The sequence below is a fragment of the Gastrolobium bilobum genome, unplaced genomic scaffold (genome assembly GCF_033153095.1).
Source record: "Gastrolobium bilobum isolate Gb01-03AN ecotype WA unplaced genomic scaffold, APGP_CSIRO_Gbil_v1 utg3711, whole genome shotgun sequence".
Lineage (NCBI taxonomy): Eukaryota > Viridiplantae > Streptophyta > Magnoliopsida > Fabales > Fabaceae > Gastrolobium > Gastrolobium bilobum.
The window spans coordinates 457,843-529,931 of NW_026899314.1; the positions used below are offsets into that span (position 1 = coordinate 457,843).

Consider the following 72,089-nt stretch of genomic DNA (forward strand, 5'->3'; position numbering starts at 1 on the left):
TTAATGATATAAAATTGCATTTATTAAATCAAAATAAGACAATGTATAATTTTTTTTTAATTTTTTTTTCCTTGGGGGCGAGGGGGTTAAATAGGCAGTGTGTAAGATAAACTTTTAGTGTAAATTGCACTGCATTAATCTACTTACCTTTTTATCTTATTTTAGCTAAGCAAACTAATTGAAGATAAACTCAATAGTTTTCTGTTTTATGATTTGAATTCTTCTTATGTATTGAAACAATCTGTGTGTTGGATTCAGCTCTTCAACTTGCACCTTTTTATACTTTTTTTATTTCATGCTTGCTGTGAGAAGTCAAATCCATGTTATGGTTGCATATTTTGTGTTTGTTTGTTGCAGTGAATATGGGAAATCAAAGACTGCATTTGTGACATTTAAAGATCCCAAAGCGCTTGAAATTGCATTATTGTTATCGGTAATGTCTCTTTTCTTAGTATAATTTTGTTAGTGGAGTGGAGTTGTTGTAAATTATGAAGTTCGATTTGTAATCATAATGACTACGTCTAGAGAAAGGGAATAAATTTTCACTTGGTGTATAATTTATGTGTGACCGATGTTGAAACTGGTCCATTCAGTTTTGAGAAGGATGATTAGACACTAAAGTGAATGCTTTTAAATTTTTTGAACTTCTCAAATTGGATTTAAGTTGGTTAATTTTGAAAATTAGAAAGTGGTGTTTGTTTGCGACAAGTGATAGTTAGTGACTTAGTGTTTGCCGCATAATTTAGTTTTCTGCATCTGTTTTTTGTTCAATGCCGATGGTTGCTTGTTTTGGAATTGGACTTGGACATGCTGAGAAGCATAGGCAGAAAGTGTTAAGAATGCTATGGTTTTTGAATGGTGCACATTGTGGACTGGAATAACTTTTGTTATTAAATAAGTTAATGGTAAGTATTAGGTACCGGGATGTATTGTAGGATCGCACATCTTAGTATAGGTGGTTAAGAAAACATCGCTTATCTGGTAATATGGGGTAGCTAGGTTTCTGAAGCAGATTTCTTTCACTTAATGCAGCTGACCTCAAGAAAAAGGAAAGTGACTCCTAGTGAATGATGTGTACCAGATTCAGGTGCAAGTCAGATACACTTGAACTCTAGAAGGAAACTATGAGATTGAAATCCTCACAAATCAAGATGCCATCTTATAGCTTCAATTAAGTAGATTGCAAGTATAGAGAAGTTCTCTTGTGTTTTTAGTATATTAGGCTTGTGCTAGCATTTTAATTTGAAAGGACAGATTTCTTGCAATTAGAATTACAAAGCCTAACTTTTTCACATTAGAAGGCTGTATTTCCTTAAAGTGTCTATTTCGATATCTTTATTAATATTGAGTAAATTCCTTTCCCTATCTGGCTGATTGTCTTTTGACATGATCACATTTTGGTATTGATATTGTTGGGAACTTATCCATTTCTATAAGCTTTTGCATTTGTGGCTTGTAAGAGTGAAACTTTTGTTGTCTTTTTATCAGGGAGCAACAATAGTAGACCAGATTGTGATTATAACTCCAGCTGAGAACTATGTACCAAATCCTGAGATGCAGGTAAGTACACGAAGAACTCAAATGTCATTTATGCACATATTGATGTGAAATTTGGAACTTATCAAAGGCAACTGATGCAGGAAGTAAGGGTGGTAGAAAATGCTATAAATGGTGCTCCTTCTGAAAACATCTCCTTGAATATTGAGGTAAAAATCAAAATCCAGTGTACCAAAAAAAAAATCCAGATTTTTAAGATTTTACATGATCTTGTTTATTGATGAGCTATTCTCCATGGGCATTTGGATTGACTAAAGGGTGTTTAAATTATTTTTATTATACCGAGGGATTCATGGGTACATTTGAGTGTATTTTAAATATACCAGATTAATTTGACATTGCAATTCAGACAACTGTTTGAGAAGAAAAGCCCAATCATGATTTTTTATTTTTTTATTTGAGTCAAGTTATGCAAGTAACAATCTAACTATTTTTAGGGCTTCTCGCGTTATGTCTATCTTGCATCACTTGGTTATAATGCTTCAGCAACACACATTTTGTTTATTTTATAAATAGTCTAATAGTCAACAATTACTAGAGTGGTTCACATTTTATTTTTCTGATTGATTTTATGGTTTGCCATACATCATCTCTTTCAGGAGGAGAAAGCCAGCCCCCCCAATGGAAGAATATACCTTAGTAGAGCACAAGATGTAGTTACAAGTGTGCTGGCTAAAGGTTCAGCAATAAGGCAAGATGCAATGAGCAAAGCTAAAGCATTTGATGAAAAGCATCAGTTGACTGCTAATGCATCTGCAAGGGTCATTTCTTTTGACAAGAGAGTTGGACTGACAGAGAAATTGACAGTTGGGATTTCTGTAGTGAATGAGAAAGTAAAATCTGTGGATCAGAGGCTTCATGTTTCAGATAAAACAATGGCAGCAATTATTGCAGCTGAGAGGAAGTTGAATGATACTGGATCAGCTGTCAAAACAAGCAGGTTTGGATGATTATGATACATGATCTCCATTGCAGCTTCAGTACTTGTATTTCTATGAGAAATCATTATGATTTTGTAGCTGGAGAGAAATTTAGATGAAATGAAATATGCATGATCCTTCTGGCCTAATGCCTAATTTGAACCTAGGTTGCATATTATTTGGATGTTGATGATAAAACTTTTCCTTTTGTTCTCTGCAGATATGTGACTGCTGGAACAGCATGGTTTAATGGTGCTTTTAGCAAGGTGGCAAAAGCTGGACATGTTGCTAGTACTAAAACTAGAGAAAAGTTTCATTTGGCTGTTTCAAACTTGACAGCAAAGGTTGGATACTCTCTTGCAATTTCAGTTTAAAGATAAATGAAATTTTAAACCTTAATTTGTTTGTTAAGTAGAATGCATATTGAGTGGAAAAGCTAGTTTGAGCTCCTACTTTAAATCTTCAACTAAATTGTCAACTCTGATTGATTGAATCCTGTGTGATAACATTGTTTCATTCATGGATGCAGGAACCATCAGTGGCTGCTGCATAGGCCAGAATTTTGGTAATCATAGTAACTTCATCAGGTCTCTATGAAGATCACTTTCAGAGCATGTTGTGTGTTAAACAAACAATTTGGTCTTTCAGAGCAACATTGGCAAGTATGGTGATTCAATTCAATCCAATTTTTTTGTATTCTTTTGTCACTCTGGCGTTTTAGCTGTTGCTTCTATGCAATTTAGCATTGGTAATTTTGGCTTTTTCTTTCTTTTTTGTGAAAAGGAGAGTATAGGTGTGATGCAACTGTATTTCTTTTTTCAAAGTTCAAAAAACTTAGCTAGCGTGCATGCAAGACTTTCTTCTTGTTCTGTTATTGTCATCAACGTTTCAAAGATTTATGTGGGAAATTATATTGTAGACTACAGAATTTTATTTCTATGCATGTAATCATGGATGAAAAAATTAACGAGGTCAGTCAACCATACACTTTTTGATTATGCTGTAAATATAATCATTAAGATCCTATCATGCGAAATAATGGAAATTATTAGACTCCACTTTTGACCAATATGATGATGGCTGTCGGGTAATCAAAGTGGACTTGAATACATAGACAAAAACTTTGAAAAAAATATAGTTTTAAATTACTAGATTTTTATTTTTGAATTTGTATAATCATCAATTTTTGCTTCACGTGTTAGATATGTCCTTTTTATTTATTTATTCAAAGGTCTTTCTCTGTCATTATCTCTAATGAAATATTTCTTTATATTGAATTTGAATGCTCTAAAGTGATTGAATTCAGGAGGGGAAAAAAAAAAAAACATGGGAACAGTTTTGTCAATATCAACGTTTTCATCTCAAATTAGTTTGGTAGAGTCGTCAACTTGACGGTTGATGAATTCAAATAAAAAAAAAGCACGAAAAATAAAAAAATATTAAAAGATAAACTTTTTAAAAAAAAAAAAGGAAAAAATTTTAAAAATAAGAGGAAAAAAAAGAAAGAAATTAAGGAGGAAAAAAAAACTAAAAAGGTAAGTGAAGAAATAAAGGGAGATATAAAAAAAAATGACCATATGAAGAAAATTTTTCAATTAGTCTTAAGATATTTTATCACATTTCATTATGTTTTGGTTTTGATCAGTCCAATTCTAATTAGGCTGGGTTAGATGTAACTCCAGTTACTTCAGAAATGGTAAGATCTTTGGTGCAAAAGAGGGGGGATACTCTCGAAATTCACAAAGAAAAAAGGAAGTGAGTTAGACAAAATGAGAATAAATTTGGACAAAAAAAAGAAGTAACTTGGACGAAAAGAAACAAAGTGACTTAGACAAATCACACATAGTTGAGATTAGAGAATGTTGATGAGGAGAAGAAGAGAAATTGTATTGTTGCTGAGAAACTTGAATACCTTATGGGATAGGATAGAATGTTGGCGAGATATACGCGAGATTTCTTTGACCTACTAGATCGTTATTGAGCGACTAGGGGTCTGGGGTACCTGCAATGACACTCTGACGCTCAAGTCAGTTTAACACTAAGGAGATTTAAGTATTCCAAGAGAGATACATACTTAGGCCAACGACCTCTGTATTTATAGTTATCGAGCGTCTTGTTTGTCACATCCTTTCATTAGGCAACATTCATGTTGATTGGTGGAGAAGTGTGGTCTCTCTCAGGCTATTCCTTAAGAGGCATGCCTCAAATTCATAGGTATGGTGGCAAGCTGGAACTGCCACCCATTCACTGGCCCTTAGACATGGCCAACATGTCTGAGTTGTTGACTTCCATAATGATGACTTCTTGTAAACTAAGCATTGCTGACTTGGTGGCCTAGCATATGCTAGATATGTGTTTCTTCGATATAGGCTGCCTTAGAGGCTATGTCGCCCTAGTGTAATTAAGCTGCTGATGGTGGCTTGGGCCTTATTTTTGTTAGGTCTTACCCTTCCCTACATTGGGTCCAGAGCACTTTTCCTCAAATAATTTTCAGCCAATCCCTTTTGCTGTTTGTGTCAAACTTATGGAAAAAACATAAATAATTATAAAGAAGAAATACATTTTTTTTAAAAAAATTACTTAATTATATACACATCAATATATGAGCCCCTGCCTTGCACAACAGGTGACAACATTAAGAGCCCTGTAAAATAACAAAAAACGAGAGGAACATTAAAATAAATATGTATAATGAATTGATTCGGGAGAGTACAATATATAAAAAATCATTAATAAGCTTAGCCTAGGCCTAACCTAAATCCTAATGAAATAAGGAAATAGATCTTTACAAATAATAAAGATATCCTAAAGATATTCTTTTCAACACTCCCCTTCAAGCTGGAGCATATAGATCATAAGCAACAAGCTTGAATAAGAAGGACTAAGAAACATAACATCAAAATAAACGAGTGGGGGTTGTAACAACTCTACAACTCACCCTAAAGAAAAATAACAAACATAATAAACTAAAATAAAATATTATCTATATCTCGAATGCTCCCCCTCAAGATGGAGGGACACTTCATCTTGGGAAGAAAGAAAACTAAAACGAAGCTTCATAGAGCATAAGTTGGAGAAATCGACAACAAATCAATTGGAATAAACATCAATCTGAATAGCTAAAAAAGACATCAGCCTAAAGGGCTGGGAAAGACATTACTGCAACTGGGATACAAGCCGACGGAGCCACTTTAACTGGAAAAACCCGTGAACCAAGCAACAACTGAGAAAGACATAAGCCAAAAGGGCTGGGAAAGACATTCATGCAACTGCGATACAAGCTGACTGAGCCACTTTAGCTGAAAAAATCCGCGGACCAGGAAATAACTGAGATAAATGCTCCCCTTGAATAGGAGGCCAAAAATAAAGACAACAACACACAACAAAACTCGAATAGAGGTGGCTAACGACGGTGTTGATGGACGTCGGCGAATGCTGGCCGTAGATGAACAGATCTGAAAGGCATCGACACATGACAGAACTCAAATAGAGGTGGCTGACGACGGTGTTGACGGACGCCAGCGAATGCTGGCCGAAGATGAACAGATCTGGAAATGCAAACTGGTGAATGCGAGATCACACACTCATGACCCAAACGATGTAGTTTGAACAAAGTGAAGACAGGTCTGGAAAGAGGATGGTTAGGCGACCTTGTCTGCCCTTGGTCGACGGCGAACGGCCGCCGAAAATGCAGCACGCGCCAGAGGAAGGTGGCGTGTGGCTGCCACGCACAGAGAGTGGGAGAGCGCGTGAGGAAGCTTTTTGGGGGACGAGACCGCGCTGCCGAGACGAGCATGACGGTAGGTGGCTCGCTGGAAAAGGCCATCGGACGATGGTGGACAGCGACGAAGAAGCGGTGGTAATGGTGTTTGGACGTCCGTTTGCGGAGAGAAAGATCCAGCAACGATGAAAATAAGGTATAAGGATGAAAAAGATGTCCGAAAACTGACAAGAAGATAGTATCCGGAAAAAGATGATGAACAGTGGGTTCATCGAAAAAAGAATGGATCAATGAGAGAGAAAAAGAGAAGCAAAGAGAGAAAGAGAAAAAGGGAACAAACGGGAAAGCCGATCCCTTACGGAGGATGATATCTCTCTACAACCATATTAAAATTATGAAAAAGAGTAAGGAAAGGCGGACAAAGATTCCTCTCATTAGTCTCTAGATACCATGTAAAATAACAAAAGACGAGAGGAACATTAAAATAAATCTGTATATTGAATTAATCATGAGAGTACAATATATAAAGAAACACTAATGAGCTTTGCCCAGACCTAACCTAAATCCTAATTAACTAAGGAAATAGATCTTTACAAATAATAAAGATATCCTAATGATCAGTGTTGTTAAACTCGACCCGGGCATCGATCCAGTCGGGGTACTGGATTATTGGGTCACTGGTCGGACCGGTGGGTCACGGGTCTGATCGGTTAACCCGGATATATAGATATATAAAAATATGAATATATAAATTCAATTATATTATCCATATCTAAAATGAATTGAACAAGGTTCACTAAATAAGCTCAAAAACATGAATCATAAATAAATAAAAATGTACGCTATTACTATGTCAATTTAAATTTCAACTCAGAATTCCCGTAAACATATCTCTCAATGACATTGAACTCATATTTTTCAAATTTAACTACATTAAAATAACATATGTCATATTCTCTAATTTATTATTTCGCAAATTGCTTCAGTATTGGAAACTAATATTTGAGGTCATTGTAGAAGAGTATACTAGCAAATAAAATTACAAAAAAAAAAAAATTAAATTGATTTCTACATTTTTTTCTGATAAGATGAAACAATTTGGGTTTTTTAGTTTTTTTTTTAAATGCATGACCCGACTGGGTCACAGTTTTGACCGGGTTTGATCGGATCGATGCATGAGCGGTCCAATGCTTGACCCGAATCGGTTTGATGACCGATTCGTCGGGTTCCGGATCAACCCAGCCGGGTCGGGCCAAGTTTTACAACAACGCTGATGATATTCTTTCCAACAAGCCCATTTTATAAAATTTGATTTTAACCTAACTCTTGGCTATTTAATTTCTTTTGTGCTTTTGAACTTCATACGTGGCTCTACATCCTTCAAGCAAGGATTTGTCATTGCATTCTCATTCTATATATAATATTAATTATGATAAACAAACATATTGTTATTACATCATTTCTAATAAAACAAGCAAGAATACATGTGCATTTTGGTGTCAACCACAAGATAAAGACAGAAACTTAAGTATAAATTAATAGTTTATTGCAAATTAGGTTATGCGTACGTTTCATTTTTTTTAATTTCATATAAAAAGGGGAAATTCAAGTTGGAAGGTGCCTATCAATTGTACTCAATACTCATATGCCCTTTGTTTAAGGAAGAAGCCAAAATCAGCTAGGTCATATGCTTAAACCTTATTTTTTTAGTTTTACTTTTCTAAGATCAATTTTATGTTTTATTAACATTTTTAAAAAATATATATGAAAATTTATTGAAGAAATTCACTTTTTACTTTTTAATATCACCCAATTTTAGATATATCAATCTAGGTTTAGTCGTCCGTAATTAAAGCATATTTTTCATATAAGGGGAAGTATGCACTTCTTTACTAAAAATAAAAAAATAGAACTTACGTAACAATAATCATAAAAAGGTGGGTACAATGAAAAAATCAATTATATTTTTTTTTTAAATTGAAAATGGTATAAATGGTTATTAATATATGCTTCTACTAACATATATTATTAAAAACATAGAAAGATTTACATCTCTGATATTTTTTTAAATACAAAGCATTTACACTTGGTGCGTGAACAAAATATAAAGAACAAATTATCATTTTGATTCATGAATGAAATATAATGTTAGCCCTTGAAGATTTTTAATACTAATTTAACCCTTAAAACGTGAAAAAGTTGCATCACATTAATATCTGTGTCGCATCTCATTATGATACCATCTAACAAAGTCACATGTCATGGTGCTTTCGAGACATGTTTTTTAGCATTTTGGTTTCGACCTTTATGGAGATGTCTTAATTCATCTCTTAAATCACTTTCTCTCTCTTCTATCATCGACCAAAACTTGTAATCTATTTCTAATGACACACAACCCTACACATCTCTCGCACAAAGCATATACTAAAAATATCCTTGAAAAGCTGAATTATAGAGTGGACATGTAACAAGAATGTGCGAATTCACATAGCATAATGCACTATATATGTTCCTAAATTCTCACCTCTTTTCTCTCTCTTCTTACTCTGTTGGAAGAATCTCTCCCTAATGACTATCATCACATATCCCACAAAAGTTTTACACTTGCTACTGACTTTGTTAGATCCCATTCTAATCAGCCTAACAAAAAACTAACATGAAATCACCTTCATATTTTATATATCAAATCGACGTCAATTATTTTTCAGTGAGTAAAATCAAATTAATCTTATCTTTTAGAAATGATATAAGATTTTTTTTTTAGAAATTAACCCCTGGTTAATTTTATAAGTTCTTTATGAATTAATCAGAAGTTTGACGTAGATTCATGATTAAAACTTTAAATTTTTTTCATGAGATTTAAAGCCTAACACGAAATTACGTGCATATTTTATATACCAAATTGATGTCAATTATCTTTTAGAGAGTAAAATCAAATTAATTTTATGTTTTAGAAACGATATAAGATTCTTTAATGAAAATAATGACAAATAGAATCAAATGTTTAACTAAACGATCTTTGATATATATGACTTTCGAACAACATTTGACTTCTTAACAACATTTTGTTGTATTATATATGACTAAAACAGACATCTTAACAATTACAAGGGGAGCCAAGTAAGAGACCAATCCCAAAAGATGAAAATAGTTTATCCCAAATTTTTTTGGAAATATATTACGGGCAATATTTTTCTCATGTACATGATATAACATTGTCTTATGTAGAGACATAATTAGGTGGGTTCCATAACCAAAAAAGAAAAAAAAATGTTGACTCGAATTTCGATAAGTATGTAACATAATATAAGATTTCTCATGTATCATGAGAGAAACATTTCCAATATATTATTACATCAGAAGTCAAAACCATGCCATTTCATTCGATAAGATGATCAAACATTGAATTGAATTACTTCTCTCATAAATTATTTTTTTCCGTTTTCTTCAAATTCTATCTAACGAAATAATGGTCCAAAGTTAAGATATTTTTTTTTTTTACAAGTCATCAAACCAATGTTATTAAATTCGAATAGGTGATCGACCTGATTAAAGTATTGGGTTGGTCTAATCAATCGAACTAAATTCATATATTAATATATAATAAATATAATAATAATTGTACCATAATAAGAAAATTGCTTTGGTGTAGTGATTGAGCTTATATCCACCCAACCCAACCGAACCCAAAGGTATAGGGTTTGAACTTTGAATACTCTTACTTGCAAATTTAACATATTTTGCACTAAAATTCAAAAAATCGATTCAATTCTAAAATTGTACCAGGTAAATGTTGGCTGGATCTAATCTTTAACCGGTTAACCGATTTTCTACCGATTCAATTGTTGATCTGATCCAATAACTAAACCAGAACTATTGAAGTTCGATTCTTGGTTCAATCGGTTGGACCGACCGGTCCGGATTTAATATCACTACACCAAACATAATTTTCATGCCAAACACCTAACATTTGCTTAGAGCTAAGACCGGATTTCCTAACTCAAGGGGTGATATATTTGGTAGGGGGGGTGTGCTTCAAAGATCGAGTCACAAATTAGATTCTTCAATAGACTTTTTGAAATTAAAAATAAAATTTTTGTGCTTAGTGAGAGATTCTTCTCATCTTTCTTTTGGTTTAATACACCCCAATTTCAATTAAAATTTTCTTTTTCGTGATTTGAACAGTTCTTAGCTGCCTACGAGAAAAGTGGACTTTCACAAACCACAAAATAGCTTGCGTCATTACTTACGGCTATAAGCCTATAACCATGGTATATGTTTACAATTTACGTACTTATATATAATTATTTTATCTGCTTATATATGATACATCTAATGTATACTTTATAAACATTTATTTAACAGCTAATATAATTAATGCATGCATGCGTCTCGTTTGAGTAAAGTTCTTTTAAAAAATATTTAAATTGTTTTATGAAAAATACAAAATCAATCGTATCGGTCCGAAATAATATTGATTATTACCCAAATGTGGTGGCTCAGTTGATAGCATGGAAACTGAGTGGTGGGAGAGAATTTCAGTTCGAATCACACCAACATCATCTGGGGAGGGGCTTAAGTACCGTAATCTTTGGACTCGCACCCGAACTCTGGATTAGTCTCATAGGCGACTCAAAGAGTCGAACCCGTAATTAAGATCAGTTACGCAAAAAAAGAAAGAAATAATATTGATTACATTAATTTCATAAAAATATAAATTATTACATAAATTTTGAAATATTTATTTTATTAGTTAAATTAATCATTAAAGTTAATAACATTAAAAATTAATTAATTGACTAAATACACGTTTCAAACATGCATATGGTGTTTTTCTTCAAATAGAAATATAATTAACGTTATATTTTTTAAAAAGGTCGGGTGTTTGTCATTTTAAATGATAAAAGTTATGTCATTTTAGTAAAGAGATAGACACAGAAAAACAGAAATTATGAGAGAGAGAGAAAGTGAGTGATTTTTTAATTTAAAATTTAAATAATTTTTTTTCTGTATCTGTCTTTCTCTTAAAAGGACAGAGTGTTATGTCATTTAAAATAACAAACACTTTTATTATTTTTTTAATATTCTTTTCTGGGTCCAAGTCCAACTACTCAGATCTTTATAAGCACGCGCCACGCGCGGCTTCTGAATCGGCCACGTGTCATTGGTAGTTCCACACTTGTTTTGCGGAGAAAGAGAGTTTGGTGGAAACGACAACTCAGACCTCGTCGTTGAAACCAACGTCTTGCGGTCGCGTATTCAGGGGCGGTTTGGTCCAAAAAAAAATCCAGGGGAAATTCCGAAATTGACCCCGTTGTGACCGAGACCGTTTCATTGCAATCCATATGTTTCTCTCTACAGAGAAATTTTGTAAGGTAATTGACTTACTTAAAGATAAAGATTTAATTTTTATTATGTTATTTTTTATGGGCTTACGGCTTTGGTGTTTGTGAGAGAAGGTATATTCTGGGTTTCGATACTCTTTTGATGACAAAAATCACCATCTATATGTTATCAAAAAAAAAAAAAAAAATCACCATCTATATTTCTCAGCTTAACTTCCTAGACATACTCCACATTCTTAGCAGAGTTTTGAGTTTCCATATTATGAGGTGAGCCTCATGCATTCATTTTTCCCATTATTTCTTCACTTCTGATTTTCTTTTCAATTTAATTCCATTTCTGGCCATCTGGGCATCTTCAATTTGCTTTTATTTTTTGTAAAATTTTCTGTGGAAAATAATTATTTGGGTATGGTGGGGTGATCCAGCAAAATGTTCCATGTGGGTTGGTGTTACATTGCCGTTTTTCTGTTTCTAAGCCACGTGTTCCTTGTTGAAGGTTGTGTTTTTGGACACTGGGTACAGTGGTGATTTATGATGGATTTGAACTATTTGTCTTGATCTTGTTATGATTTTTGAGATACAGTGCGTTGTGCATTGGAGGGAGTCCTCATTTTGTGTCAAAGTTTGCTTTTTTAGTACTTTACCGGGTGGAACTGGGACTTTGTATCTTTTTTCTTGTTTGGAACTCTCTGTTTGTTCTGAGGTTATTGTCATTTCCTGATTCAATTTTTTGGCTAATTATTGAGTTCAAAAACAGTATTTGCGTGGTAGTAATGAATTAGCTTTTAACTGCATAGATCAAGTAGGAAATTCCTCAGAGATAAAAGATTCATGGCATTTGATTTTTCATTATTCATTATTTTCCTTTCAAAATTTGTATCACCCCCCCTCCTCTCTCCCCCAAGGGCTTGCTTTAATGTCTAATTTTTATTCGCTTCTAATAATCTGTAGGATGATTGTTCACATTAGTCTTGTGAACTGCTGAGCCTGTAGATCTTGTATTTTCAGCAAATGGAAGAATTTGGTGGTCTCACTGGTTTCAATACACAATTCTGACTAGAGGAGTACATAATCATCAGTTGTGATCTTGTTATGAAGTTATATTTATAGTACATTTTGCATGGTACCTATTTTCCACTTCACAGGATCAATTTAGTGACTTCAAGTTTAAGACTTGTTTGATTTGTGGTTGGTTGTCAGCAACTTATATGCTCTAAGAGACTGCTATATGTTTTAGGGGACTTTAGTTGCCTGTGCATGTTTGTATGCTTTTCTTCCCTAAAAATTATTATTTTCCCACAAGTTTTGTCTTATCAATAGATGAATTACATCGGTGTTGCTGTTTATGGCAGATTTCTCTGTGGCCTGTGAACCATGCTGGAATTTGTCAATGGTTGCAGCAACTTGTTTGTGTGCATGATAATATTATGATAAAGATGGTGGATATGACGATGTTGATGGTGGTAGATTAGCAGAGGGCCAATTCCACTTGTAACTGGATATCTCTAGCTGATGTAATTACTAGAACACATTACCATGGATTAGTGAGAATCAAGGACTCAAGGGCCAGAATTATTTTTGTTAGGTGTTCTTGTAGTTTGGTAGAGTAAAGTAGTTTTTGAGAATCTGGCTCTTGACATTATCAGGTAATGGATTAATGGAATATAACTGCTGAACCATTGGAATCTCCTTTCAGACTTAAGATAAAATATTGTGAAAGATAACTAACACACTCGGAGTGCACACTTTGTAATAATGGACGTAGCTGTTTCTCCACAAGCACAAAAGCAGAACTTGCAGACAACAGGTCGCAGAATCGTATGTGCTGCATCCCAGATAGATCTATGGCTTGTTGTTCGAGAAGGATCTTTGAAAGATGTAGAGTTGGCCTTGGGACTATTGAAGAAGAGTGGAGGCAATATCAATTTGAGGAACACTGTTGGGCTGACTCCTCTTCATATTGCGACTTGGAGAAACCACATTCCCATTGTAAGGAGGCTTCTTGCAGCTGGTGCAGATCCTGATGCCCGAGTATGACAATTTCTCTTTTCTGAATTTTCTAGTTTTGCAGATATGTGCTTGCCCTTTTCTTTAAGAAGCATTGGTTCTGTGACTGTTTCTTGATATTTAGTTCTCAAGAGTCAAGACCATAACGGATAATTGTTTATTTATTATTACTTGTAATGATCATTCTACATGTTATACTAATCACTTTTTGTACATTTCACACATTGAATGGTTGATAGATGATTGTTTAACTACTTTGCTGCGATCTATCCTTAACTGAATTCAGAAAATGATTGAAATATGTGTGTATAAATTAAGATGAATTTAAAGCTGCCTAAGAAGTTCATGCGTTGATATGTAGTGTTTGCTAATGTTTAAATTTTATTGCATTGATGGATATTCCATTAAATTTAATGAGCTGTAAAATGTAGTGATGACAAATACAATCACCAAAAAAATATTGTTGTCATAAAACTGTCAACCCTAACTTGTAAGGAAATGAAATGTCCTCATGAGATTTCTCTGTTCTGGAAATTATTTATTATTTTGGAATGAATTATTGGTATCAATATTATAAGATGGAAAGTAGTAACATTCAAATAATTTCTTTGTTTTTTCACCTAAATATGCAAAGATCTTCTATTGTTGCTACTTAGATCCAAAACCTTGGTAAGTTGGTAGGGTAAAGAATTAATAAAACTATGTTTAGACTGATTTCTAATCTGAATTTCTGAGGTTTAGCCTCTTGAAATCCAAAAATGATCTTAATTGGGATCCTCCATGATAATTATCTTCTGACCATTGATCCAGATGCGGAGTCATAGTTTTTACATCCCTGGTGGTCATATCTTCTTCATTTGGCTTATCATTTTCGTGTATTGATTAATCACCTAAGCATTGTACTCAATAGTCTCATTGTTTAGCATTGATACATGTAGATTTATATGTTGTACTACAAGGCTAATCCATCTCAGTTGAACCTCCCTTATCTTTAATCCCTGTTTGAGTGGCTTCTTAGGATTGAAATGAATTGTTGATGTTCCTTCACTAAACAAGTAATCTGGAAATTAATCTTTTGCTGTATTATAGATTATTTGCATTTCATTTGTGGTTCAACATTTTGAAATGTATCATTAAATCAAAGACACCTGCTAGCCTGGCTTGGGGAAAGGGGATATCTTTCTACTATAGTTTCTGAGTGTTTGACTTTTGTCTAGAAGTTTAGCCCAAAAACTTATCATTATTTCATAGTGTTTTCATACTGATGATAAGCTGTAATATAGGAGAAACTAACTTGTTCTTTGTCTCTTTGAATCCATTATTGCTAAAACTTGTTTTATTTTCAGGATGGAGAATCTGGATGGAGTAGCCTTCACAGGGCTCTGCATTTTGGACATCTTGCTGTGGCAAGCATCCTTCTTCAGCATGGTGCCTCTATGACATTGGAGGACTCCAAATCTCGAATACCTGTAGATCTCTTATCTGGTTCTGTATCTCAGGTTTTGGGAAATGAATGCAGTTCAGGTATAAATTGTGGTGCCTTGACTACTTTGTTATGATTTGGATTGTTGTTGCCAATTGAAAGTAGTCGTATAGGATGACAATATGACTTTTGGTGCATCTTTAGTGGCTACTGAGGTCTTTAGTTGGGGCAGTGGTGCAAATTATCAGCTTGGAACTGGAAATGCACATATTCAAAAGTTGCCATGCAAAGTTGATTCACTTAGTGGTTCGTTCATAAAGCTGATTTCTGCAGCGAAGTTCCATAGTGTGGCACTTACTGCTCGTGGAGAAGTGTATACTTGGGGATTTGGAAGGGGAGGTCGTCTAGGGCATCCTGATTTCGATATACACAGGTATATTTTCTGTTTCTGTATAAAGCTAGATGAACATGCCTTTTGCTAGTACTGGTGTTACCATGTATATTGAATATATGAAGAATTTGGTTTGAGTTAGTTCTACAGATTTCTTTGTTTTCCTCTTCATACCTTGCATGAGAATCCGGTTGACCATCTTACTAAATACTCCTTTGAAATGAAAAAATAAATAAATAAATTAAAGTTTAGTATTCAATATTTGGCAATCAACATTCTCTGTTGCTCATAATTGTATTGACAGGTTGTGATGTAGGACATGTATTTGCATGTTCACTTTTTTAATTGGCTTCCAGTTTTAAACACTTAGTCTCAAGCTTTTTGTTCTTGATGTTTAACTGCATTTTGGTGGTATATTGCTGGGAACCAAAATTGATTTTATGTGGCGGCAGAGTCTATTATTATACATGTTGAAGAGAAACAGGTATTTGTAGCTTTTGTTAAAATAACAAGTTAGAAGAAAAACCAGCTTTTTTTCTTATTTTTAAATAGTGATTCTTAATTTCTTATTAACTTTCGACATTAGAAATTTCACGGCACGAGCAAATGGGAACTTCAGTTCATTCTTGCAAGTGTTTTATCTTTTTTTAAACTTTTTTGGGTGAGGGGGGTGATATGATTGTCATCAGCTTATGCTTTTGGACAATTTTCAATCCGAGTTTATATTGTTATACTCATTGCAGTGGTCAAGCTGCTGTCATCACTCCCCGCCAGGTGACTTCTGGTCTGGGTTCCCGCAGAGTGATGGCAATTGCTGCAGCTAAGCATCATACCGTTATAGCTACGCAGGGTGGGGAAGTGTTCACTTGGGGATCCAATAGAGGTAAAACTTGGCGATATTTTATATTCATATCAGTTTTGAGTCTTGTGATTGTGAACTACTTCACTGGATGCAAACCAACAATCTTTTCTATTGCATCCCTGCCCTGCTTTTTAATAAGTATACTTATGATTTTCTCCCAATTATCATTGATTAATTGTGAAAGAATTAGGTTGTTTTTGGTAATTCTTTGTTCTGCAGTATGAAATTATATGAGAGTGACACAGAATTAGCATCAATATTTTCTAGTTTCATTATGATGCAGAGGGACAGCTTGGGTACACTTCTGTTGATACACAACCCACGCCTCGCAGAGTATCTTCTTTAAGGACAAAAATTGTTGATGTTGCTGCAGCAAACAAGCACACTGCTGTAGTTTCTGATTTAGGTGAAGTTTTTACTTGGGGTTGCAATAGAGAGGGTCAGCTTGGTTATGGCACCTCAAACTCAGCATCTAATTACACCCCACGTGTGGTTGAATCCTTGAAGGGGAAGACTTTAACTAGTGTTTCTGCTGCAAAATATCATACCATTGTGTTAGGATCTGATGGAGAGGTAATTATTTTCAGATCATTGTCATTTCGTTAATAATTCAATTTCTTCTAATTGTAAGAAACTGTATTTACAATCTTCATATTTGGGACTTAGGTAGCCCATTAAGACTACTTGGGCCTTACAAATAAGACACGTAAACACTTAATTAGCATAATCTGACCTAAAATACTTCTCAGAAAAAATTAACTAAAATATCTTGAAATCATAAAGATTTAATTATTTTCTTTTCTACTACTCCTGCATCACATTGTTTTGGAATATAAACAATTTTCAGAGTGATAAGACCTAAGTTTTTGGGCACTAATATTATTCTTTCCTAAAATTATGTTCAAGTTGAACTACATAATTCTTTTCAGGTACATGGATATGAAACATTTTATCATGATTAGTTATATGTCAGTTAATTTATTTTTTGGGAAATAATAATAGTTTCGAGTTTTCATTTTTAATTTCTAATTTTCATTGTTTTGCAGGTATACACCTGGGGTCACCGACTTGTTACTCCGAAACGTGTAGTGATTACTAGGAACTTAAAGAAAAGTGGAAGCACTCCTTTAAAGTTTCATCGCATGGAACGACTTCATGTGGTTTCTATTGCTGCTGGAATGGTACATAGCATGGCTCTTACAGACGATGGTGCGTTATTTTATTGGGTCTCCTCCGATCCTGAACTTCGATGCCAACAGGTTCTTATTCTCTGAATTTCTCTTTTCACATACATTCTGATTTTGCTTTGACAAACATGTTGATTAGAAACATTTCTCTTTTAAAAAAATTATGTACAGTTATATGCTATATGTGGAAGAAATATGGTGAGCATATCTGCTGGAAAGTACTGGACCGGAGCAGTTACAGCTACAGGTGATGTTTACAGGTGGGATGGGAAGAAAGGTAAGGATAAGCCACCTGTTGCAACTCGGTTGCATGGTGTGAAGAAGGCTACTTCAGTTTCAGTTGGTGAAACGCATTTACTATTTGTGGCTTCCCTCTATCATCCTGTCTACCCTCCCAACATGATTGATAATTCTCAGAAGCTCAAGTTGAATAACATGGATGAAATGGAAGAGTTAAATGAAGACATTTTATTTGAGGATGTGGATTCCAATAATATGGTATCTACTGCACAATTTGATTCTTTTGGGCAGAGGTCTATACCCAGCTTAAAAAGCCTTTGTGAAAAAGTAGCGGCTGAGTATCTAGTGGAGCCACGGAATGCCATACAACTGCTTGAGATTGCTGATTCTCTTGGAGCAGATGATTTGAAAAAGTATTGTGAGGTAATGATCTTGACTTCTGTACAAAGTATTTGCAATACAATTTATCAAATGGGAGTGGTGTTCTTGCTTCTTGTTCAGATTCGTTATGTAATATTTTATTATTTCTTAACATTTGAATTATATGCCACTGAAAACACACACACAAGTTAAGACCTGAAAGAAATGCTGACATGTGTCACTTTAAAGATCTCAATTTGACATGCTTGTCATTTAAAATCTTGACAAGTGTAAGTATGAACCCAAATTGATTATTTATTGATAATAAATATAATAATAGTAAAGAACTCATCTCATTATTGGCAATAAATTCATGACTTCAAAAGTCACAGCCTTAAATTCATCAGACACTTTTACAAAACTGTTATAATAAGTATAGTAAGAATAATATGAACTTAAATTGAACAAATTATTATTATGTTGTCAAGCTTTCTCTTAATTAAGCAACAATAGAAACAAGACTTTCTGCTTCTTGCTTTGAAGAAAGTAGATTTCTTTCTATCCACAACATTTTCTTTAATAAAAGTTCAAACTTTTGTTAATTTTTATAAAAGTACAATATTTTATTAAATTATTAATTCTCAAAATTCAAAAAGAAAATGTGTAGTAGAAATAACACTGTTATGGGCATTTTTTAAGCCTATTCTCATTGATTCTTGAATCATATTTATGTACGGCCTTTTTTAATTAGTAATAATATTTCTCTTTTCTATATCATAATAACTCTGTACATGGTCAGTTTTTTCTGTGTGTGTGATAAATGGAAATGCAAATTTATTTTGATAAGTTGTGTTTGAACAAAAGCAATAAATATCAAATGCTACATCAATGAAAAGACATAAATATTTTGTAAAATGTTATGAAAACACACCTAAATACATGACAAAAATGGCCACTCCAGTTCTTCATTTGTTTCCAAAATGCAACATCTATATGAGGGTAGTACTTGATTAGTGTGTGTTCATTCATTTAAATTAACATCATTGTCCACAAAGAATTTATGAATCATTTCTAATATTATTTTTGAAACTAGAAATTAAAATAATAAGAAAGTATTTTTCACTTTATTTTTAATTTTTATATGAATCACCGAAAGAGTAAAATGAAAAGTTATAGTGAATTTTGAATATGAAAGGATGACCTGCATTTTTTGTGGACTAGAAAATTGAGGAAATCTATGGCAGAAACTAAAAGAAACATATGAAAAGTTATGTTTTGCTCTACTTTATTTGAACCTCTGCTGTGACTTTAATTGTTATTATTATTTTTTTGCCTCTTATGTCTTAAGTTTACAAAAAAAATTTTATATATTTTAATTTACAAATTTTTTTATATTCTGTACAATATACAGGTGTTGTTATATCATGAGAGAAATTTAACATTAAAGTAGTTACCTTGAGCCTTACAGCTTATATAATTCTACCATCATGGATGCGTCCTGGTAATTGAATTGGTATTTGCCGATATATTTAGTTGGATATGTATATCTTACATGATATGGTTGTTGGTTATATTAAAGCGTTTACTATTTACTGGTTTCAGGAGATTGTCATGCGCAACCTTGATTATATATTTACAGTTTCATCACATGCTGTAGCAAGTGCCTCACTAGATATTCTGGCGAACCTTGAGAGGTTGTTAGACCAGAGATCATCCGAGCCATGGAGTCACCGTCGGCTTCCTACTCCAACTGCTACTTTTCCTGCCATCATTAATAGTGAAGAGGATGATAGTGATAACGAGTTTCAAAGGACTCGTGACAAATCCATGAAAATGTATGCACTGAAATTGGATAAAGTCCAAAAAATAGATTCCTTTCTACTGCCCAATGATGATCCCAATAAAGAAATCTCTAAAGTAGTTCGAGCTATAAGGAAGAAGTTGCAGCAGATTGAGATGCTTGAAGCTAAGCAGTCTAATGGACATCTTCTCGATGACCAGCAGATTGCGAAGCTTCAATCTAAGTCAGCACTTGAGAGCTCACTTGCAGAGCTAGGTATTCCTGTTGAGACTTCACAGAATAAAGAATCGGCTTCTGTTTTACCAGAAGGGAAAAGTAGTAAGAAAGGTAAACTTTCAAAAAAACAAAGGAGAAAGAGCAGCAAATCAAGCACTGTGCAGACGGAAATAGATTCTGTTTATTCTAAAAATGAAGTGATTCCCAAATCTGAGGACTTGTTGGACATTGACATCATGACGGTTCCTAGCTCAAAGGTTGGTTTCCTTCCAATGTGTTTGTCATACTATTTGAAAGCATTGTTTGAAATTATATTTCCATTTAATTTCTTTTCTTGCTTATATTTTCTTGAGTCAAGACTCGAGGTTTCTGATACAATTGGTTCAGAATATGACATAAAAATAGAAGAACACAGTGATTTGGGTCCAGAAGCAACAACTTCTGGGTTTTCTGATATTAATTGACGGAATTACAATACTGGAATTTAAAAGATTAACTACTAGAACAGTAAACAAAGAAAGAAATACAATTCAACACAATTTGAGAGGTGTTGATTCTCTCCCAATTCCAAGTTCCAAATTCTAGTCTGCCTTCCTTCCTCCCTCGCCACGCTTCAAATAACCAACTTCTCCCTGGCCACGTCATCGTTCCTTTCTCTCTCTTGGCCTTCAATTCTAACAGAATTCCCTTCTAGAATCTCTTCTGCTGAGTCAGCTACTCCACATATTCTCCTGTGACGCCTCCTAGAGTAAACTTTGGGACTCACCGTATCAGTTTCCAGCAAGAAGTAATTGTGAACTAGATAAAGACAGCTATAGACAGATCAATGATAGTTTTTTTTATTAAGCCCTTATTTGAGGGTATTTGCCATTGATGAACATCTCTGGGTTAGATATGCAGTCTGAAAGCACTGTTAATAAAGATCTTGGCTGGGGATTTGTTTATTTAGTAAAACAGTCAATCTGGTTGGAGCCTATTTGCAGGCTCGTAGGTATTAAAACTTTCATTTTAGAAGAGTATATATGCAATATCATATCCTTGTTTCTAGAATATATATTTATACAGAAGTCATTTAGTCCTTTTGGCTAACCAAGATGATTAACTAGTTATACATGCTAAGAAAGGCCCATTTGAAGAGATTTTGAAATTGGAGGAACACCTTCCACACCCTAACATGAATATTATTATATTTTGAAGAACATGTCTTCAAGAAGTTCCTGTCTTTTTCTTTTCGGTTGTCGACAAGAATTATTTGCTTAGTTCCTTTCATATGTTATATTGCTCAAAATTCTCAATTTTTGATAGGTGGAAGAGGATGCCATGTGCGAACAGACAGCAACAGACCAGGGTGCGAAAAATTTAGCTCTTGTTGTACTGAAGAAAGATGCTTTAGAGTTGCTCAAAGATAAGGGTCAGTCACCAAAGATTTCTAAGAAGAAGAGCAAGAAGGGTGGACTTTCTATGTTTCTGAGCGGTGCTCTTGATGAAGCCCCGAAAGAGGTGGCTCCAGCTCCACCTCCACCGTCACCAAGAAATGATGGTCCTGCATGGGGTGGGGCCAAGTTCATAAAGGGTTCTGCTTCTCTTCGCGAAATCCAGGATGAACAGAGCAAAATAATAAAGGGAAACAAGCCATCTGGTAGTAAAGATAAGTTGGAAGATCCTTCTGATTTTGATAGTGGGGGGAAAATAAAGTTGTGTTCATTTCTTCCTTCCAGCCCAATACCAGTTGCCCCAACTCGTAGTTCCCAGGTATCTGATGGAGAAATAAGTACCCCTCCTTGGGCTGCTTCAGCAACCCCTCCCCAACTCTCTCAGCCATCTTTAAGGCACATCCAAATGCAACAGGTTTGTGAATTAAGGCTTCCTTTCATGTGTTTAATTATTTCCATGTCGGTGTGTTGTAATTGTGTAATATCTGCTTTGAACCAGTGGGTGATAATTCTTTATGCCTTCTTGGCCTATGCATATTTTGATTGCATTTTGGTTTTATTTTACTTCTCATAGTGTCTAGTGCTCAATTGAGGATGTTGTTTTGTAAACAGGGAAAGAAACAACAAAACCTTTCCCATAGCCCAAAGACTAGAACAGCTGGATTTACTATTGCCGCTGGTCAAGGCTCACCATCTGAAGCAACCGGGGTGAGCCGCTGGTTCAAGCCTGAAGTGGAAACACCGTCCTCGATTCGATCTATTCAAATAGAGGAAAAGGCTATGAAAGATCTCAAGCGTTTCTACAGCAGTGTTAAGATTGTCAGAAAGCAGTCTTAAGGCCATCTTATGTATTTATAAAGGTAGCAAGAGAGGCTCTTTTCTGTTCTTCTCTACCCTGTGCCTTATCAATTTTTTTTCCTTACCCTTTTTCACTTTCCTTGTGGGTCCAATGACTGTAAATTATTCTGTACAGATAGTTGCAGGGTATATTCTTCTGTCACTTTCAAATGAGTAGTGTAGTAGTGTCTAGCTTCTTAGCATCCGGGTCTTTCCATTTTCTGTCTTTCCCAACTAGCTTTGTATATGACCAAGTTTTTTACATGTGTACTCATTTTTAACTGTCTCAAGTTGGAGACTGGTCAAAATAATGATCCTGAACATGATGTCAATTGATGAACTGAGCTAAGTAGCGCCCGAGGGCAGACATGGTTACTGATTTTTATGACTCAAGTTACTTCAAGGCTCAAGAATGTCACAATAAGAGAACACTACTTTCCAAATAAGGGCTATGTGTGTGTGAACATCTCTTTTGCAATTCCTCTCCCCTCTATTTTTCCTGCTACATAAAGTTAATGCTGCTTAACAAAACCCAGGCCATAAAGCATCAAGCTTTATTTAAGAAATAAATAATTGAATAAACTTGATTTGCAACACTAAAAGGTGCAAAGATGAATGTCTTAAGTTGCTGACATACAGAAAGCTTATATAAAAGCAATATATGAAGAACCTCAAATAAATGGAACAACTTTAAGGCAGCACAAAAGGGTCATGGCTCAAGGTGAATATATATAATTTAGGGGAGAGATTAGGGTTTGAAGATACTATTTCAACTTTAAAAGCCAAAAATTGTACCTGGCCCTATTGCTTCAGTTGAAGTTCTACCGTGACCGTTTTTCAACAACTTCTCTGCATGGAGAGAAGAGCATCAGGTACAAATTAGGTGAACGTTGTTTATCCAAAATAATAATAATTAGGTGAACGTTTTCACTTTTTATTGGAATATTTATATGTTCACAATTTTATTAAAAGTTACAAGCATTTTGCAGTGCTTATGCCAAGACAAAAACAGATCAGCAGGCTTATGATCACTTATTATGTATAAAGATAGGAGAATAATTAATTTCTCCATGCGTTGGATTCTTCACTTCATTCAATGTTAAAGTTTTAAAAAGGAACACTGAAAAGCATATGATTGCAGTTATGATAAGACAGAAATTGAGGGTAGGAACTTGGAGAGGGTTATGATTTAGTTCCAAGGCATGAAACTTGGAGTTATCGGAAACATAAGAGAGGTTTATATGAATTTTGGACTTTTTTACTTTATAAGCTAACTTTTGGAACAAGGCTCTTCCAATGTTTGTATCAATTGGTATAGTATTCGCTAGAGACTAGACTATGTGATGGAATATTGTGATCTAGTATTCATAAAAAAAGAGTAAACTACTTTGGATTTTCATTTCTGTCTCGGAAATTTTTTGTCATACATCCATAAGAACTACAGAAAATACCTCCTTGTAAAAATTGACATCTATTGAATCTGTGCAGTGTGTTCAAATTTGCTTTAAATAAAGAGAGATGGATGTATTTCTTTCTCTCTTAGCTGTGGATGTAGGGAAATAATTCTTGCATAGACTAATCACAATTTTATGACCAATCTCTTTTAAATGTATTAGTTTATATATAGGTATTTATTGGTTAAATATGTTTGAAAAATATAATTTATCAACTATTTTTTACTACATCATCAAGTAATTAATTGTTCATATTAAAAATATCAAACTAGTTATTTACAAAAAAAAAAAAAAATCAAACTAATTAACTGTTAGAGATATTAAAATTATTAATGTAACTTCATTCAACAGCTTAAATTTTTGAATTGAATTGATTCTTTACATAATATTATAAGAGCTTTGGTGTCATGGATCTGATCCTCACCGCCTCTCATTTAATTAATAATCAATTAAGTCTTGTTGTGTCTCTTAGCACAATTAGACTGCCTGATACATCATTCACTCTGGTTACGAGGAGACATGTTAAAGATATTAAAATCATTAAATTGATTCTTTAATACAGACTATCGTTGCTTTGTACCTTTATAGCCAAACAATAGGGGAGACATGAACAATCAATAGCACGTGAACAATGAACTTTTTTATTTTTTTTAGTAGAAACGTGAACAATGAACTTGTTTGCTCCCTTGTTCTATTTTCCTTTTGCATCGAACTCATACATTTGTGTCAGAGAGAAATGGGAAAATACAGATAATGAAAAGTAAAGGAGGAGGTAAAGAAATTAAGTTAAAAGAAAAAGGTTGATTGGAAATATTGTGGGGCAAGTGACTTTGAGGAAGAAGGTTGAGAGAAAGCAAAAGGAGAAAAATCCACTAAAAAAATGATGTGATATGCCCATGAACAACAATATGAAAATATGTTGTTTGAGATTAGATGCCAAATATTTGAAATTGATGATTTGACGTTACGAAACTACGATAAAGAGAAAGGACTACAACTTACAAGATTGTTTTATGACTAAGGAAATGTACACAATTCATGGAAGAAAACCAATTTGTTCACCATTGTTGTACTTTCCAAATGCAATTTTGTCAATCCAATTCACCATAGACAGATAAATAATAATGGTAATGGTTATGTCAAACCAATTTTATCAGTTCATCGTTTTTTCTTTCTAGATTTCATTAAACTGGAACAATCTTGTGGCAGTTAATTATGGGCTTGGTGATGGATCATCATGATAAGTGGTTACTAAACATTCCTATTTGTGGAGAGAAGAAAATATTCAATTTTATATCGTCATAAGGACCGTCGGCATATTGATAGAAAGAATATTAAACATCGAATTAAAATTTCAAATTATTATCCATCCCAGGTTAATTATTTCGGTAGGTAAACTAAACAATGTCGAGTAGTTAAGCAATCATGCACTTTTATTGAGGACTCATTTCTAAATTACTAGTGCGCAAATGGTGCTATCCAATGACATGTGTTGAATTATTGAAGATGAGGGTGGTTTATACTTCAATAATAATATAATAGTGACAGCTCCAACTTACTAATATTTGATGTATAAGTCTGTTTGAGATTACGCATTAACTAAGATTTCGTGGGTGGTTTCAGTATGGCCTTATTTTTAGGCAATCAAATTTATTCGTGAAAATTTCGAATATACTTTTTGTTTTTATTTTAAATACGGGCAAGGGTATATTTTAGTCACCTTGTCAAATTGAGATTGATGCCAACTGGGAATAGCTCACAAGGTTGTCTTTTTGTTTATAACATGAATGACTTTGGTTTGAATACTAGAATTTCGTCAATATAAGTAACCTATAATTATTTGTCTTGACTTTAGATTTAAGAGATCCATCACCTTAAATTTTATACTCACAAAAAAAATGTCTCTCACTAAATGATTATAAAAGTGCATCCTTCTTATGGAGACTTCTTTCTAATTATATATTCAAACATGCTTGGGCACTATACGGAGAAATGAATAGTGTACTTAGATTCTCCTTAAAAATATATGGAAATGGATCCTCTCATGTGTAATTTAACATGATCATGTCATGTGGGAAAATTTTAACCATTAATAATTGAAAATGGATCTTCTCATGTGTAATTTAACATGATCATGTCATGTGAGAAAATCTTCACCATTAATAATTAAATCAACGGTGTACCTGAATCAAATATCATTAACGCAAGTGGTGAAATTCATTTGATTTTAAACTAAAAAAAATGATCAGATATACAAATTAAGAACAAATTCTTTATATATATATATATATATATATATATATATATATATATATATATATATATATATATATATATATATATATTAAGAACAAATTAAAAATATTTTATATGATCGGATATAAAATATGATTTAAGATGCAGTGCAAGATTTGTTATTCTAAGTTAATCATTTCTCAATATCCAAAAAAAAGTTAATCATTTCTCATATATATAGCGGCAGGATCCTTTGACACCGGTATTAAATTTTAAAATTTGATACAAAATCTTAACCGTTGATTTTCGCCAACCAACGGATATCATTTATTGGGAATCAAATTTATTAATTAATTATTAATTCCCAATATGATAACCGTTGATCGGCAAAAATCAACGATTATGATTTGGTGTCAAATTTTAAAGTTTGACACTAGTGTCAAAAGATCCTATACCATATATATATATATATATATGATATGTTATTCTACCTACTCTTATTTTGCCTACCTTTGCCTACCCCTTTCAATACCGTTAGATTACAATATCATCTAACAATGGAAATTTTCAATATAAAATAAATTCTTTTACCCCTTTCTCTCTTCCACTGCCTCTCACTCTTTCTCTCTCCCCCCTTTCTTTTTCTTCAATAGCGCTTCAGCAGCATAAAAAAAAAAGGTGCAAGCTTTTTTCTCAATTCGTACAACCCAGTCATTGTTATGAGCATTTATATAAAAAATTGAAATGGGGTGTCAAGAAGAAATAAATCCATATGCCTTATATGAGTAAATACCCTTTTTCGTCCCTGGAAATTTTCACGAAGTACAATTTAGTTCCTCGGTAAAAAAAAAGCACATTTCAGTGTCTGATTTTTGAAAAAAAGGGACACGTTTGTCCTTCTGTTACATGGAATGTGACGGCCCACTTGACGGAGGCCAGCTGGAACGTTAAGTGGCTGAGTCACTAACGTCACAACCACGTGGAGAGAAAGGAACGACGTCATCTTACATTGGAAGGCTGTATCAGGTGTATAGAAGGGGACAACGTCGTTTTTGGCATAGACTTCTTGAACCTTTGTTGTTGACTTAGTTAACACAGTCAGACAAGTAACTTGTCCATACCCGCCATTTCCTCCCCCATTTCCTCAGCTCGTGAGCTTCATTTGCAGTGAAGGTTGGTGACCTATGGTGCTTTGTTCCTGTACGTGGCTTCTGCAATTGCAAGCTTTTGGAAGTAGTGTGATTTAGGGTGAAGATCCTTAAAACGGTTGTGACTGTGGTGACATTCGTGCAAGGTACGTGAGAGAAACCCTTTCTTTATTATCTGTGGTCCCTCTATCCTTTTAGTTCATTGTGTTTTTTTCTTAATGTGGTCCCCCATGTGCGGTTAAGGGCAAGAGATGGTTAGGGTTTTTTTTTTATGTGGTCCCCTTTGGTAGAATATTTTTGGAACTTGTTACATGTGGTCTCCTTGTTGTTATTTTAAGTTGCTATGTGTAGTGATTACAAAAAAAACCCCAATTTTTTAGCAATGCAGCCATTTAAAATAACCGAGTGTGTTACAGTTGTATAGTAATATTGATAAAAATTGATTGGTTGTATGATATTGTAAATTAATATTAAGGTAGTGTAAAAAATGATTATGTTCTGTTTTCTATGCAGATGGATGAATATATAGTCATAAGATATCATCATGGGGGTGTGTTGGTTAGGAATGACAAAGGAAAGCTCACTTATGTAAATGGGAGAGTGGATGACTTACCTAAGATGGATGCAGACTATGTCAACTTGCGTGACCTTGATACTCTGTTCAAGGGGTTTGGCTATCAAAGGTGTAAACAGATGCTGTGGCTGAAGCTTAGTGAGAGGGATTTAGATGTTGGGTTATGTGTTCTTGAAAAGGGACCAGCTGCAAGCAAGAGATGGAGGAGAGCAGCAGCACCTTTACATGCAGTTAATGTGAACATAGCAGCTCCACATGAAGAGGAGATCCCTCTGAGTCAAGGAGGACCTTCAAGGCAGTCCCAGGCAGCTGAGGAAACCATTAGGGGCAACAACCCACCACCTACTGCCCCACCACCAGCAGAACAATTGTCAACTGAAACTGTCAATGCGAATAGCAGTGGCACAAGGAGTAGGCTTATGGCATTCATGGCCACACTTGGGTTTAGGCCACCAAGACCAGCTTGAATGAAGATGATCATTTTTTTGTATAGGGGTTCAGTTTTTGTTGTATAGGCAACAATGGTCCTTAGTACCCAATTTTTTGAATTGTATGAACCGACATCTGTACCCCCATTATTATTTTGTATTTAAGGCCTTTAGGTGAAGTACTTGCTTTTTTTTGAATCACAATATGTCTCTGTATGGGTGTATTTTGAAGCAAAAAAAAACAATAGGGGAATAGTTCTCTTTTGGGAAGTCTTGTAATTTTAGAATGTAAATGACTACAAGTTCCTTTTTTTTTAAATCATTTTTTCCCTTTGCTACAATATGTCTTTGTATTGCACTTTTTGAATCTCTGTATGAGTCTTTTTGATTCTTAGTATATGTTTTTGGAAAAAGTTTGTGATACAATGAGTTACAATGCAGGTGTTTAATGTGATGGGGTTGGTATTTGCTGGTTTGAAGTTGAATACGTGGTTTGAGTTACATTGCTACCATTGGGAATTTGCTGGTTTATGTTTGTTTACTGTCAAATTTTTGACTATAATTTCACTACAGGTCATGTTTGCTGCATTGGGAATTCGGTTCTCAAATTTTGTCTGCTACATATGCAGGTCATGTTTGCTACATATGCAGGTCATGTTTGCTTTTTTGCTGTTTGCTGTTTGCTACATATGCAGGTCATGTTTGCTACATATGCAGGTCATGTTTCACTCCAGCTTATGCCTACTGAGACTTTTAATTGTTTGTGTTACTGGCATACCCTTTTTGCTCTAAACAGCTCATGTCCATTTTTTAACTATCAGGGACCAGATAGGGCCCCGATGGCATTTGCCAGGGACTAAATTGGCCCCCGACACAAATTGTCAGGGACCAAATTGCGTTTAGTTTTTCATCATTAGATACCAATGTCCACTTCTCAATTTCCCATTTGCAACAAGGATTTGACTGGATATTTCACTACATCAAACTGTCATTTATCTGTAATGTCCATGTACCACCACATAACATCAGTCCACCCTCACTATGCAGGTAAAAATGCTTATGCCCCATCATGACAGTGGAATAGTTAAAAGGAATAAACTTCATATGATGATTGCCATGTGGGCTATATTACTCCATAACTTAGTTCAATTGCTATTGAAATAGGGTCTTAGTATATCATGAAGTTACCAGTATACACAAAATCACATTTTATAGCACAAAAAACAGAAATACAAAAGCCATATAATCATGGCATCTTGTGAACTTTAATCATCAAAAAACAGAACTACATTGTCATTACATTTCATTGAAGAAAAAAAACATTTCGTTCACTACATTTAATTGTTACAACAATTGCAATCAAAAAACATATCATCAAAAACCCTACACAAGCAGCAACTAAGACCCTAGCTGCCCTACCAACAAGCTTAATTTCCTTCTCCATCCTATCTAACTCCTCCATCATCTTCAGGTATAGCTCATTCAGCTTTCTTTCCTGCACCTTAATACTCAGTTCGTGCTCACTAATCTTCACACCTTGGTCATTCAACTTAGCTTGCAATTGGTCACTCATCATCATGTCCACATATTGAAGCTTGAAATCTATTTCAGCAACATCCAACTCCACCTTGTTCATTCTTCCATCTTCAAGCTCTAGCCTTTCATTACATACATCATCTACCCATCTAAAAAAATTACAAAAGGGCTTCTTATCCTGCCAAAATTGCAAACCACAGTACGCAAATATTCTAAGTTATCAAAACTCAATTTACAAATGTATACCTTGAAATTAGGGCACCCAAAGAATGCCCTATTTGGATTTCTCTCTGTTTTGGAGGTATAGACGATTGTTTGCCTCCCACATTTGCACCTTCGACCACCAGCCTGTGAGGTTGTTCTACACCCAAAAGACGTACTCCCACTTGATCCCCCCAAGCCAGATGACATACTTATCTTCTTCTACGCACCAGAAAATAGCCAGTAAACACCTTCTACTTGACACTCTTTTCAATCTTCATCGTGGGGAGCTTTTGGGGTTTTTTTGTTCATGGCTTAGGCTGATTTAGGGTTCCTAATTTGACAAGGACTAATTTGGGTCACTAACCCTTTCATGCAAGGGTCACCTGTCCAAACATTGGGATAGACACAAGGCATCTATCTGAATGACGTCGCTTTCTCTCCACGTGGCTGTGACGTTAGTGACTCAGCCACTTAACGTTCCAGCTGGCCTCCGTCGAGTGGGCCGTCACATTCCATGTAACAGAAGGACAAACGTGTCCCTTTTTTTCAAAAATTAGACACTGAAATGTGACTTTTTTATATCGAGGGACTAAATTGTGCTTCGTGAAAATTTCCAGGGACTAAAAAGGGTATTTACTCGCCTTATATTATAGAATCAAGTAGGCCTGTTGTTGGCCGTAACATAGAGAAAACATAGATCTTTTCTCCCATTTCAAGGTGAAAAACAAGATAAGAAGAAGGAGATAAGTTGATTTGTTTCAAATTTCAACAGCAAAGTAAAAACATTACGATAATCATGGATTAATTCAAATGACGGGTTATTCGTGGTTTTTTTTTTTTTTTTTTGTAATTTTGTGGTTTCTGCCCTGTTCAATTATACCATATTTAAGAAATTTTTAAAAAATACTCATCTAGCAGAACTATCATGCCATTAATCATTGCATGAATTTAGATTCAAATATAAATTTAGGTTCTAAACTACGCAAATTGATAGAAAGAAAGGGGAGGAGAGAGAAAAAGTGTGGGAGGCAATGAGAAGAAAAAAAGGGGAAAATGGTTTATTATATTCTGCAAATCTCCACCGTTGGATGAGATTGCAATCTAACGGTGTTGAGAGAGGTAGGCAAAATAAGAGTATGAAGACTAACATATCCACACACACACATATATATATATATATATATATATATATATATATATATATATATATATATATATATATATATAGGGCTTATCATTTCTCAAGCTGTCGGAAATAACTTTATCTCAGGCTACTAAATCATAACCGTACAAAGATGGTTCAATGGTAATAAAGGAAGAGAGAGAAAAAGAAAATCATAACCATTCAAAGTTGAATCATTTAATATAATAAAATAAATAAATAAAACGACGTAGTTTTGGAGTTACCGGAGATAAAGTTATCTCAAGTTGTCGGAGAAATGTTTTTCCCATATATATATATATATATATATATATATATATATATATATATATATATATATATATATATAGGGATTTACATTTCTGCGGTTGCTGTACGTGCAACAATCAAATACTTGAAAGCATTAAATGCGGGAAATCATAACCATACAAAAGATGAAAGTATTAAATGTGGAGAATCATAACCACACTACAAGAAATTTGTTTATTAGTGTCGCAAATTTCGTCACTACATATGAAATTTCGTCACAAATGCCTGCGTCGCAAATTTATTTGTGACGAAATTTGATTATTTGTGTCGAAAATTATCATCTGTGACAAAATTTGTGACGAAATTTTTTGTCACAAATAAACTTTTTTCTTGTAGTTACACCTGTCGTTGTTGTACGTAAAACAGCTCCAGAAATGATTTTACCATATATATATATATATATATATATATATATATATATATATATATATATATATATATATATATATATATTATCAGTGTGACCGTCCTGATACTTAGTGGTGGTATCCCAAAATGAAATTCACAATTAGACCACTTAATACTAGTCAAAATTAATCCAAATCAAGTTGATTCGGCTAATTTAATCGTTGAAAAAATGATTCTTGCATACCAAATTTGTTATACTACTTTTATATTAATATAACTCAAGTATAGGATGGTAAGGTATATAAATTTGTCATCTAAACTAGTAATAATATTTTGCCGTAATCTGGAACTTTGTTTATCAATAATTAAGTTATCATTAATCATTATTAAAACATTTAAAAAATTTATTCAAAGTTTTATAAAAGTTTTTGTATACTTGTATTGTTACATGTATTTTATTTTTAGGACATTATTTAGTTTGATTAACCGATTTAAATGGTCGAAAGTCTTGCTACTTCACTACTTGGATCTTATTTTAACAACAATATTTTAATGATTCAAGGAAATTAAGACGCAACAGTACAAAGGAAAAAAATAAATTTTTTTTTTTGCCTCTTTTCATCCATAGCTGACTAATAGTTAATGTATTGCGAAAACAATCAGTATTATTTTTTTAATAAATGTGTAACTAGTTTTAAATTTTAATTTCTAACTAATTTATATTTAAAATATGGGGGAAAAAGGAATGTGCTTTTAAAGAACACAAATTTATGTTTTTTTTTATCAGTTTTTAACTATGCATTCTGGAGAATGCATAGTTATAATATTAAAGTTGTACTCTTTTCATTTTTTATGTCAGCAGACAGATTTAGAATTGAAAGAAAAAAAATACAACTTTAATATTATAATTATGCATTATCGAAAATGCATAGTTAAAACTGCATAAATGACATAACGTGTGTCCTTTAAAAGGACACTCACTGAACTCTTAAAATATATGTAAAAAAATTCATAAGGTTTGTAATAAAATTAATAATTTTATTATGCTAAAACTAGAAATAGATAGATAAAATACAATCATGGCAAATTCAATGAATTGGCATGAATTAGGAACAAGTTGTTTGCTTCGTCTGGTTCATTGTAACCTTTAGATAATTGTTGAACACGTTACGACGGAGAAAATAGAGAAAGGAAAAATCTCATGTTACTCATCCAACTCCTTAAGTTTCATAGTTCTTGTCCACATCATCATCTCAAAAAGTTGCAGTTTTCATTTGATGCCCCTCTCCACTTCTTGAATCCTTAAAAATCTTTCAATTTAAGCAGAAACAGTACTGTCTGATAGTCTGGCCAAAAAATAAAATAAAATAGTACTATCTTGGTAGTGGTTCTGCAAAGAATCCAAATCATTATTTAATAGAAGATTTTTTATTTTTTTTTGGGAGAATGATCACATATAATCATTTCCATCATTTATCTTTTTATTATGGAGATATCCTCTATCTGCAATCTTTTTTTACCTCCAAAAATAGATCGTATGTTTCAATATATCGTTGACAACAAATAAACTTGTAGGTAGTTAATTTGGAAAGAGACGAAAATTTCAAATTCACATTTCAGACCACATGAATAAGGTTGTACTCTACAATTGGTTTTGTATATAGATTACATTATGGCCTATATTAACAAAATATTTAAAAAAAATAGTTTAAAAAGATTTTTATAAAAATAAAATAAGGATTTATTGTTTACCAAAAAAAATAAAATAAGGATTTATTGTTTACCAAAAAAAATAAAATAAGAATTTATGGTTTCTTATGTTCTAAAAGATAAATTTATTTCCTACACATATATAAAAGTGTGTAGAATTTATATTTTTCCTCTCTCTTCTCCTTAATTATATATATATGGTAGGGGTGTTCATCAATCGATCCAAACCGATTCAAACCGCGGTGACCGAACCGAAAAACCGATAACCGAATAAACCGAAAACCGAAAAATTGAAAACCGATTAAAAACCGCAAATTTTAATTGGATTGGATCGGTTTTTGGATGGGTTGATGAAAACCGATCCAATCCAAACCAATCCAATATATTAATTTTCCTCTACCTACTTGGGTATTTCCCTAATCATAGCCTAAAAATTTCTAAACCCAAGACCCATTAACCCATCAACTAAACCCAAGAAAAAATCTAGTCATATCTCATCAACAAAATTTTATCTTTGTAGAGCTTCATATCTCATTGCCAAAATTAAAAAAATTATATTATAATTTACTAATGCTTTTGTATTTCAAAAAAAAAATTACAAAGCCAATATATACAAAACATGTTATTTGCACAATAATCATGAAATAAATTTTAGGATTTTCAAAAAACCAAAAACCGGTCCAATCCAAACCGAAAAAAATTGGATTGGATCGGATCGAATTTGAAAAAAAAATCAAAACCAAATGGATGATTATATGATCAAACCGAAGGAATTGGATCAGATGATTTTTGCTTACAAAACCGATCCAATCCAGACCGCGAACACCCCTAATATATGGACTCATATAGGCCCCATAGAATTTTTTTTTATATATAGGGGGTTTATTTTTTCTGCAGTTAATGTAGATAAGTTATCTACATTAAGTCCAAAATGACGTCGTTTTGAGGCGAAAATTAAGACATTTTTGTAATTATAATTTATTTCAGGGTTATAATAGTCTTTCTCATTATAATCTCTTAAACTTCCAATCTAAAACAACGTCGTTTTGAGAGTGAATATAAATAACTTATCTATATTCACTATATAAACATTAAAATCATATATAGGAGATAAAATGTATCTCTTACAACATCAGAAATGTTAAACCCATAAAATAAATGTACTTCAAAGGCTTCAATTAATAGTATTTATATTTTTCACATGTTATTTATACAAAGGATTTTTCAATCTAAAGTATGAATAAATTACTTATCATCATATTTTATGCTCGAATTTCTTACACTCTATCTTAATGATATAATATTAATTAAAGACCAATTGAACTAGAAATAAGTATTATAATTTCAAAAATAATTGATATATTGAAAATCATATATGAACTTCAATTATGGTGGTTTAATCTTTAGGCCTACAAAATAATAGTATGAATAAAATGGTAAGAATTTAAGCATGAATTTGAAGTTATGTGAGTTAATTAATTAGAAAATTATTTTTCTTATGTTGTAAGAAAATAGTTATCTCATTTTATAGAAATAAAATTACAAGTGGAACTCACAGGTAAGAGGAGAAAAAAAAATAAAGGTGGGACCCACCCTTCTTTTGTTTGTGTTGAAAATTTATTTCTCTTATGCAACATATGAGAAATATAACCCATTAATTTATTATATAATAACAATCCCTAATTTAAGTATTAATAAGTTTGTTCCATAATCAAAGATTCGGATTCTAGCTTGAAATAGAAAAAATGATTTTAAGAGAATTACTCCTATAATGGATCCGAGATGAACCAGTGAAAATATATATATTGGTCTTCGGGAGTATAAACTCAAGTATTTGTATCAGCGTTTTAAAACTCGACTCGAACCGGCCGGGTCAACCTGATTTCCAATAAACTGGTGTCTTGGCCGGTTCAAGTTACATGTTGAATAGGATATGTGTTCGGATCGTTTTGACCCAATCAAAATCAGATTCGACTGGCTAATTTTGTAAAAAACGGAGATCCTCTGGGTCGTTAGTAACCCACGCGCTAAAGAAAGACAGAAACGCGAGTTAATATTAGTTTGAGTATACAGTCAAGTATTTGTAAATTTGTATTCCGTGATGTACATAATTGAGTTTGTAAACAAAAAATTTGTAAACTTAACCCTTTCCCCCCCCCCCACACACACAGATATATGGGAGATGATTTTCTTCGGTTGGAGAAAATCATCTCCAGCTACCCTCACAATATATTTATTTTTTATTTATTTAATAATAGTGGGACCTACCATGTGGATGTGAGTGTGGTAGGGGATATGTCTTCTCCTACGGCTGGAGAGCCTATTTCCTATATATATATATATGGAAATAATTATCTTATGTTGCATAAGATAATTATCTTATGCAATAGAGACAATTTACTAGGGTCCAGTACTTAAAAAAAAACAGGTTTGGCACTCATATTGATGTATGTATAGAAGCAATTTTTATCTCCTATTAAAGGGGAAAAAATTGTCTTTTCAAAGGACACAAGTAGTTTTTTTTAGTTGCTTATAAGTATGTATTCTTTGGAGTACATAGTTATAATATTAAAGTTGTACTTTTTTTACTTTTCACATCAGCCAATAGCTCTGAAGAGAAAGAAAAAAGTATAACTTTAATATTATAATTATGTACTTCCCATAGTACATAGTTGTAAACAGCTAAAATCAAACAATTTACATCCTTTAAAATAATAAATTATTTTCTCATATATATATATGTTGCAGCAAATTTTTTTTTTTGCTCAATCGATTATAATTATATATGTATTCTCATGAATACATAGTTATAATTGGAAAACTATTTTTTTCTCTATCTCTATATCAGCAGACAATTTTTTAAAAGAGAAAAAAAAATAACTTTTTTTTTGGTAAGAAAAAGAATAACTTTAAAATTATAATTATATATCTCTAAAAATATATAATTATAATCGATTAATGCCAGAAAAAAAATTGGAGCAGAAAACAAAACCCATGTATAATAACTTTACGAGCAAATACTCAAATCAAAAAAATTAATCCTTAAAAAATTAATAAGCGCGTCTTTCGAAACTAAAATAAAATTTCACTCTAGTATATTTGAGAATATGCGACGTGTGGACACATAAGTATAACAGTAACATGTACTCCATTCACAAGGAAAAAACAACAGTCCTTAAAAGCAAGACCAGTACTGGTGGCGGTGACACTTTTCCTTCAAGATGTAGATATCTCCATTGTTCTTAGTAGTTGCATACAACTTTTTCTTTATTCATATGTGACTCCAACGACCCCCAACTTTAATTTTATATTGAGAAAATAAATAATAAAATTTAAAAAAAAAATGACCCTTTGTGGAGGCCCATATTGTACCCTTGCCAATTGCCATGCTTTAGTTTTGGTCCTCCTCGTTATTTTCAGTGCTTCCTTTTCCTCAGAGAGAGAGAGAGAGAGAGAGAGAGAGAGCCTGTTAAAGTCTCAACTCTAAGCAATCTCTAGTCATTCCTCTGTCATAAAGCTTCTGCCTCAGAACAAGACAACCTCCATCCATCCAAAATCCCACAACCTTTTCATTATTGTATTCTTATTATGACCTGTCTATCATGTTCTTTTCCATTTTTACTCCTCTCTCTTTATTTTTTTATATTTTAACTCTCTCTCTCTCTCTTCTCCCATCTTCCTCTATTTGATTTATTATTATTTATTATTATTTAGTGGAGTACTGATTGGGAACTTGAGTGCTTGCAGACCTTTGTTGGTTCTTGAACCTTGAGAAAGATAGACACACACACACACATAGAAGATGGAACTGGGGGAAGAGAAAGAGGGTCACAGATAAAGCTATATATAAGATGGTAATTGCAAGTTAAGTTCTATACTTCTATATATATGTGTGTGAAAATTCCCTTCTATAATATTCCTATTCTTTAGTGAGAAAGAAAGTTTTTCAAGCACTTTAATTAGGTGTTTGGAGCTTTAATTTCTTGTGAGGCCTATATATTTGCTACTTTGTTGAATTTATGAATCATCCTGTGAGACATGTACAGAAGGAAAGGAGGGTGTTTGGAATGAAGTTTGATCCGAAATCATTGATGTCTGATCTGTTCCCTTTTTTTTTTTTTTTTTTTTTTTATAACTTTGCTTCTTGTGAAAGAAGAATATTTCAGCTAGCCTAACTTCAATAGAATAAAGAGAGAGAGAGAGAACAAGAGATTATTTGTCATGAGGGAAGGGAAAGGGGGTGTTTGGAATGAGGTTTGATCCAAGATCATCATATCATACTCTTCTTCTTCACCTTCATTATTCTTGATTTACTTTTATATATCTATTATTTTGTTATTACTTCATGCATGGGTTATATGGGACTGATCTCGGACCAGGCTTCATTCCTCACACCTAGCTTTCCTTATAGAAGCAAACAGAAACATACAAGACAAAGGTAATCCTTTTCTTTTTCTTCTGCAAATGGTATATCTATCAGATCTGAGTATATTCATGTTGGTATGTCTTTCTTTTTTATGTTCTAGCTAGCCTAAAGATTTTAGACATATATTCTTAGATTATGTTCTTTCTTTCTTTCTTTCTTTCCTTTTTGCCATTAATTATTAATATTTGTTCTTGGTGGTTAGGAAGATCGAGGACTGTGAAGTACTTAGTTTTGATTAGTGGAAATATCTCATTACTAAGGGTATTTCTAAAAGAGCAACAAACACTTCGCATTTATGCGGCTTCTGAAGCTCAAAAAGCAAGAAACAATACTATTTCAATCTATAGAAAATATGAGCACAGCACTACATTTCAAGTTTCTTAGTTCTTATGCAATAAGTTTATAGTTAATGTTTAAGTTACAAATAATCAAATATCAGTTTTATTGATCCTTCTGCGAGGGTTATATTTGCATCCCCCACACCCCAACGCCGCCACCGTCTTTATTATATGGAGATGCTTGCTATATATAGCTACCTATACTAAGAAACCCTAGCATAATGTTTTTCTTTTGTATCAATGAAGCTCATTTTCATGAGGTGAATCATATCATAAAGGTTAACATTCATTTTGGGGAATTTTTCATGATCATATACTGCTGCTGAAACAAGCAAAGTGAGTTGAGTACTACTACTCAGGTATTCCCTCTATATTGTTCAATATTGCCCCTGCTTTTCACCCATTAACTATGCATATATATAAAAGGCTTACTCGATAAGGTTTCACACATATATATATATATATATATATATATATATATATTTTTTTTTTTTTTTTTTTTTTTTTTTTTTTTTTTTTTTTCTACCGCTACTTTCGATAAAGTTATCTACAGTTACTTCAAAAATTACGTCGTTTTGATTAATGAAAACTCTTTAATAATTTTATATATATATATATATATATTTGTCTATATATGCTTGCCAAACATATTAATATCAATTAAACACACACACGTTTATGCATATATCTTATCATACATTACTCTATGTTACCAATTCATCGAGGTGACACTATCACAAGGAACTTAGTTAGAGGCACAGTGTATACTGGAGGGACAAGACTTATTTTTTTTTTTTTGATAACAACAAGACTTATTTTATAATCACATAATAAGGTACATGGAATCTCACTGTCTTCACGCTCTGTGCCGGTAAGCGATATTCGGATTCCTCGGAATATATCATATTTATAATATTTGGGTTTTTTTATATCATATAATATATTGGATTTATTTTATGGCAAATGCATACAAGTTAGATGCATGCTTGATATGGATAAATTAATATTTTACTGAATTCTATGCGTTTCTTCCTTGACTCGTATATGAATATATATAGAATACTGGGTCAAAAATATTCGTTCTTTAAGTGCGTGGCAAAAGCTACGCTACGTGACAAACAATGGTATCACAAAAGTTATGGCGTGAAGATAGTTAAAACGCAAATCACTTTAAAGATGGAAATCACATGGAAGTGTGGCATTGAGTTTTATTTGATGCATACAGTTATTGAATAGCTTAGTAAAGCTGTATTGTACTCTTCCTTTCTATTTGTCCTTTCTCTTCTTGTGGAAGCATTCTTGTTTGTTTGTTTGTTTTTTCATCAAATAACAAGCGTTATGGATTGTGAATGCCGGAAAGAAAATTATAAAAGAATCAAACCTATCATGTCTATCACCTCATTATACCATATTAAATTTCATCGTTATCGTCATGTAAATTTTTAGCTTAATTATTGACTGATTCATGAATTTAATTAGATATGACACTAATAATAAATTTTTATTATAACATATATACTTAATATATATCTTGATGTCAGAGGTTTGTATTGAATATAAATGCTTTCTTTAATAATAGGAGAGGATCCTATGATAGGAGAAATAGAGAAAAGTTAATTTTAAATCAAATTATTGTGGATCTCGTATATTGCACACGAATTTTTCAAATTTAATTAAAATTTTAAAAATATGTATTGAAGAATATATTAAAAACTAAAAAACAAATACATACATACATGTATATATGTGTGCGCGCGCACATATATATATATATTAAAAGAAAAATTAAATTTGAAATTAAAAAAAAATGACAATATATTCTAATTTAATTAATTGATGGAGTTCAATTAATTTAAGTTATAACGAGTCCCTCCACGATAAATCACATGTCCTCTCTAATAGATGGACATTCTTTTGCTTATTTCAATTAGTATCAGAGCTTAGCCTCTTGCATGTTATTGAAAAAAAAAAGTTCATTGCAGAAGGATCTTGAACTAGTAGATACCTAATTTGATGACAGAGATTCTTACTATATATTGAAAGGACAAAAGGAGATAGTTCATTAAATCTCAACACGTAGATCTATATATACGGGGATGAGTTGTTGATAAAACAAGAGAGAAAGCTAAATGGATGATGAGAAGAACAAGTTCACTCTAAAATCCTAGATTGTTGATATCTTCGTCAAATCTTTTCAAAATTATTTAATAATTAGTATCTTATAACACAAATAATCATCAAGGTCATAAAATTGAGAAAGTATAACTTATATCATAATATAATAAAGCATATTTTTATATGAAAATATATAATATTAAGCTGTTATAACAAATCACAATTAATTAATTTTGATCCATATGTTCCTAACTGTTGGTTTTTTGAGGGGTTTGGATGTTGGGTATTATCAAAATGCGAGGCTTCTTAACTAGCTGGCAGGGAGGTTCTCATGAGATCGTGGTTCTTTATTCTTAACTGATTTGAATCCTTGCTTTCATTCACTACCTCTCCCATTACCAACTCTTCAGGCCAATCTAAGGCAGTGTCATTAATTGTTGGGTTTGATCTAAATTTTAGTGAAGATTATTTTTAATGATTTTCTACTATATTATTATTAATTAATATATTTGAAAGATATAAAAAAGATAAGTAAGGAGGCTTTAATTTAGTAACGAAGAATTAGGTAGCAAAGAACTATTGGTTCTAGTGGAAACATTGGTCCCCTTCTAGATTTCTACTAGACTCGACGACTTACTTGAAGGCCTTGTAGGTGGCAATTTTCTTTAACTAGTTATAAGTCAAAATATGTACTATCAACAGTGCATTAAAAAAAAAATTCTTCATGGCTACTTTCCTCAAAGATGTTTGCTTTCTTTTCTCAAATTCTCTCTCTGAGAATCCTACACCCTTAATCAATATATTAGTATTTGTTGGAATAGAAGATTCGATCTGATCTGATTGATATTAGTTGTAGATTGGTTGTTATCTTAGTTTGTTAGGATACCTTTTTCCTAGCTTATTTTGTTATCTGATGTATTCTAGGATAGTATCATCTTAGCTGTTGCATATATTTAGGAAGTAGTTGCACCCATCAGGAACAGCCATAGGCCTATTTATTTGTATTCATGTTCACTTCACACGATAGAGAATTAATGGAAACAATTTCCTTTTGTACAATTTATCATGGTATCAGAGCTTGTCTTTCCTAAACACTTCCGCAGACGTGCACAACTCTAAAGCTGTGAGCAGATTTCAGTCTTACTTGAAGATGACCACTAGTGGAACGAAACCCACAGACCCGGGTTCACATTTCTATCTCGCCGGTTCAGATAATCCTGGCATTCTCTTGACAAATGTTACGTTGAGAGGGGAAGCAAATTATGAGAACTGGGCAAAACTCATGAAAAATGCCCTCAAATCAAAAAACAAGTTGGGATTCATTGATGGATCCATTAAGAAACCTGACAAGGCGCAAGCAGAGGAGTGGCGCGCCTGGGAGATGTGTAATTCCATGATCAACGGATGGATACACAATACCATCGATCAGAAATTGCAACCATTCATTAAGTGCTTTGATGAGGTAAAAGACCTCTGGAATGACCTGAAGGAAAGGTACGCTGTCGAAAATTTTACTTGTCAATACCAACTCAAGGCTAGTTTGGCCACCATAAGGCAGCAAGGTACCACCATTGTAGAATACTACATGCAGCTACGCGCTGTCTGGGATGAGCTCGCCAGCAGCAAAACTTATACACATTGTCCGTGTGGAGCAAACTGCGCATATGCAAAGGCAGTTGAAGAAGAAATGGAACATGATCAGGTATACAAGTTCCTTATGGGCCTTGATGATGTCTATGGCAATTTGCGGTCTCAAATCCTCAACAATTCACCTCTTCCAACGATGAATAAGGTGTATGCCATTATGACCCAGGAAGAGACTCACAGAGCTATCACTCGAAATCAGACTCCTCGTAATGATGAAGTTGGAAATGCAGTACAAGCACCTGCACCAGCCAAGGACCGGTTTGCCGATCGTCCTCCATGCATCCATTGTGGCAGAAATAATCACGAGGCCTCGCGTTGCTGGCAAGCATTCGGATTCCCTGGTCGTGACGAAGGCAAGGGGCGCGAAGCTCTCAGCCGCGACGGTAGAAGGGGGCGAGGTCGTGGCCGCTTTGGTGGTTACAGAAGTAACTCACAAGGGGGATGGCGCAACTCACAAGGAGGTTCTTATGCAAAGCCTTTTGCTGCAAACGCAGCACAAACGGAGGACTCATCTGAGCAAGCAAATGCTTTTCCTGTTTTGACACCAGATGTAGTAACAAAACTACTCACACTGGTTGATCAGCCTCAACAATCGAAGGAAAAATTAATTGGTAAAAATTCACATTGGCTTATAGATAGTGGGGCATCGCGCCACATGACAGGAATTCTGGACTTATTTGCAAACATTACGACCATTGAGCCTTTGTCAATAGCTTTACCTAATGGAGCTGTCACTTATGCAAAGCAACAAGGATCTGTTTTATTTGACAATTTTTCTTTATCCAACGTTTTATTTGTTCCTAATCTAAAGTGTAATCTGATATCAGTTTCTCAATTGATACGACAACAAAACGTTGATGTGGTGTTTACTCATGATTGTTGTGTGTTACAGGACCGCAAGCTGAGGACGGAGATTGGATTGGGTGACCAAAAGGATGGTGTGTATGTGTTGAGACCAAGCCAAGTAGCAGCCTTCACAACACGTTCAAATGATTCACAAGAGCTTTGGCACAAGCGGTTGGGACATGCATCACCTGAAGCACTTTCTATGCTCTCTTTTTCTAGAGGTTTTCAATTTTGCAGTATGAATAAAAAGGCTTGCGATGTCTGTTATCGTGCCAAACAAATTCGATCCTCTTTTCCTATTTGTGATCGCAAAAGCAATAAAGTATTTGATCTGATTCATTGTGATATATGGGGTCCTTATAGAACTCCCTATTCTTCGGGTGCTTATTACTTCTTAACCATAGTTGATGACTTTAGTCGTGCTGTATGGGTTTGCTTAATGAATGATAAAAGTGCAACGTATTTATTTCTGCGAAAATTCCTTCTAATGGTGCAAAATCAGTTTAATACAACGGTTAAATCAGTTCGGACAGATAATGGCACGGAATTTACTTCTCATAAGATGGCTGAATTATTCACTGAAAATGGTGTGTTTCATCAGAAATCATGTGTCCATACGCCACAACAAAATGGACGAGTAGAAAGAAAACACAGGCATATTTTAAACGTGTCCAGAGCACTTTTATTTCAAGCTAACTTGCCTATTAAATTCTGGGGGGAAAGTGTCATGGCTGCTGCCCACATAATTAATCGAACTCCAACCAAGGTTCTTCATGGAAAGACCCCTCATGAAATTCTGCATGGGTACACTGATGACTATGGGCACTTAAAGGTATTTGGTTGCTTATGTTACGTGGTGACGCAACCGAAACCAGCAAACAAGTTCAGCCCAAGATCTAGAAGGTGCATGTTTATTGGTTATCCTTATGGGCAGAAAGGTTGGAAGGTTTATGACCTTGATACTAAGGAATTTTTTGTTTCACGAGATGTTAGCTTTCATGAGGAGGAGTTTCCATTTATTGCGGCAGACTTACCTACTCCGCGTCCTTTATTGCCTTCTTCTCTTCAAGAAGATTCGAATGAAGTGACCCCACATGTCCCTGATCATCCATCAGGAAGTTCTGTACTTGAAGCACAGCCCGACGCCAGGGGGAGTTCTACGCGTGGTGCAACAGAGTGCAGTTCTGAGCACCTTGAGCATTCTCCATCACCTCCTGATCCCATGCAAGGGAATCTAAATCCAGCACCTACTCTAGTACATAGAACTGAAGAGCCCAGTTGTGATTTGGGGCCCCGAAGTGAAGAAACAACTCAACCTGAGTCTCATCGTCCAGCACGAACACGACGAACACCATCATACTTGAATGACTACAACTGTAATATGATCACAACACATACACCACCACCTGCTCTCACCTCTTCCACTTCTACATCAGGTATGCGGTACCCTATTGCAAACTATGTAACCACTAACAAATTTTCTTCAAAACATCGCATGTTTGTTGCTGCTATTGACACAGGAACTGAACCTCGCTCATTTAAAGAAGCTATGGCAAATGTCGAATGGCGTCAAGCCATGGCACAAGAGATCCAAGCCCTAGAAGAAAATCATACATGGGCTATCACCGAGTTACCAGCTGGGAAGCATGCTCTTCCATGTAAATGGGTCTATAAAATTAAATATCACTCAAATGGCAGCGTCGAGCGTTACAAAGCCCGATTAGTAATCGCAGGCAATCACCAAATTCCAGGCGAGGATTTCACTGAGACTTATGCTCCAATAGCGAAAATGGTGAGTGTTAGAACTTTACTCTCGGTTGCAGCAGCAAAAGGTTGGTATTTACATCAAATGGATGTTCATAACGCGTTCCTTAACGACGATTTTGATGAAGAAGTGTACATGTGCATCCCAGCTGGCTTTAATCAAGGGCAAGGAAGCAAAGTATGTCGCCTACAAAAGTCCTTATATGGTTTGCGACAGTCTCCCAGAAATTGGTTTGCAAAACTAAGCACTTCTCTTGTCCAATATGGTTTTATTCAATCTGCAGCAGATCACACTTTATTCACTTTGCAGCGTGGTCCTTGTTTCTTAGCCATTTTGATCTACGTTGACGATTTGGTGTTGGCAGGGAATGATTCACAGGCATGTCAAGAGGCTAAAGCTTATCTTAACAAATGCTTCAAAATTAAGGATTTGGGCCAGTTGAAATATTTTTTAGGCATCGAAGTTGCTCGTCATGATGACGGTATTTTCTTGTGTCAACATAAATACGCGTTGGATATTCTCAAAGAAACTGGTTTGTTGGATTGTAAACCAGTTCAGTTCCCAATTGAACAAAATCATCGTTTGGCTCTAGATGATGGTCCTGCCTATGGTGATCCGGGACGTTATAGACGAATTGTGGGTAAGCTAGTCTATCTTACAATAACTCGGCCTGATTTAAGCTATGCCGTGCATATTCTTTCCCAGTTCTTTCCCAGTATTACGATACCTCAAAATGAATCCTGGCCAAGGAATTCTCCTTCCTTCCAAGAGTGATCTCAAAATTCATGCTTTTTGTGACTCCGATTGGGCCAGCTGACCTTTAACTCGTAGGTCAGTTTCTGGGTTCTTTATTATGCTTGGAAATTCACCTATCTCATGGAAAACAAAGAAGCAGCTCACCATCTCACGCTCCTCGGCAGAAGCTGAATACCGCTCCATGGCAACCACCACGGCTGAATTAGTTTGGTTGAAGTCCTTTCTTGCATCTCTTAATGTTTTTCATGATGATCCAATGGAGTTGTGTTGTGACAATCAAGCGGCTCTACACATTGCAGCCAACCCTGTGTTTCATGAGCGCACCAAACACATTGAAATTGACTGCCACTTTGTCCAGGAACGGTTGTTATCCAAGACTATCCGTACTATTTTTGTTCGATCTCAGTTCCAACTTGCGAATATTTTCACAAAGGCACTTGGACGCGCTTCCTTTATGGCTTTCCTTCCCAAGTTAGGCATTTCATATCTTCATGCTCCAACTTGAGGGGGAGTGTTGGAATAGAAGATTCGATCTGATCTGATTGATATTAGTTGTAGATTGGTTGTTATCTTAGTTTGTTAGGATACCTTTTTCCTAGCTTATTTTGTTATCTGATGTATTCTAGGATAGTAGCATCTTAGCTGTTGCATATATTTAGGAAGTAGTTGCACCCATCAGGAACAGCCATAGGCCTATTTATTTGTATTCATGTTCACTTCATACGATAGAGAATTAATGGAAACAATTTCCTTTTGTACAATTTATCAGTATTACACATATTCTGCAATTTGCTTGTCAATAATGAAAATATTTTCCATGTTATGGAATTACCATGTATTGGGTATATTCTTTTAAAAAATATGACAAAAAATAATATATTTACACCACTTCTATATTTATAATTATTTGTACCTGTATTCTATTTTTTTTCTTTTTGATAAGGGAGTACCTATTTGACGGGGTGACAATTTAGGTCGACACAAACACAAATACGTTCAATACGAACAAGACACGGATTTGAAATCGGGTTAAAACCTTCGACACAAATATGACTCGCTTATTTTGTGGGTGACACGACACGAATAACCTGCAACTTCAGAGTATATTGCTTATTATGCAGATTGACACGACACGATAAGACACAAATAATATATTTATAACATGAATAACCTATATTATTAACATAGGTCAATTTTTGGTTCGTATGTTGAAACGCAACCTGATACAAAATATTTCTTATCAGTTTTTGTCAACACGAATTTGAAAATGAATTAACCTAAATACAAATTTTTTGTATTATGTTGATATCGTGTTAGGAGGTCGTGTATGAAATTGCAACCAAAAATAATTATCCTAGTGCGCGCTCCAAGTTCATTCTTAAATTTTTTTTTTTTTTTTTTATACATCATTCTTAAAATGTTATTAATCTGAGTATGGCTTCAAAAGTTTAAAATTTCAATTCAGTGCAAATTCACACCTAAATGTTAAAAAAATCATGGAAGTTACAGCAGGCTGACATAATGAAAATCTTTCCATAACTTATATATATATATATATATATATATATATATATATATATAGGCTTTAATATTTCTAAAGTGAATGTAGATAAGTTATCTACATTTTCTCTCAAAACGACGTCGTTTTAGGTCGAAAAATTAAAAAATTATAATGAAAAAGACTATTATAACCCTGAAATAAATTATAATTACAAAAATACCTTGATTTTCGCCTCAAAACGACGTCGTTTTAGGCTCAATGTAGATAAGTTATCTACTTATCTACATTGACTGTAGAAAAGGCGAACTCATATATATATACACACACACATATATATATATATATGAGGCAGTATCTTCTTACACCGGTGTAAAAGTAATAACTCTTACACTCAATCTTAACAGTTGATTTTCGCATATCTAACGGTTATAATTAATAATTAATTAATAAGAATAATCTAATTAATTACAGTCGTTTGATGAACGGAAATCAACGATTAAAATTGAGTGTAAGAGTTATTACTCTTACACCGATGTAAATTGATCCTCTCTCTACGGGGCAGGATATTCTTACACCAGTGTAAGAGTTAGAAGTCTTACACTCAATCTTGAGCATTGATCCACTTGTATCCAATGGCTCACATTACTAAAAAATTAGAGCCCTTAGATATAAGTGGGATCAACTATCAAGATTGAGAGTGTAACTTACACTGGTGTAAAATGATCCTAATCCATATATATATATATATATATCGGGCAGGTTATATTTACAAACTTTTTGTTTACAAACTACAATAAGTACGATCGGTCATACTTTAATCATGCAGTGTACGACCGGTTGTACTTAGTATAATTTGCAAAAAAAATTTGTAAAAGGATCTTATCCCTATATATCTGGTGTAAGAATATGCTGCCGTATATATATATATATATATATATATATATATATATATATATACGGCAGCATATTCTTACACCGGTGTAAGAGTTAGAAGTCTTACACTCAATCTTAATCATTGATCCACTTGTACGTAATGGCTCACATTACTAAAAAAATTTAGCTGTTAGATATAAATGGAATCAACGGATAAGATTGAAAATGTAATTTGCACTGGTGTAAAATGATCCCGACCCTATATATATATATATGTGTGTGTAAGAGTTAGAAGTCTTACACTCAATCTTAATCATTGATCCACTTGTACGTAATGGCTCACATTACTAAAAAAATTTAGCTGTTAGATATAAATGGAATCAACGGATAAGATTGAAAATGTAATTTGCACTGGTGTAAAATGATCTCGACCCTATATATGTGTGTGTGGCAGGATATTCTTACACCGGTGTAAGAGTTAGAAGTCTTACACACAATCTTGACAATTGATCCACATGTATCCAATGGCTCACAATACTAAAAAATTAGAGCCCTTAGATATAAGTGGGATCAATGGACAATATTGAGAGTGTAACTTACACTCGTATAAAATGATCCTAACCATATATATATATATATATATATATATATATATATATATATATAGGGGCAGGATATTCTTACACCGGTGTAAGAGTTAGAAGTCTTACACTCAATCTTGACCATTGATCCACTTGTATCCAATGGCTCACATTGCTAAAAAATTAGAGCCCTTAGATATAAGTGGGATCAACGGATAAGATTAGGAGTGTAACTTACACTGGTGTAAAATGATCCTGACCCATATATATATATATGATTTGGTGTTTGTCATTTTAAATGACATAAGTTATGTCATTTTAGGAGAGAGATAGACACAGAAATTGGAAATCATGGGAGAGAGAAAGTGGATTTTTTTTTTAATTTAAAATTTAAGGGAAAAATGTTTCCGCAGTTAATGCAGAGAAGTTATCTGCATTTATTCTCGAAACGGCGTCGTTTTGGTATTAAAATCTTAAAAAATTATAAATATAAAGACTATTATAACCCTAAAATAAATTAAAATTACAAAAATATCATTATTTCTGACTCAAAACGACGTCGTATTGGCTTACTGCAGATAACTTATCTGCAGTAGCTGCAGAAAAAACGAACCCAAAATTTAAATAAAAAAATTTATTCTGTGTCTATCTCTCTCTTAAAATGACGTAACTTTATGTCATTTAAAATGACAAACACTTTTTCCATATATATATATATATATATATATATAATTTTAAATAAAGATTCTATAAATATGAAGGGAGGAGATAGCCGCTCTAATCCTTTCCCTGACTCCACCATTGCTTGGCAGATTTTATCTAGAAGGCTTAATCCAACCATTTCGGACCAAGTCAAATTGTATTGCATATGTTTCAGATTAGCATTTTCTTAGTCGCTCAATCTTACGGGTTTCAAGTTGTGACTCACCAACTAGCACTCAACTTTGTTTTTGGTGAATCGCAATAAATTAAGTATTTAAAAATTTGAATCAAATTTTATAAATTAAGAAATTTTGACAACTTGATTCTGGATTTCATTAAAAGTTGCCTACTAACTTAACATCAATCAAATTCATACAGTTATTATAAATAAAATATTTTGAGGGTGATCAATCACAGTCAGGTTAGTTTTCTAATAATGTGCTCATGATCTTGTTCGGATCTCAAAGATTGTATGCCTTCTTCGCTCTGAATAAGTTAGTTTTTAATTTAGCCCATGTCAACAATAGATTTGGTATATTCATGCGATATAATTGAAAAATTAATTTAATCTCGAGGATCAGCTCAAGTGACAATATGAATTCCATAGATCTATCAAAGAAATTGTGGTTCGAATTTAAAGATGATCTTTGAAAATAGAACTGAATATCAATTTGAGATTAGTCTCATATCTGTACGGACCCCTTTCTTCACCTAAATTGTAAAAATACCCATGGCACTAAACCTACCAAGGGATAATTAATTATTTCCACACCTGAATCGTAAAGAAATTCAAGAGACATGAGTCGCTCCAAAAAAAGTAATCAAGATCATAAAAATAAATAATTTTAATGTATGAACAGATTTTGGTGTAAAGATTTCAAATATTGTTTAAAATTAAGTTGAGACATGAGTGGTGGTTAGTTTAACACTGAAAAACAGAAAAAGTGTTAAAACAAAATATTCCATATTTAAAATTACAATGAAAATGATCGTGTAATTCGGGTATCTCTATGCATCATAGTTTATATTAAAAAAAGAAATTTTTGTTGTTAAAGGGATTGACCTGATGAATCATGATTTTCAATTGATTAGTTGTCTCGCTCATGGTGTGCACTCCACGCCACGCAACCCTGGATAATATTTTCAATTTATATCTTAATAGAGCTACTTAAAGGGTAGGCCTTTTCTTTTCATCAAATAGTTTCTAATAATAATTGAGATCATATATATATATATAATATCTATTTTTATTTTACTTAATCGTTTAATAAATTTAATTATGTTATTAGTTACATAAGAGTTTCATTTATTAAATTGTTGGAAAAAATATCTTTAGGATATCTTTAATATTTGCAAAGATCTATTTCCTTATTTAATTAGGATTTAGGTTTGGTTTCGCCTAAGCTTATTAGTATTTCTTTATATATTGTACTCTCCTGAATCAATTCAATATACAGATTTATTTCAATGTTCCTCTCGTCTCTTGTTATTTTACATGGTATCAAAGCCTAACGAGAGGACTCCTTGTCCACCTTTCTTTACTATTTTTTATAATTTTAATATGGTAGTAGAGAGATATCATCCTCCGTGAGGGATTGAATTTCTGTTATGTTCCCTTTCTCTCTTTCTCTCTCCGCTTCTCTTAGTTTCTTCTATTAGTGTTTCGTTATATATTGTATTCTCTTGAATCAATTCAATATACAAATTGATTTCAATATTCCTCTCGTCTCTTGTTATTTTACATGGTATCAGAGTCTAACGAGAAGAATCATTGTCTGCTTTTCCTTAATATTTTTCATAATTTTAATATGGTAGTAGAGAGATATCACCCTCTGTGAGAGATTGAATTTTTGGTTTGTTCCCTTTCTCTCTTGCTCTCTTTGCTTAGTTACATAAGAGTTTCATTTATTAAATTGTTGGAAAAAATATCTTTAGGATATCTTTATTATTTGCAAAGATCTATTTCCTTATTTCATTAGGATTTAGGTTTGGTTTCGCCTAAGCTCATTAGTATTTCTTTATATATTGTACTCTCCTGAATCAATTCAATATACAGATTTATTTCAATGTTCCTCTCGTCATTTGTTATTTTACATGGTATCAGAGCCTAACGAGAGGACTCCTTGTCCACCTTTCTTTACTATTTTTTATAATTTTAATATGGTAGTAGAGAGATTCATCCTCCGTGAGGGATTGAATTTCTGTTATGTTCCCTTTCTCTCTTTCTCTCTCCGCTTCTCTTAGTTTCTTCTATTAGTGTTTCGTTATATATTGTATTCTCTTGAATCAATTCACTATACAAATTGATTTCAATGTTCCTCTCGTCTCTTGTTATTTTACATGGTATCAAAGTCTAACGAGAAGAATCCTTGTCTGCCTTTCCTTAATATTTTTCATAATTTTAATATGGTAGTAGAGAAATATCACCCTCTGTGAGGGATTGAATTTTCGGTCTGTTCCCTTTCTCTCTTGCTCTCTCTGCTTCTCTTATTTTCTTCCGGTTGCGTTTTCTTCTTCTTCGGTGATTTATTGTTTTGATTTTGATTTTCTTTTATTGCTTGTATTTGGCCAATTTTTTTTTATTCGCACATATATTTATGGTGTTATTTGTAAGACCCCGTGATACCCGGTTTGTTATCATGTCATCGTATTAAGCCACGCTTAATTAAAAATGCAGAATATCTTTTTCTTTTCAATTATGACGTCAATATCAATTACCAAGTTGATTACTTAAATCACTTTCAAAATATTGCTTGTATGTAAATTGCAAATAAACAGCTATCTACACTGAATAACCTCAATATATATAAATAAAGGTGAGTATCTAAGTCACAGATATACAACACGTAGTCCAGACATAATCCTGATACATTAATACAACTCGAACTCAAAATAAGGCATAATCAACCAACGTGGCATGGACAACCTCCATGCTCACCAAATAAGGCAACAAGGCCCCACAGAGTCTCAAATCAAATAACAAGATAATAACAGTAAAACAAATCAACATCCAAACATAATCCAAGCATAATCATCAATATCTAACTCAGCTCTGGCCTCCTGCCGCCCGAGGTGTCAACTCCCGAGTTACCTGAACCTGAAATATGTGCCCCAAACGTGGGGTGAGATCTCTAAACAGAAATCTCAGTAAGGCAAGAGGTCCTCAAGGATTTCTCCACCCCAAGCTCTCTTACATGTGCAATATAAGTTCAAAAGCAGTAATATCATATTAGTTCCAAAATCAGTGCAATGCAGCATATCATCATGTCATGTGTGTTAACTATTCTACTGATCAGAGGAAGTATAGGTTGTACGTACGTCTACGACCCATAATAGTACACGCCAATGTCGTACCTGCCCATAGGATCATAATCTTGTCTAGCGAACATCACATACATATCATAGGCATTTGCACTTAACAGCTCAAAAACATTTCAATAAATCAATACATAAAAACACATCATGCATATAAACCATTCCCCCATGGGGTATGGTGGAACCAACAATGGCTAAACCGAGGACACGAAAGCTTACCTCTAAGCAATCAATCCCAATAAGAGTCCAACCAAGCTCAAGGTCTACACACAGCACAATCACAATTTGTTTTGGACCAATAATCATATTAATACTCATACTCTACAAGCATCAGACACAAAGACAACGCCTTCCTTTTACGTTTCATGTCTTTAGGCTTCTCACAAAGCCATAAGCCTTTAATCACTTTGATTCTGACTTAGATTAATTATTACAGAAGTCCACAATGACCAAACATGGGTCCACAAACCCAAAATGACATTCTGTATGAACAGTACAGCTATTATCTCGAAATTCCCAGAATATCCGGATATATGTCGGGGACATATCCGGATATCATATCCGGATATTATATCTGGATATCAATATCCGAATATTCACAACTCTGTATCCGGATATCATATCTGGATATCAATATCTGGATATTTCGCGACAGAATGCAGTTTCTGCATTTCGCGAGATATCACTCCCAAGGTTCAACTTTTAACCCATTAGGACGTCCAAGCATGCATTTTTATTCACTTTTAGGTTCATGTTCAGGTTGGTTACCTATTTAACTCATTAACATGTCAAGACTCAACCTTTAAACAATGAAAACTCATGATCAAGGTTCAACAACTTACCTCAAAGGTTCAAAACAGAAAAGGAATGCTCTTGGAGCTCACAATGTAGCTCCCAAGGATCTGACTTCAATATGCACGAAAATGATGATCAAAGGTTGGTTCTTTCTCACCAAAGACCACTCCTTGGGGCTCAAAATGCAAGAACAATAGCTCACTCAGCCCTCACCAAGAAATTAGCCCCTCAACACAGAGAAAAACAACACCTTAAACTCAGAATGGTTGACCCACACCCTCACAAGACACTCTACCAAGTGTTTACAAAGATTAGGAGGAAGGAATCAAGCAAAAGGTGACAACTTGGTGGTTTTCCAAAGAGAGGAAAGCATGAGCAGGGAAGAGGCTGGTCACAACTCCAAATGACCCACATAGAGTCATATTATGGCCTAGGGTTATGTGCCAAAAGATGCATTTATAGGTAGTTTAAGTTTTAAGCGCACTGTATTATAGCTAATAGCTACGCTTAGCATTTTAATCTCAAACTTAGGATTCTGAACCTACTCATTTTTCTAAGATTTTTCATATTTTATTTTATTTTTCGCAGCATCTTTCCGGTACGCGCTTTTACTTAGCCAGTATCAGTTCTGGCACCAGTTCTCATTATTTTGACCTGAAACTTGTTATGCCAGTCCTACATATTTTTCTAGTGACATATACATACTTTCATAATTTTTCGGGATACTTCTTTGGTACGCATTTATACCGTGAGGCAGAGCCGGTATCTGTACTTTTCGTCAGAAAAGCGACTTTCAACATTATTAATCACTTACCATGATTATTTAATCCTTCTCATAATTATTAGAGTCAATTATGGAATTATTTCCTAATTCTCATATTTATTTAATTAATTTTCTAAATTAACGGTGCGAGTTCTTACATTATTCAAGTCTAATTGGCTTGTATTTGATTTATTTTTACCATTGTTTGGCTTTATTTCGGCATCCCATTCAGGGGGAGCATTTACCTCCGTTGTTGGCTGATATGCGGATTATTCGAGTTACACTGGCTTCGTTGGTTTGTATTCCAGTTGCAGCATTTATCTCCGTTGTTTCCTGGTTCCCGAATTATTCCAGTTACACTGGCTCCGTCGGCTTGTATTTCAGTTGTAACATGGTCTTTTTCCTGGCTCTTCCTTGGCTAATGTCTATCTCAGCCCTTCCTTGGCTGATGTCTTTTTCTTCCTTTGTTGATGTCTATTCCAGCACCGTCTCTTTACCAACTCTTCAAACTGATGGTCATTCCAGTTGATTTGTTGTCGATTTCTCCGACTTATATTCCATGAAGCTTCGTTTTAGTTTTCTTTCTTCCCAAGATGAAGTGTCCCTCCATCTTGAAGGAGGAGTATTCGCGATATAGATAATATTTTATTTTAGTTTATTATGTTTGTTATTTTTCTTTAGGGTGAGTTGTAGAGTTGTTACAACTCCCACTCGTTTATTTTGATGTTATGTTTCTTAGTCTTTCTTGTTCAAGCTTGTTGCTTATGATCTATACGCTCCAGCTCGAGGGGGAATGTTGGAAATAATATCTTTAGGATATCTTTATTATTTGTAAAGATCTATTTTCTTATTTCATTACGATTTAGGTTAGGACTGGGCTAAGCCCATTAGTGTTTCTTTATATATTGTACTATCCTGAATCAATTCAATATACAAATTTATTTCAATATTCATCTCGTCTCTTGTTATTTTACATAAATGATATGGTAACATATTTTTTGTTTTTTTTTTTTAAATACTCTCACCCAATGTGTAACATTCGACGCAAAAAGAGATGAGGCACAGACAAAGAGCGGCTCCTAGCAGGCTTTCAGCTGGGGGCACATGAATAAATTGAATCAACTTCTGAACGAGAGGGATCTAGAGACTGTGCAGGTATGAGACTGTACAGTCTAGGATAACTTAAAGGATTTGATATATATACTATCTATACAAACAAGATTCATCTATTTTTTGGTAGCACATAACTTAAGAACTATATAGTTAAACATGCTTGACTTGGAACAATTATGTGATGGGTGATCTCCGGAGAAGTTTCCCACGAAGTGTGTGAGTGAGGACAAAATATGCTGAAAAATCTCGTGTTGATTTATGGGGACAATCATTGATCCTACAAGTAGCCGGGCATTGCAAGTGGTATCAGAGCATGACCTTTCTCCCAGCTGGTGGTACATAAACGGATTGAATCAACACCTAAACGAGAGGGATCCAGAGGTTGTGCAGGTATGGGACTGTACAACTGAGGATGACTTAAAGGATTTGATATGTACTACCTATACTAACAAGATGCATTTACTTTTCGGTAGCCCATAAAAAGGATTTGATATGTACTATCTATACTAACTGGATATATCTACTTTTCAGTAGTCCATAACTTAAGAATTCTACAGTTAAACGTGTTTAACTTGGAGTAATTCTGAGATTAGTAACCTCCTGAGAAGTTTCTCAAAAAATATATGAGTGAGAACAAATTAAAGTATGCTGAAAAATTTCATATTGACTTTTATGGGAGGTTTGGTAGAGTAGAAATTTTTTAAACCTGAGAAATAATTATTACTGGAATGTAGTGAAATATGTTTGGTCTGGAATGTTAGTATAAGATGTTTGGTATGCTAAAATTTTCTCGAGAATTTATGGTTAATTTTACTGAGTGTGTGTTTGGTTGGTTGTGAAATATTAGTGGGAATGTTTGGTCGACATACTATTTTCATGAAGGTTAATTTTTTCTATAAATTCGCGCCTCAATTTCTACTTCCCCGGTCAACAAAAGGTTCCATCCAATCTATGGAATTTCACTTCTGCAGAAAGCACAACAAATTGCACATGACATGGTTTTCCGGGAAACGTTTGTAGTCTGGATTTTTTTATTTTTTGCTTTACCAAACATGGGTTTGGTATTTGTCTAAGCATGCTTTCCCGGAGAACCAAAAAAAACCCCAGTAACAAACGCCCCCTTAAGGATAGTCATTAATCCTATAAGTAGCCAGACATTACACGGTACATGAGATATTAACCTCTCAAACTCAGAGTGATATTTATTTCTCGCATGTTAATCTCGTGATCGAATTGAATTTTGCATATTTAAAAAAGGAAAACAATTTCTCCTTTTAAAGTTGAAAATTTTTCTCCTACTAGTGACTCATAGCATAAATGAGTCTCATCTTGAATTTGTTTTTCTCTCCACTATTTTGTAGGCCCCACTTATACTATGAGTCTTTAGTAGGAGAAAGATTTTCTCCGGGGAAAATGTTTTCCCATTTAAAAAACTCAATCTCCTTTAATCTGGACCAACACATGTTGATGTGGCCACAAGTGTAAAATATTTTTTATATATCTTATTCTTTTCTCCGTTTCGTTTTCAAAAGGAAAAAGAAACATTTCCTCTCTTCTTCATGAATAGTATATAGTGGTTAATTAGTGTATTATTATTACCATACTAATCATGGAGATCGAAGAATATGAGAAAGATGACGGATCACATCAATAATAGCATAATTATATTAGGTGATTAATGTTTCTTATATTGTAGAAGAAATATTAATCCCTTAATATATTTATTTCCTACATACATATAAAAGTGTGTGGTCCACATTTTTTTTTCTTTTCTATTTATATGACCCCACATAATCCATATACATTTATATATGTGTTGAAAATAATTTTATTTTCTATAACATGAGAGACATTGAGGCCTTATATTAATTAACTGATTAATTTACTCTTATTTATTAAATTAAAATACACTTTTTTAGAGCGTTTAAAATTTATTTTATTTTATTTTTAAGAATGATCTTTGATCAAGTTATTTTGATTTTTTTAATTAATTCTCTTTATCTTGTAAATAATTTTAACTATTTTTCTTAATATTTAATCTCTTAATATATAATTATTAAAATTTATCTTAATTTAAAAATACGCATACAATATACGAAATACACACTAATAAAATAATATTAATGTGACCAGTGTACGTAGAAAAAGTAAAAGGACTATACTTAATGTTTAATATCATATTTTCCCTTGTAGGATATGGATACACGTAAGTATAATTTTGGAAGAAACATTTCCAAAAAAAAATAAAAAAATGGAAGAAACTGAATGTCAGAATTTTGAGTTTGACCATCTATTTATTTGTATATTTGGATTTATAAAATAAATTGAATGGATTTTTTTCTTCAAAATTCAGTAATTTATTATGAATTTAAAACGTATTATGAGTAGATGTTTATTGTGTTTAAAATTAATTGATAAATATATTGAATTAACGTGAGATAATTTAGAGTTCATGATGCCATATATATGGTCAAATTCACATTCTAATTCCATGTCATACCACTTCATCTGCAATTAATTAATTACTAGTTAAATAGTACAAACTTAGGAGCAGCAAATCTTGAAGTACGGGGATATTTTTATTACCAAAAAAAAAAAAAAAAACTTAATACCTATTTAATTACCATCTTATATTCTAAGAGAAACTCATTCTTTGCCAAGTCTGCTGACGTGTCGCTTTCTCATTCACTTTCAGGTTTGTGTTTATACTACAAAATTTTAAAAACCTTTCCTTCTTTGGTAAATCAGTGAATAAAATAAATATAAAATAAAATCGAATTTTCAAGAGCAAATCGATGGACAAGATTTCTTAATTTAAATCAATGTCAAGATTTGTTATAAACGTTGGTGGCAGACAGCTCATTTAATGTACCTCTGTTTTTTACAAATTATTAATATCTCATTGCTTTCTGAATTTACAAATTTGAATTTGAATTTTAACTTTAAATTTTAAATTTGATTTTTGAATTCTGAATGGTGTCAGGCAACTCATTTAATGTTGAGCTTCCTTTTGCATTGGATTTGTTTAAAGGATTTAAAAAATACATCAGCTTCTGTTTATTCTATACGAACGCTTGGGGACGATTTGGTTGCTTCTGTTTATTGTTTCTTTTTTTGTTGCTGCCAAATATCAGTTGTTTGCGCATTGCTTCCTCAACGAAATCGCTTCTCTCTTTTTTCGTCTTACAAAAAATATGATTTTATGAAGGATGTCAATCCTGCCAAGGAGGACTGGAGGATTAAGGTGAAGGTGGTTCGGGCTTGGAAAGTTCCTAACTTTCAACGTATGTTGAAATGGTTTTATTGGATGAACATGTAGTTGTCAGCGTTTTTTAAATCTTCCATCTTTGTTCTGATCGTTTTAATTAACGTTATTGATGTAAGTTGGCTGCGTTCTTTTGTAGGGTGGTAGGATGCACGTCACTGTCAAAGGTTCGTTGCAGGTGCGAAAGAAAATCCATGAAGGAGAGTGCTATTCTATAAAAAAAATTGGAGTTGGATTCAATAGCGATGTGTTCAGGCCAACCAAGCATCAATATCGTTTGTCTTTCAACTTGAAGACTGATGTTAAATTAATTGTTGATTCTAATATTTCTGCGAGTGAATTTGATTTTGTTGATTATGACATCATTGAGAAAGAAACATCTGACTCTCCTTATTTAGTGGGTAATATAATTTTTCCTTACTGTTGTTCATTTTTTAATTGTTGCATTTTTTTTACGAGCTCTTTGTTGCCCTCTTTGTTTTGTAGACGTCATTGGTTTAATCTCAGGAATTGGGAAAATTTGTGATCGTGTGGTTTATGGTAGGAAGACGAAAATGGTTGTGTTGGAGCTTGACAACCTGAGGTATTTTAAATGTCAGAGTTAAAGAAAATAATTTTGTTGCCGCTCTGTTATCTTATATGTTTCGTGTATTACATTGTTCCTGCTGCAACTCATATGTAAGGGTCATAAGCTGGAGTGCCCTTTGTGGGAGCATTATGTGGATGAAGTGCAGTCTTTTTTGGCAAACAGTGATGTAAGAACCCGCACCGTTAATTAAGGAAATTAATCAGTTAATTATGAGTTTAATGAGATAATTTCATAATTGACCATAATAATTATTATGAGACTAATAATTATGGTAAGTGAGTTATAATGCTGAGAGTCGCTTTTCTGACGAAAAGTGCAGATACCGGTTCTGCTACTCGGTATAAATGAGTATCGATGAAGTATCCCGAAAAATTATAATAAGTGCATGAATATTCCTAGAATAATATGTAGGACTTGTAAAACAAGTTTCAAGTTAAAATAATGAGAACATGTGCCAGAACTGATACTGGCTATGGAAAAGCGCCTACCGGAAAAGTGTTGCAAAAAATATAAGAAAAATATGATAATTCTTGTAAAATTGAGTAGTTCAGAATCCTGAGTTTAGGATTAAAATGCTAAGCGTAGCAATTAAAGTTAATACTGTGTGTTTATTTCTAAACCGCCTATAAATAGAGGGTTGCACACAGCCGTAGGCTGATCCTCCAGCCTTGTATGCGTGAGTTGGCTGCTGGGAGTGAGCCTTCTTGCTGGTCATCTTCTCCCTTAGTGTTTTTGCATGAAAAATCTCAAAAGTCTTCTCTTTTCCTTTGATTCTTCTCTTTCTTTCTTTGTAAACACTTGGTAGAGTGGTTTGGGAGGGTTGAGTCAGCCAAATACTGAGTTTGTGCTTCTGTTTTGGGGAAGGGAGGGTGCTGGTTTAGTGGTTGGAGCTTTGTCTTGGTGGTGAGGGCTTCAAGTGGTCATCTTTGTGAAGAAAGAACCACCTTGAAGTGCATTTTCGTTCACCCTTGAAGTCAATACCTTGGAGCTGACTTGCGAGCTCCAAGAGCACCTATGGTTGCTGTTTGAACGTTGGGTAAGCTTCACAACCTTTGATCTTGAGTTTAGTGGTTAAAGATGGAACCTTGATGCATGTAATGGATTAAAGTTGATAACTTAACGTTGCATATTGTTAAACACACCTTAAATCGCATGTTTAAGCTTCTGGATGCATGAAATGAGCCATCTTTGGGAATGATATCTCGCGAAATGCAGAACTGCATTCTGTCGCGAAATATCCGGATATGCATATCCAGATATGGATATCCGGATATGGGGATCTGAATATCCAGATATGGATATCCGGATATGTCCCCGACAAATATCCGGATATTCTGGGTTTGCGAGGAACAGTAGCTTACTGTTCATCCAGAACTGATGTTTGGGGGTTTGTGGACCCTAGATTGAGGAAGTTGGACTTCTGTATTAATTGGACTAAGTCAGAATCAATGGATTAAGGGCGTGTGGCTTTGTGAGGAGCCTAAAGACGTAAAACGTAAGAGAAGGTGTTGTCTTTGTGATGTATGCTTGTAGTGCATGTTTATTGATATATTATTGGTCCATATCAGATTGTGATTCTGCTGTGTTGGGGCTGTGAGCATTGGTTGGACTCTTGGCTTGGATAGTTAGCTTGAGAGGTAAGCTTTCGTGTCCTCGGTTTAGCCATTGTGTAGTTCCACCATACCCCATGGGGGAATGGTTATATGCATGTTGTGTTACATGCTTTGATATAATGAAATGCTTTTGAGCTGATATGTGCAATGGCTTTATGATATGCATGTGGTGTTCCACCTATACGGTAAGCTTGAGTATGTGGTACATACAAGATGGTGAGACTGGGATGAGGTGCAAGCGATGTTTCTTGTACTATTATGTGTGGGTAATAGACGTATTCCTACATTCTCTGGCCAGTAGATTATAGTATTGACACACATGACATGATATTCTGCTGCATTGCACTATTTTGGAAATGATATTGTTGAACTGTTTTGGAACTTATATTGCACATGTAAGTGAGCTTGGGGTGGAAGATCCTTGAGGACCCTTAGTCTTACTGAGATTTCTTGTTTAGAGATCTCACCCCACGTTTGGGGACGCTTATTTTATGTTCAAGTAGTATGGGGGCTGATGCCTCTAGCGGCAGGAGGCCGGAGCTTAGTTGATGAGTTTGCTATTTATTTTGCTGATATGTTGGATGCTAGATATATCTGCTGATGCTTATGTTTTTAGCTTGCTTTTAGTATGTTGCTGATGTTGAGACTGATGTTGGGCTTTGTTTCCTTTTTGGGTGAGCATGGGGTTTGTCCATGCGACTTGGCTGTTAGCACTGTTATGTTGAGTTGTATAATCTGATAGTTGTTCGGCCTACGTGTTGTAGTTCCGTGACTAGAGACATACTTATGTTTTTAATGTAATGAGGTATTTCAGTTAGCTGTGTTTTGCAATTTACACACATGCAATGTTTTATTAATTGATTAATAAGCAAGTTGGTAATGATAATGATATCATAATTGAAAAGATCCGCATTTTTAATTAAGCGCAGCTTAATACGATGATATGATAACATTACCGAAAATATACGGGGTGTTACAAGTGACACTCCTCATAATGTCATAATAGTTCAATTGGGAAGGATCAAATGTTTTAGGAGTATGTTTTTCCCAAACAAAACGTTATTTTAATTTTGGCTTCTGTATTCTGTTTTTATTCAATATTTTCTCTAACTATGTTGACACTGGTGATCAATTATCATGATTCCATTGCTGGAGAATTTAATTTTTCAGCTGTTCGGAATGCAAAATAAATAAAGCTTGAGAAAGAGTTACGTAATTTCTAAATTATATTTGTATTTTCATTTCAGTGGTATTTTTTTTTGTTTTCTTAATTAGATGTGAAAACCATTTCATTTGCTTACGCAGATTAAAAATGCTGATAATTGAATTTTTTCTTTCTTTTTTTAAATAGAGTTGATGCAGAAGCAGATGAGAATACCCCGTAGATTGGACTACTGTGACTGAAGAGTGTTATTTAGTGTCTTAGAGAGAAGATGTTTAAAGAAATTTTGTTGTTATTTAAACAAAATGTTGAAGTCACATTTTTTTGTTAGAGTTACATTTTTAAATGTTAAAAATGATTTCTTTTTTTCAGTTATTATAGTGACATTTTTTAGATGTTCAAATCATTTTGTGATGTTTTGCTATGTTGACTTCAACCAATGATAATATTATGTGATGTACATCCCTACCTACGATTTAAATTTGAAAAAAGTTTAAATTTGATTCAAACTTTTGATTCTTATGGATATATATTTAAAATTTGGGTTTTTATTGACCTTGATTTAGTGGAATTCAAATATTTACTTTATTTCAAAAAAAAAAAAAAAAAACAAATCTCTAACTACTAAAAACATCTCAACCTACGATTTAAATCTAAAAAAAGTTTAAATTTAATTCAAACTTTTGGTTCTAATGGATGGATATTTAAAGTTGGAAATTTTATTGACCTTGATTCAGTGGAATTCAAATATTTACTTAAAAAAAAAAAAAATCTCTAACTACTAAAACATCCCAACCTACTTTTTAAATCTAAAAAAAGTTTCAATTTGATTCAAACTTTTGGTTCTTATGGATGGATATTTAAAGTTGAAAATTTTATTGACCTTGATTCAGTGTAATTCAAGAAATTACTTTTTTTCAAGAAAAAAATCAAATTTCTAACTACTAAAAACATCCAACTACGATTTAAATCTACAAAAAGTTTAATATATCTATTGGGTGAGAAAATATTTAATATTTACAATTTAAAATTTTTAAATTTGAATTTAGAATTTGATAGGTGGGGAAAGAGTTGAGCATTTAATGTTTCTGCAGTGAATAAAGGACATAAACAATAAATTTGAATTTAATATAAAATTATAAATTAAACAAAAAATCTACTTAAAATCATAAAAATATATTTATAGTTGATAAAAAATAATTTAAATTTGAAATTTAAACTTCATAGGTGGAAAAAAAAAGTTTAAAATTTTGGTTGTCAAATAGCTATATTGATAGATATCACACTACTTTTTGCATAGATGATTGTTAAGCTTATTAAGAATACCACAACTTTCTGCATCCTAAATTGTTAAACCTATTAATAATATTTATTATTATGTAATTAAACTAATGAATGGTCTTTTGATATTACCATATTCAACTATAAAGTGTTTGATAGAATATTAAATGTATCAGCTCAAATATTTTCCAACTCTTTATCTCTTATATATGTCACAAATACACAGACTACAAAGAGTCTATTTAAAGGCAACTGTAAAATATATAGATATATTGTAATCTAGATGCAACTATAAGAACAATTTTGTGTTGCTAAATATAAGAAACATATTACATGCTAATATAAAAAATGTTGACAGTTAGAAGTGACAAACTGGGCCCGGCCCGGAGGGTCTGCCCACCAACTTATTTTTATAATTAAATTAAAATTTCATCATTATTCTTTTATAATTAAATTCCTAAATCTAATTTCAATTTTTGAAAATATAAATTTGTAAAATTAAAAATACTAAGGATTCAAATCCTTGCAAAAAAATTATTATTTACATAAAGTGTTGATAGTTAAAGGTTACAAACTAGGCTTGGCCTGCGGGCCTGCCCGCCCCGCCTGCAACCAAGTTTTTATAATTAAATTATAATTTCACTATTCTTCTTTTATAATTAAATTCCTAAATCAGATTTCAATTTTTGTAAATACAAATTTGTAAAATTTTAAATACTAACGACACAAATCCTTGCAAAAAATAATTATTTCTTATTAGTTTATAAATATAATTGTAATAAATGAAAGTTCTTCTCTCAGATAAAATATAAAAACCTAGACGTAACTATAAGAGGCTTTTTTGTGGATAAATATAAAAATCTATTACATGCTGATAGTTAGAGGTAGCAAACTGGCCTCGGCCTGGAGGGTAGGCCCACCAACATATTTTTATAATTAAATTAAAATTTCATCATCGTTTTTTATAATTATATTCATAAATCTGATTTTAAATTTTGTAAATACAAATTTGTAGAATTCCAAATACTAACAACACAAATCCTTACAACAAATAATTGTTTATTATTATTTTTAAATGTGATTGTGATAAATGAAAGTTCATATTTGAGATAAAATATAAAAATCTAAATGCGACTATAAGAACCTTTTTTGTGGATAAATATAAAAACCTATTACATGTTGATAGTTAGATGTGGCAAACTGGGCCTCGGCCCGCAGAGCCGACCCACCAACATATTTTTATAATTAAATTAAAATTTCATCCTCCTTCTTTTATAATTAAATTCCTAAATCTGATTTTAATTTTTGTAAATACAAAATTGTAACATTTTAAATGCTAATGACATAAGTCGTTGCAAAAAATAATTATTTATTATTATTTTGTAAATCTGTTGTAACAAATGAAAGTCCATCTCTGAGATAAAATATAAAAACCTAAATGCAACTTTAAGAACATTTTTGTGTGGATAAATATAAAAACCTATTACATGTTGATAGTTAGAGGTTGCAAACTAGGCTCGGCCTGAAGGACCGACCCACCAACTTATTTTTTTAATTAAATTAAAATTTCATACTTCTTCTTTTATAATTAAATTTCTAAATATGATTTCAATTTTTGTAAATTCAAATTTGTAAAATTCAAAATACTAAGGCCACAAATCCTTGCAAAAAAATAATTATTTATTATTATTTTATAAATCTGATTGTAATAAAAGAATGTTCATCTCTGAGATAAAATATAAAAACTTAGATGCAACTATAAGAATTTTTTTATGTGGATAAATATTTTTATAGAGTAAATACATTTTTGGTCCCTAACAAAAAATACGGTCCCTACTTTAGTCCCTTACAAAAATAAATTAGTCAGTTAGTCCCTAACAAATTCAAGGTGGACCCATTTAGTTGAAATCGTGATCCCTCGCAAATTCAAAAAAGACCCATATTAGTCCCTCAAAAAGACTAAAATGGGTCCACTTTGAATTTGTTAGGGACTAACTGACTAATTTATTTTTGTAAGGGACTAAAGTGGGGACCGTGTTTTTTGTTAGGGACCCAAAGGGTATTTACTCAAAAATTTATTGCATGCTGGTATATAATGCTGACAATTAGAATTTGCAAACTGGACTCGGTCCGGAGAACTGGCCTGCCAATATTTTTTTATAATTAAATTAAAATTTTTCCCTTTGTCTTTTATAATTAAATTCTTAATTCTGATTTTAATTTTTGTAAATACGAATTTGAAAAATTCCAAATACTAACGACACAAATCTTTGTAAAAAAATATTTAAGTATTATTATTTTGTAAATTTGATTTTTCTAAATCAAAGTTCATCTCTGGAAAATACTGAAAGAAGATGTGTAAAACTTTGTAATTTTTGAATGACTACATGACAAGGTAAAATGCAGCAATACACTTTTATGTATTGCATTAAGAGTGAATCGCGGAATGAGTTTTATAACTTTTGCAAGTATACGTTACGCATCTTTCTTATTACCTTGATGTCAAGCACAACATTTAAATTTTTTTTATTACAAATACATTATATCAAGTTGCAAATCACTTGGATATTTTGAATTTTAATTAAGTCTTTATTAATTAATATTTTTTATTTTATCATCGTCGTGTTAGTAATACATGTTTTGTTACCTGCACATGTGAATATATTTTGTAGTGCAGCTCAGCATCATTATTTAATTTGAGACTGAAGAAAGATATATATTCTTTGTTTGTTCATACATCATGCTATTAAATTTTAACAAAAAATATTATTCATAATATTTATTTTAAATTTAGGTAAACTTTTATGAGACAAACAAATCGATTTTTTCGAGTGCATCGACACGGGTAATATATTAGTTATATTAGAGAGAGAATGCTAAAAAGTTTTTGGAGAGAGAAAAATATTAATCTAATGGTGATTAAATAGATAATAAGTTGATAGTGAATTTTTCTAGTAATATATATATATATATATATATATATATATATATATATATATATATATATATATATATATATAGGGCCGACTTATCGTTTCTCAAGCTGCCGGGGATAAAGTTATCTCTGACTACTAAATCATAACCGTACAAAGATGGATCAATGGTGATAAAGGAAGAGAGAGAAAAAAAGAATCATAACCATTCAAAGGTAAATCAATTAATATAAAGAAATAAATAAATAAAACGACGTAATTTTGGGATAGCCGGAGATAAACTTATCTCAAGCTGCTTGAGAAATGTTTTTCCCATATGTATATGGGTTCATTTTTTCTGCAGTTACTGCAGATAAGTTATCTGCAGTAAGCTCAATACGACGTCGTTTTGACCCGGAAATCATGGTGTATTTGTAATTTTAATTTTTTTCAGGGTTATAATAGTTTTTATATTTATATTTTTTTAAGATTTCAATATCAAAACGACATCGTTTTGGAAATAAATGCAGATAACTTATCTGCATTAACTGCAGAAATATTTTTTTCTCTTCTCTCTCTCTCTCTCTATATATATATATATATATATATATATATATATATATATATATATATATAAGGACGGTTATACTTATTGCGGTAAAATTTTACAACTCTTACTGTTAAACTAATCACCGTTAATTTTCGTCAATATAATAGTTATAATTTATTAAAAATTAAAAATTAATATAATAATTATAGTTTGTTGAAAATTAATAATTAAGTAATAAGTGTACCCAATAAATTATAACTGTTAAATTAACGGTAATTAATTTAATAGTAGAAGTTGTAAAATTCTTCAATAGTAAATATAACATCACTCTCAATATATATATATGGGAAAAATATTTCTCCGGCAACTTGAGATAAGTTTATCTCCGGCAATCCCAAAACTACGTCGTTTTGTTTATTTGTTTCCTTATATTAATTGATTCACCTTTGATTGGTAATGATTCCATTTTTCTCTCTCTTCCTTTATCACCATTGATCCATCTTTGTACGGTTATGATTTAATAGTCGGAGATAAAATATCTCTGACAACTTGAGAAATGTTAAGCCCTATATATATATATGAATTTAATTTTTCTCATATTACACAAGATAAATTATCTCATTTACATTTACCAAAAAAAAAAATTATCTCATTTATAAAAAAAATTATTAGGAAAAGAGAGAAAAAAAATTCATTTATTTTTATATATTGTATAAGACAATTTTTCATATTTCCATATATATGCATTGTTTTCGAGTTTCTGTCTTCAAGCGTTACGTAACTGTTCCCCTAGATTAATCTTGATTTTAGGGATCTTATAAATTCTATTATAATAGAATAGTGATGCATGAAATCGTACAGAATAAAACTTATTATACTTTATATAATTATGCAATAATTTTGTTATTTTTTTTGTTTGTCTAGAACTTTAGAGATCAGGCCACAACAGCAACACTTCCCTCCGAACTCAATTTCCGGAGAAAAACTTCAATGCAATTAATAAACTGATTTTATCAAACAAGTTTTTTAATTATTTCTATTTTCAAGAATAAAAATTAAAAAAAAAATTAATTCGAAAAAAATTCTAATACACACTCTTAGAAAACCGAAATCTATGTTCCTTTTTATTAATAAGTGAAATTTTTTAAAACTTAAAGAAAAATATAAAAAAGGGTTTGATATTTATAATTTTAAATGACATAAGTTATGTTATTTTAAAAGAGAGATAAACACAAAGAATGAAAATCATGGAAGAGAAAGTAAATAGTTTTTTTTTTAATTTAAATTTTAAATAAAAAATATTTTCTTGTGTCTATATCTTCCTTATAATCACATAACTTGATGTCATTTAAAATAATAAATACATTCCCACATAAAAAGCACGGGTAAAAGGGAAATTTTATTTTTTCTTTTCAATAAAAGGGAACACCAATCTCGGTGCACTCCGGTTCAGTTCTCCAGTTTCTGCCGAACGACCCTGTAGTCTTCTCTCTACAGTTTTGATTTGTGTTGTTTTTTTTATTATAAGTGTTTGTACTGTGACACTTGCATTTTCGGAGAAGACATTGGTTGCAGGTAACAGATGCCAGCATAAATGCGTCACCACTTAACACTTCTTGTTTTTCCATGTCACACTTCTATTTATGTCAATATTTCTTCTTCTATAGAGTGATTTGATTTGATTTCTATCTCTCGTGTCGCTGATTTCTTTCTTGTTATCATCTCTCAATGCTTTCACAGAAAATGTCATCTTTTTCAGTATTTGGTGATGTGTGATGCTTCTTTCCATGCAGGGTGACATTTGAGGCTAGCTATTCTTTCCACATAAACCCAAGGTATACACAACTTAATAAGCTTTTTTTTCTGTTCTAGCTTGAGCTATTTTGAAGGTTTGAATTGGAATGATTTTTATTTATTTTTTTGGTTGGGGTACCAACTGTTAAGTGTTACCTAACTATACTAGAGATTGTGTGTTCTTTTAGAGGGTTTCTTCATTATTGGAGGGTTGATGTGGTGCATATGATTTATATGTATAATGGACCTAGTTTTTATGAACTGAGAGTTTTAAAAATTCTGTTGAGTTTGTTTCAGTACCTAAGTGTCTGCAGAAAATGGCTAAAATCCCCATCTTTTTGGTGGGGCTTTGGCTGCTAGGTAGCTGGTTAGGCTTGTTGGAGGCAGAATACATGAAGTATAAGGACCCTAAACAATCAATTGATACAAGGGTTGAGGATCTTATTAGCCGGATGACTCTTGAGGAGAAAATTGGCCAAATGTTGCAGATTGAGCGCAAGGTTGCATCTGCTGATGTGCTCAGCAAGTATTTTATTGGTAAAGACTAAGCCTTTTTTTTAAATAAAAAGAATTCTCCCTTTTCTCTATGGTATGTTCATTCAATTAGCCAACGATGAAAATTGTTTCTTTTTTGAGTAGGGAGTGTTATGAGTGAAGGAGGGAGTACTCCGGCTCCAAAGGCTCCTGCTGAAACCTGGATTAACATGTTGAATGAATTTCAGAAGGGTGCTTTATCAACCCGGCTTGGAATTCCAATGTTTTATGGGATTGATGCTGTTCATGGCCACGGCACTGTTTATAAAGCAACTATTTTTCCTCATAATATTGGGCTTGGAGCTACCAGGTAAATTGATATTAGTAGCGCTCCATATGTCTTGGTTTTTCTTAAAAACAAAATGTTTTTTTGTAGACCTATCTGTGGTTCTGTTATTTGGAAACGTGGTATTGAAAGAGTTCAGACACAATTATGGATGATATTAGTTATCAAAAAATTCTAAAGCAACTCAGACATACATAGGTTGGTGTCAGATTTGCACAACCTGGTTTAGAAATATAATTCTTTTATTTGGTTTGCTCCAAAAAAAAAAAAAGATACTTTTCTCTGCTATGTTATATCATAAAATGCTTAATAAATGGATAGTGTGGATATGTAAATCATTTGGGAATTTTTGTTAGCACAAATTATTCTATTGCTCGTTCTAATCAATACCTTTCTTGTTATAAAGGAAAATAATGGATGTTTTTATTTTGCTGATTAGGGACCCTGAACTTGTTAAGAGAATTGGAGCTGCAACTGCCCTTGAAGTTAGAGCAACAGGAATTCAATATGTTTATGCGCCTTGTATAGCAGTAAGTAACTACAACCAAGTTTTCATGCTCTGAACTTTTTTAGATAAGTTTTAGCACTGGCTTATACTCTTTATAGGTCTGTAGAGATCCAAGATGGGGTCGGTGTTATGAAAGCTACAGTGAAGATCCTAAAGTAGTTCAAGCTATGACTGAAATCATATCAGGGTTGCAAGGGGCCATCCCTGATAATTTCCCAAGGGGTGTCCCTTTTATTGCTGGAAAGTAAGAACTTTGAAAATAAAATAATTTAATTTTAAGATGATTGATACAGTATCAGTTAGTTTTGAACCTTGGTCGTTGATGCTCTTGCTCTTAATTCAGTTGAGTCCCATGTGCATGAAAAAGTCCAAAGAAAAAACTTTATTCATTTAGTCATAGGTTTTGCTTGACCTGACTTTCAGCTAAATGGTCTTGCGTAAATTTATGTAAGCTTCAGAACAGGAAAATGTCCATTTGGTTTTCTTTCTTCCCCCCTCTGTTCTATTCTTCATTTTATATTTGATTCTATAATTTCACATGAGCCACTAGGATGAAATAGGCCAAATGTTTGAAAGGTATGAGAATTTGTCCCCTAAAGCAAGGGATGAAGGGAGTTGTTCCCTAAAGCAATATGGCGCTTATATTAGGCTGCACCATACTATAAAATTCTTATCCTATGTTAAATTATGCTATTGATTTTGGTTTAGTTAATATTAAGTTTCTGAAATACTCATGTATTGCTGGACAGAGAAAAGGTTATAGCTTGTGCTAAGCACTTTGTGGGGGATGGTGGAACAACCAATGGGATTGATGAGAACAACACTGTTATAGATAGAGCTGGATTGATGAGAATTCACATGCCAGGCTACTTTAGCTCAATTAGCAAGGGTGTGGCAACCATTATGGTCTCTTACTCCAGTTGGAATGGAATAAAAATGCACACGAACCGTGACCTTATTACTGGTTTCCTCAAGAATTCTCTCCATTTCAAGGTAAAATAATTTGTTCATCGAATATAGCATTGAATACCTGTTTATCATCATATATGCATAATTATGGATAACTCCTTACCTTTTCATGGATTTTGCCAGGGCTTTGTTATTTCGGATTTTGAGGGTATTGATAGGATCACCTCTCCACCTCATGCAAACTTTACTTATTCAGTCGAAGCAGGAGTTTCTGCTGGCATTGACATGGTAGTTTAGGCCAAAAGTATATGTGATAATAATATATATGCCTGAATTGATGTTCATTTAATGTTTAGACATTTAATTTTGTTCCACACTTTGCTTGGTTTTGCAGTTCATGGTTCCAACACTCTACACAGAATTCATAGATGATCTAACCAGATTGGTGAAAAATAAGTTCATTCCTATTGGTCGAATTGATGATGCGGTGAAAAGAATTTTGTGGGTTAAGTTCATGATGGGTATTTTTGAGAAACCCTTTGCTGATTACAGTTTGGTCAGATATTTGGGAATTCAGGTTAGCTATTTTGTTTTCCTTAAGTATTTGCTTTAACTTTCCTAAGTTCACAATTACATATAAGGATCACCCTGTATCTCTTCTATGTTTCCCAAAATGCTGAACAGGAGCATAGAGCATTGGCTAGGGAAGCTGTAAGGAAATCACTGGTCCTTCTGAAAAATGGTGAATCTGCTGATAAGCCTTTATTGCCTCTTCCTAGAAAGGTGCCAAAAATACTTGTGGCTGGAAGCCATGCTGATAATCTAGGATATCAGTGTGGTGGCTGGACCGTCGAATGGCAAGGAATCAGTGGCAATAATCTTCTCAAAGGTAAGATATATTTTCAATTATAATTTCTTTCATTGTCAAGTATATATTGTAACACTTCTTATTCTTGTGAAACTTTTATATGATCAGGGACTACAATCCTCACTGCTGTTAAAAACACTGTTGATCCAGAAACCATAGTGATCTACAAGGAGAACCCTGATATAAAATTTGTTGAATCCAATGGATTTTCCTATGGCATAGTTGTAGTAGGAGAGCATCCTTATGCTGAAATGAATGGTGACAGCATGAACTTGACAATTCCCAACCCTGGTCCTGAGACCATAACAAATGTCTGTGGAGCTATAAAATGTGTGGTTATCATTATTTCAGGTCGCCCTGTAGTTATTGAACCATATGTTGCTTTAATAGATGCACTTGTTGCTGGTTGGCTTCCAGGTAGTGAAGGCCAAGGTGTGGCTGATGTTTTATATGGTGACTATGGTTTCACAGGAAAGCTTCCACGGACATGGTTCAAAAATGTTGATCAATTGCCAATGAATGTTGGAGACCCTCATTATGATCCCCTCTTCCCATTTGGGTTTGGACTTTCTACCAAACCTACTAAGGCCATTTACTCCGTGTAGCTATCATCTTCATCTGCGTATTTATTAAAAGTAAAACAATAGAAGAGGGTTGAAAGTTGATTTTCAACATTTGGCATGCATCTCTGGGATATGTTTTTTCATAAAAGCAACTCCTGGTAAAATTGATTTTTAGTTCTGTTCTTTTTCTTGTTTACCCTCTGCTGCCAATTATAATTCATGCTAACCTTCATAGTATCAGAATCAAGAGGGGCGTTTGGTACGAGAAAAAATTTCTTTTACCGGAAAAAAAAAATTCTCAGAAATATGGT

The 72,089-nt window shown here is 33.1% G+C and overlaps 4 protein-coding genes across 4 annotated transcripts in view; 3 read left to right on the forward strand and 1 right to left on the reverse strand.

Annotated features, from left to right (window-relative positions):
- LOC133289433 (binding partner of ACD11 1-like) overlaps positions 1-3,390 on the forward strand; it is a 4,002-nt gene extending 612 nt beyond the window's left edge. The window contains exons 3-8 of the mRNA XM_061487363.1: positions 358-433; positions 1,489-1,560; positions 1,641-1,706; positions 2,157-2,497; positions 2,698-2,821; positions 3,007-3,390. Of these exons, the coding sequence (XP_061343347.1) occupies positions 358-433; positions 1,489-1,560; positions 1,641-1,706; positions 2,157-2,497; positions 2,698-2,821; positions 3,007-3,030 (703 nt within the window). The 3' untranslated portion in view covers positions 3,031-3,390. The remainder of the gene's footprint in view (positions 1-357; positions 434-1,488; positions 1,561-1,640; positions 1,707-2,156; positions 2,498-2,697; positions 2,822-3,006) is intronic.
- Positions 3,391-11,663: 8,273 nt separating this feature from the next.
- Positions 11,664-22,713, forward strand: LOC133289425 (uncharacterized). Its single transcript, XM_061487353.1, has 11 exons — positions 11,664-11,810; positions 12,896-13,574; positions 14,897-15,074; positions 15,178-15,406; positions 16,108-16,247; positions 16,510-16,799; positions 17,273-17,485; positions 17,585-18,076; positions 19,616-20,287; positions 21,336-21,878; positions 22,076-22,713. The coding sequence occupies exons 2-11, from the start codon at positions 13,299-13,301 to the stop codon at positions 22,298-22,300; spliced, it is 3,258 nt and encodes a 1,085-aa protein (XP_061343337.1). The 5' UTR covers positions 11,664-11,810; positions 12,896-13,298; the 3' UTR covers positions 22,301-22,713.
- Positions 22,714-29,442: 6,729 nt separating this feature from the next.
- LOC133289422 (uncharacterized protein At4g04775-like) lies at positions 29,443-30,086 on the reverse strand. Its single transcript, XM_061487351.1, has 2 exons — positions 29,922-30,086; positions 29,443-29,853 (listed from the first exon to the last, which is right to left on the reverse strand). The coding sequence occupies exons 1-2, from the start codon at positions 30,084-30,086 to the stop codon at positions 29,443-29,445; spliced, it is 576 nt and encodes a 191-aa protein (XP_061343335.1).
- A 38,258-nt stretch (positions 30,087-68,344) lies between these two features.
- On the forward strand, positions 68,345-71,853 carry LOC133289411 (uncharacterized). Its single transcript, XM_061487339.1, has 9 exons — positions 68,345-68,647; positions 68,750-68,954; positions 69,370-69,460; positions 69,537-69,682; positions 70,188-70,431; positions 70,531-70,635; positions 70,742-70,924; positions 71,032-71,236; positions 71,324-71,853. The coding sequence occupies exons 1-9, from the start codon at positions 68,428-68,430 to the stop codon at positions 71,818-71,820; spliced, it is 1,896 nt and encodes a 631-aa protein (XP_061343323.1). The 5' UTR covers positions 68,345-68,427; the 3' UTR covers positions 71,821-71,853.
- Positions 71,854-72,089: the final 236 nt, after the last annotated feature.

Coding starts and splice junctions, on each gene's coding strand:
- LOC133289425 (XM_061487353.1), top strand. CDS start 13,299: ATGGACGTAGCTGTTTCTCCACAAGCACAAAAGCAGAACTTGCAGACA. Junction 15,407..16,107: donor CCTGATTTCGATATACACAG/GTATATTTTCTG, acceptor TACTCATTGCAG/TGGTCAAGCTGCTGTCATCA. Junction 16,248..16,509: donor CACTTGGGGATCCAATAGAG/GTAAAACTTGGC, acceptor ATTATGATGCAG/AGGGACAGCTTGGGTACACT.
- LOC133289411 (XM_061487339.1), top strand. CDS start 68,428: ATGGCTAAAATCCCCATCTTTTTGGTGGGGCTTTGGCTGCTAGGTAGC. Junction 68,648..68,749: donor GCTCAGCAAGTATTTTATTG/GTAAAGACTAAG, acceptor TTTTTTGAGTAG/GGAGTGTTATGAGTGAAGGA. Junction 69,683..70,187: donor GTCCCTTTTATTGCTGGAAA/GTAAGAACTTTG, acceptor ATTGCTGGACAG/AGAAAAGGTTATAGCTTGTG.
- LOC133289422 (XM_061487351.1), bottom strand. CDS start 30,086: ATGTCATCTGGCTTGGGGGGATCAAGTGGGAGTACGTCTTTTGGGTGT. Junction 29,854..29,921: donor TTGGGTGCCCTAATTTCAAG/GTATACATTTGT, acceptor CAATTTTGGCAG/GATAAGAAGCCCTTTTGTAA.